At 43.1% G+C, this 72,089-nt stretch overlaps 1 protein-coding gene across 2 annotated transcripts; it reads left to right on the forward strand.

Moving 5' to 3' along the window:
* The first annotated feature begins 11,939 nt into the window (after nucleotides 1-11,939).
* Nucleotides 11,940-51,251, forward strand: EGLN3 (egl-9 family hypoxia inducible factor 3). Of its 2 annotated transcripts, none has more exons than XM_083741694.1 (5): nucleotides 11,940-12,648; nucleotides 39,995-40,114; nucleotides 43,275-43,411; nucleotides 45,816-45,889; nucleotides 47,484-51,251. In XM_083741694.1, exons 1-5 carry the CDS (start codon nucleotides 12,040-12,042, stop codon nucleotides 47,519-47,521), a joined length of 978 nt encoding a protein of 325 aa, XP_083597820.1. In that variant the 5' UTR covers nucleotides 11,940-12,039; the 3' UTR covers nucleotides 47,522-51,251. The 2 variants fall into 2 exon arrangements, with proteins under 2 accessions (XP_083597820.1, XP_083597821.1); XM_083741695.1 differs by lacking the exon at nucleotides 11,940-12,648 and adding an exon at nucleotides 12,741-14,859.
* The last annotated feature ends 20,838 nt before the right edge of the window (nucleotides 51,252-72,089 follow it).

Consider the following 72,089-nt stretch of genomic DNA (forward strand, 5'->3'; position numbering starts at 1 on the left):
TGTAACATTTCGTTATATGAACACACATTTAATTCTTCTGCATCAAATTGTGTGGGATCAAGGGTGCTTAACTTTGACTGGATTATGTCTCGGAAGTTAAAATGAAATTCAGTCTAAGTCACTCCTCTGAGCAGACCTGAAATTATTATTTTCTGATGCAACCAGAAATGGACAGAAAATATGAAATACTGTAAAAGTTCAAAAGCGCTCAGAGTGTTTTTGCTTTGGTAGTTGATGGAATGGGGCATTGCTTCCATGATCAGAATGTAACCAAAAAAGGAAACGTTGGGATGAAGAAAGACTGTTCCTCTAGATCAGATTAATCACAGCCCAGCTCTCTTCCTGCCTTCTGGTGTACGCCGCACGAAAACAGGATGGCATTTTGATGGATCCAGACAATTTTGTTCTTTTGGTAACTCTTTTAAAGGGTGCAGCAGTGGGAGGTAGGGTGGAAATGTGATCAGAAATGAGGAATGCCAACAATGTTGCTCAGTACTCGGAGATTTGCTCTTGGAAAGGTTATTGCATTTCTATAGTAGTAAAAGTAGTGCGAAACTATAAATGGGAAAAGAAACTCAGTGCAAAGGACAGGAGCTTGCATGCTGAGGTGACTCCCTTAACCAGCACTCAGAACAACAACATATTAACATCTATGAATGTGCCCTGGAAAAAGAAGCAAAACATGTACATTTTCCAGAGAAGGCCTGTTGGGTCCTCTGCTAAAGGTCAGCTCAGCTCCTCTGGGAAAGAGGCAGATGCCATGTAAAAAAAGTTCATGGCACAACTGCCTTGTGAGGTAGGCCTGTTGTGCATGTAGCGTTTTCTATATAGATGTCACCATTTCACTCTTTTAAACCTCTGGATCTAGTCAGCAGAGAACCCCAAATAATTGTTAGATTAGGTAGCAGCCAATGTTCCTCTCCCATATCTTCACAGGGCAATGAGCTGCTTTATTTATTTACAGTGGTACCTCAGGTTACATACGCTTCAGGTTACACACTCCGCTAACCCAGAAATAGTGCTTCAGGTTAAGAACTTTGCTTCAGGATGAGAACAGAAATCGTGCTCCGGTGGCACAGCGGCAGCAGGAGGCCCCATTAGCTAAAGTGGTGCTTCAGGTTAAGAACAGTTTCAGGTTAAGTACGGACCTCCGGAACAAATTAAGTACTTAACCTGAGGTACCACTGTATTTGGAATTCCCCTTACACAGATAAATAGCATGAAGCCCGCAGGTTCCAGTACATGGGAAAAATGGAGTCCCTCCAGCCTGACATGGAATGCGAATCACTGTGCGTTTCTTCATACATCTTAAGAGAATGCAGTCTTCCACGAGCAATGTGGCAAGCTGCCCTCACTGCAGGCCCCTAGGGCAAATGCGTATTTGCATTCTCAGACTGTTCTGAAAGTACAATAGAAGACGCTTTGATCTTTCGTGCAAGTTAGGACAGCTGCGGAATAGATGCAAACTCCTCTCGGTTTTCCCAGTTCTCCACCTCGCATCAAGGTAACTGGGAACGGCAGAGGTGAATGTTAAAATAAACCATGCCAAACGCATTCTAGGGCAGAACCTGTAATCAAGAACGTATTGCAAGGACTATTGTTCTCAAATGTTCGCTGAGAACAAGTCAAACAGGTCAGGTTATAGTCGTCAAGAACGATCGCAGGAGAAATATGTTCCACATTTTAACGCAGGTGATTAAGGTCTGAACTTCTTGACAAATGGGAGCAGTTCAGTTTAAGGAAAGGGGAATTTTAACTAAAGCCAAACAACTTCTACATCCTGATCTGGCTACCCAGACATAAAGGCCTGGCTGAGACATACAAAACCATGGATAGGGATATGCTCTGTGTTCATGTCCTCCTTCAGTCTCCTCTCCTCATGGATGCTACTTCAGTTAGCTACTTCCTTATATGAATCAAATCGCAGTGAGCTGTTACCAAGCCCCCAATCTACCTTTCATGCTCACCTGCTAAACTAGGATTGCAAATTACTTTAGAGAGATCGAGGCCTGTTTGCTTTTTTCCAGCTTTCTAAGCTGTTGTTTGAGAAGCTGAGGAAGTATTTCAAATTAAATTAAATCAATTTTAATGAATACGCCATACCCGACAATATTTCTCCAATGAAAATAGGGACATCCTATTTAACAACAACAACAATTTTATTATTTATACCCCGCCAATCTGACTGGGTTGTCCTAGCCATTCTGGGCAGATTCCAGCATATATAAAAACATAACATAACATTAAACATTAAATAACTTCCCTATAGAGAGCTGCCTTCAGATGTCTTCTAAAGGTTGTAAAGTTATATTTCCTTGGCTGGGGGGTCACATAACTCTACACTCTCCAATATTTCTCTGATGAAAATCGGGAGGTTCTACCATACCCTCCAACATTTATTCAATTAAAATAGGGACGTCTTAAGGAAAAATGGGACATTCCAGGATCAAATCAGAAACTGGGACAGCTTCTGTAAATCTAGGACTGTCCCTGGAAAATAGGGAGACTTGGAGGGCCTGATACTTTAAAAAATGTAAAGTCCATCTAATTTAGACTAAGTCTTGTGACATATTCACCCGCTTCTGAGCACTGAAAAGTTCCAAGTGCATCATTACAGAACTTTGTTTCCTTTCAGATGAGGAAGCACTGAAGATGTGGGGTGACTGTAATATTTATTTGCAAATACATAAGCAGAGCATATGCAGAAAAATATTCTCCTGTGAGCAAACAGCATAGTCATTAATCCTGCAGCACGCTTTCAAAGGGAGCAGCTGCATCCCCCCAGTGAGAAAGGCACTCCTCAAGTGCTTCAGCTCCAGGAAAGCCACAGCTTTAAATTTCTAATGGAAAACTATTCTTCACACATGCACAGACACACACACAGGAAAGGTACGCACTTCCCCAATGTGCTTAGATGCCTGCTTAAGGAATTATGTGATCATATTTGGAGCAGAAGTTGCCTTTTGGAGCATCAGCTGCAAACCTGACCAGCACATTGGTTTCTCTAACTTTATTTATGAATATTTATGAATTTATTACATTTATTTATGAAGAAATGTAAAAGCATGGGGCAGGGGGCTCACTTATTAGATCGCTCCATTGTGAGAGTTGTCCATTTATTCCTAACTCCTGCTTCCTGCCCTTTAACAAGTTATTGATCCATAGGAGGACCTATAATCTTATCCCGTGATTGCTGCGTTTACTCCGGAGCCTTTTTGAGGGACTTTGTTGAGGAAGCTTTCTTCATTTTTTAGAAGACAGAGTATAAAGAAATAGAAACTGGTCCTTATTGTAACTTGTCAACAAGAAGTTATCAAGGTCAAGTTTTGTCTCTTGATAACTTGCATACTGTAAAACTGCAGCTATGAACTGCACATTTTAAAAATTATTTGAGCTAAATTAGTTGTCATTTGAATCAGGCTTATTTCTAACTCAGTAATATCCCAAGGGAGGCCCCTCTCTTGGTCCTGCCACCTTCCCTGGCACACTTGGTGAGGACACAATAAAGGGTCTTCTCAGTGGCTGCTCCCTGACTCTGAAATTCCCTCCCTAGAGAAGCTCAACTGACTCCCTCCTTGTTGTCCTTCCGCCAACAGGTGAAGCCTTTCTTGTTCCAACAGGCTTTTGAGAACTGACTGCTTTTAATTAAAGGGCTGGTGACATGCTGTTTTTATTGTAATTATTTGTATTTTTAAAAACAAGTTTTATATATGTATACAGTTTTAATTCTATCAGTGTTTAATTGTTTTTTAATGATTGCTTTTTCTATTATTATTTTTTATTAAATCTGTAAGCTGCCTTGGCTCCTGCCAGGAGAAAAGGTGAAGTATAAATAAATACAGTGGTATCTTGGTTTATGAACTTAATCCGTTCCGGAAGCCCGTTCTTAAACCAAAACCGTTCTTAAACTGAGGCGCGCTTTTCCCACCTCGTGAGGACTCCCACTGCCGGGTGCCTTCCACCGTTCGGATTCCGTTCTTAGACCGAGGTAAAGTTCTCAAACCAAGACACTATTTCCTGTTTTGCGAAGTTTGTAAACCAATTTTTTCTTAAACCGAGGTACCACTGTATATAATAATTCTAACATCACTAAGGGATCAATCCTATGCACAAGAAGTTAGCATAAAGCAAGATGGTGTAAATTAAGCCTGAAGAAAGTAATACCAGATTCAAACCCCATTTAGCATCAGACCTGCCGCTGCTCTGCCTGAGCCTGACAGAGGAAAAACAAACATTTAAAACAGTATTTTATGCTAGGTTGCCTGGCCCCCCTCTGTGGCCATGCCTCCCTTGGCCCCAGAATGTGCCTTTTGGGGGATTTACACCAGCATTGGCTCAGCCAGCTAAGCTGGTATGAGCAAGTTATGCTGGTGTGTCTTTGGCTGAGTTGGGGACTTAACGCTGGCTGAGCTGGAGATCTCTTGCATCCTAAGCTGCTCATTTTAGCGAATCTTGCCATAGGATTGCCACCTAAATAAAAGATAATGATATCAAATCTACTGTATATTTTGGTAAGTTGTTTGCTCATTTGGGGTTTATTGTAGCTAAATTTTGCATGATGTTTCTCAAGATCAAGTTGCAGGTTTTCAGCTATGTTTGAATACAACTGGACACCATTTTGAATCAAGAAGACAGACGGATCCTTTCAAAACGGTCCTGATCTCAACCAAATTTTGCATGATAGTTCTTGAGATCAAAGAGTGGGTTTTCATCTTAAGTGTAGATACAGCCAGATGCCAATATGAATCAATAATATTTGAACTTTTCAAAACTGCACTTTTTAAATTATTTTTTAGAATTCCCAAGCAATGTTGGGTATGAGGCTGCTAGTATTATAAAATATCCCTTTATAAAAAAAGAAAATTAAGTTAGTGCTTACTTGAATAAAGGCATAATCAAGTAAATTAGCATAAACTTTCATTTTCCTATAATATGTTTCCTCTTGATATTACTGCTAATTACTTAATGCCATTGTTCTAGAACCTACCACCCCTTCAAAGGCTCATTTTCAAACTTCTCCATTGATCCTAAAGTTGTCCCAATTCTTCGTCTGTAGAAGATTCCACTTCCAAGTTTCCTTTATGTTCTTGAAGAATGCAATAAAGAAAGAATTTCAACACTTACCAAAAAATCATGTTGACGGTGACAAATTAAATAAGGAATTAAGTATGTATGGTAATTTCAATAATCCACATTACTAGGAGTGGATTTTTCTGTTGGAACTGCTTTTGAGAGTGGCTCACATAAACCATAGAATTTATTTGAGAGAAGCCAGATTGTGAGTAGCATTGATGGGTGTGCGTGTATATAGAGAAATAGATATTTGCAGATATTGCAGCCTACATGCTGAAAGGTGACATCATTTGGAAAGTCAGCAGCCTGTGAACCAAGTCAGAGACTCTTATGCTGTTTCCAAACTGTTTAAACATTAGGATAAGAACTTTGAGGTTTCTTGCTTTGTGAAAGTGTAATATTTGCCCAGCATGAGTTGAAAGCTGTCTAAGCATGATAGCTACCATGAGTGCTTGCTGCTAACTTTTTACTTATGGTAATTTCCTAATAACCAATTGATTTCTGTTGCTAATGTGGCAATTTGTTAAAGCTCTCAAGACAAGAAAAGATTAAAAGAAGAGGAGTGAGCCCATGTGGCTATCCGAAGATCACATTTATGAACAGTGGGGTGGCCAGCAGAAGAATTTTCTGAAGTGCAGAAATGATGCCTCGCTTTCAAGCCAAGGATTGTGGACATGCCACAGAGTACTAACAACTGTCTGAGGGCATCAGGGCTTTTCATTAAGCAGAATTGATGCAGCTTAATTTTTAAACCAGCACTTCTGTCATTCATGCACAGTGAGCTCCATTTACACCGTACAAGATTATTAAGGGCAGCTACTCATACTTAGCATCCATAAATTGGCATCCATTTTCAACACACGATTAAAACAAACAAACAACTAATGGCCTGATGCTAAGAAGAGTTGTCTGAGGCCTGGTCTACACACACCAGAATGAGGTGATTGCACGCTGTGGTGCTAGAAGGGACTGCTTCCCTCACTGAGGGTGAGTGGGGAGAGGGTGAGGAGAGGAAATCACAGTTTTAATGTTTTCCTGTGTAAAAACTCCATGCAAGTAAAATAAATCCCTAGCAAATAAAAAATTAGTAGGCAAAGGACCAGAATAGAGGCAAGTAGATAAATAGGTACTGCTCTAGCGGGAAGGTAAATGGCGTTTCCGTGCGCTGCTCTGGTTCACTAGAAGCAGTTTAGTCATGCTGGCCACATGACCCGGAAACTGTCTGCGGACAAACGCCGGCCTATAGAGTGAGATGAGCGCACAACCTCAGAGTCGTCCGCGACTGGACCTAACGGCCAGGGGTCCCTTTACCTTTACCTATATAGTTGTCTATTTGTATAGAAGATGCATTCATTTATTAACATTAGGGGCATTCAAAAGCGGTATTCCTGCATTGCAATATGATGTGGTATAGTCCTTTCCAGTGCTATTTTTTGACAAAGGACGTGCTGGAACTCACCCTGAACGCCTCCCTTGTTCTCTTATAATGGCAATGGCGCCCATCTGAGAGGTGTCAGAACTGAGTTCCGGCAAGTTCTGGTTGAAGAAAAGCCCTAGTCCTTTCTATCTTGTCAGCATTCTACCTCTACCACTTTCATTTGCTGCCTGAAGCAGTGGCTCCGAGATTGTCAGTGAGGCAATTGAGGAATTTGTTGGACCCACATTCTTGGCAGAGTTTGAGTTCCAATAGATATCAAATCCCCACTCAGCCATTATGCTCACTGGCTGATCTTGGGCTAGTCAATATCTTATCCTACTTCACAGGGCAGTTGTTGAGATAAAATAGGGTGGGGAAGAACTACATAGACCAGTCTGAACTTATTGAAAGAATGACATGTAATAAGTAAGTAAGCCATCGCTTTCCCCAGTGCCTCTTCAGCCCACCCACAGGCTGTTTATACTACCAGGCTCTTACAAAAGGCAGGAACATAATCCACCCAACCACTGTGATAGTGTTGTGATAACAACCCATATCAGTTTCACTCTGCGGTTTTAGAGGATCTGCAACCAGCCAAAAAGAAAAGAAGAAACTCCTGTTGCCATAATGACCTCTTTCCTTTCAGTTCAGACTCCATTCTCTAAAGGGTTGAAGAAACCACAGTACTTCTTTCTTTCTTTTAGTATACTGAAGGAAGTATTTATGACACAACCTTTTTTCTTTTTTTTTTTCTTTTCAGAACTCTGTGTGTGCAGAGGAGCACGTATTTGGGTGGCTGCACTGTGTCTTTAATTACTGTGATTAGACATGGTAACAGATCAATTGTGCATGCTGTGATTACGAGGCCAAACAGATCTCAACGTGCACAGAACCACTACGGAATGAAAAAGAGTGTGGCCCTAAAGCAAGTCACTAGGATGCAATATAAAAAGTAGAGCAAAGTCATAGCATTACTTTGACACTGAGTGCTGAAACACACAGTTATCAATCCAGCAGCTCACCCTCTCCTTCCCAAACTTTCTTTCTGGACTTTAGTAAGCTACATATTCTCCTTTACTTGCTTGCTTGCCCTTGTCTACCCCTGGTTCTCATAAGGAGATCATAGACGGAAGGACCTCTGAAGTCATGTAGCCTAGTTCATTGCAGGGTTGCATGATGAAGGCCTCTGTGCAGGCAGGCAGGCCAAACCAGACTCTTCTTACTAGTCTGTTATTTTGTGGGTAACACACCTGCATTATTACAGCCTGACCCATGTTTTCCAAATTAACAGAGTTGCTCATTATGCTGGGAGATCGGTGATTGATTGCCTGGCCTTTTCCTGACCTTTCCCAACAAACAAGCACACTCCGGACCAGACACAACATGCCATCACTAAGTAGGGCAATGCCTCTCGCTTAGGAGGCGGATCAGATCTGCCAACAAATCTCAGTAGGGACTCAGTTGGAAGTGTGGGGAGCATTTTCATCAGTAACCCACCCAAACCATGAGTGCAATGGCTAAAGGGCATGGATGGAGCAGGCTGGTGGCCTGGTGAGAGGCTCCCTAGAGGGCACAGTGAATTCAAGGAGGGGTGGCAAACTGTTGTGGGCATGTACTGTATGCTCTTTATCTCCAGCTCCAAAAGAAGCTCCTCTCAGAAGTTATCACGGCTGAGGGGGTGCTGCTGGTGCTGGTAATCTGATCAAGGGAGTGGCAGGGATGTCTGCTGATCAGACGCTATCACTTGTCCTTTACAAGCGTTTTTTTTGCAGGAAGGGCGCTTGCACAAGACTGAGGGGGATGTCATTTGTGTGGAATCAGCAGCAGCCTCCCCGTAGCAGGCATTCTGAGGGCAAAGGCAGAGAGATGTCCTACGTGGGGAGGAAGTGGTTTCGACACACGTTCTCTGTCCTGAAAACAAATGCCTCGGAATGTGGCGAGCTTGTGTTGAAACCACGTCCGCCACATTTCAGAATATATGCTTGTGTCGTTCAACTGAGTGCCCTAGGAGCAGATTCAGCCATACCCAGATAGTAAAAAAAAAAAAAGTTTGAAAGGGCAGGCAGCTGTGTCCTATTTGCCAGTCTCAGTCAGGATGCAGCTTGAGCCGTCGTGTGCATGCTGCTCTTCACACTCTTGAAGCTGAAGTGCAAGCTGCTACAGGAGGCCGAGACCGTGGGGGATCTCGTTATGAGAAAGCTGGAGAATGTCCGTAATTCAAAGTAAATTAACACATGATGAAAAGTAGTCATCATTTAGGCTTGCTTTTAAGATGGGTTTGTAAAAGCACTGTTCAAAAATCAGCAGGCAATTAATATAAAACAGACGGGATGCATGAACGTGCATGCAAAGACTCAAATAGTCCTATTTAGGCTTGGGTCTTTGGAGTTAAATAGACATGCAAAGGGGGTACTAGCTTTGCCTCTCCATCACTGCCACTACTGCCCGTGGATTGGAAGGCAACAGTTTGCAGCAGAGAACCTGCAGTACTTATGTAGCTCCCCCGAATGCAATGCACAACTCTGAGTTTCCACTGGGATAACATGTTGCAGGTATGGTTCTACACTGTCAGTTCTTGGTCTCATTTTTAAGAGTTCCAAAGTTTGAAAAGGCACCTATCTTTTAACAATGATACCTCAAAATTACAACAATCTGGCTTTAGCACCTGAAGTGGTCTCCGACTCCCATCACACCATCCGTGACACTTATAAATAGAGGCTTTTATTGGTGAAATATGTATGTATCTCACAGCAGAGTGGCTGCATGGCATGCCGTATATCTATCAGTAGGATTTAGTGTTCAGTTTCTGAAACACTAGAGCACAATACGGAAGGAGGTGGGGGGTGCTGAAGAAAAGCATATTTAAAAATAAACCTAGATCTTAACACAATCAAATGTGATTTATAGCAAGTCTCTGTTTCTCTCTTTTCAAATTTAAGCACCGGCGCTGGAAGCTGTTCTTTAAGTTGCCACTATAAATCAAGGAGGACAGGCAAAACCCTTCCAAGACAAGGGAATACACTTATTGAATTTCACTTGCTCAGATTTCAAATTGACACTATTTACATACAAGACGTGATTTATTCGTTGCAGATTTCCCCCATTTAATGTGTTGTTACTTTTCAAGCCTGGAACATATCACTGTAAATAAGAGCACTTGTACACTCAGGTGTTAGGAGATAGGCCGGCTGCACGCAACACTCGGGATAACAGAGCCCTGAAATGTGAGCAGGCCATAGAAGATACAGAATGTACTTGAGAGGAGTAACAGTGTCAAAGGAAATCATCCCTCCAAATACTCAAGTCATATGAGCAAGATCATACACTAAGAACTGTGGAGAAAGCAAATTCTACTGCTGCACCACAGCGGAAACTGTGAAGTTAGAGGCAGGTCTAGGTATGCCCCGAGGCCTCCACCTTACTAAAACTAAGCAGGTCTGGGTCTGGTCATTGCCTGAATGGGGCCCACCCACCCACCTTGGAACCACATGTGTACCACCTTGTGTTTCAGGGTGGTAAAAAAGGAGGGATATAAATGTAATGAAATAAAATATATGATCCTCCAATGTTCCATGCTCTGCAGTTAACAACTACAGTGGTACCTTTGGTTACGAACTTAATTCGTTCCGGAGGTCCGTTCTTAAGCTGAAACAGTTCTTATCCTGAGGTTCTTATACTTTTGCTAATGGGGCATCTGGCGCGCGATTTCCCTTCGCCTCCTGGGGCAAAGTTTGCAACCAGAAGCAGCTACTTCCAGGTTAGCAGAGCTCGTAACCTGAAGCGTTCGTAGCCGGAAGTGTTCGTAACCAGAGGTACTACTGTACAAACGCAGGTGTGAAATTTGTTCCATACTAGCTACTAGTTTGCTCCAAAGGAAAACAGTAATATAGGCTGCTTTTTTAATTTTAAAAGGTTGGTAAAAATTGGCGAGTTCTTGGCAGTCTTTTTATTTTGTTCGTTTTGCTTTGGACTTGTACAGTGACTGGCATTCCATAGAATGGGATTAACCGCACTGTACTAGACACAGTTGAATTCAAGGCTTGTATCAGAGGCAGATTTAGGGCAGGGAGAGTGGCTCCCTGCCCCCTGCCCCGGGCTCTGAACTGAGGCGTGTGCTGCAGTGCATTGCAACTATGATGTAGTGCACGTGCAGAAAGGAAAGCACACTGAATTTTGGCCTCATACAAGGTGCTGCTGAAATTTGAAAGACCCAAGTCTGCCTGTGCTTTTATCCTAACACTATGGGGTTTGCTTGTTTATTTGTTTGCTCTTGTACTGGGAGGTGTCAGGTTTGTTTCCAGTGAAACAGAATTGCTGTCAAGAGCAATTGTTGCTGCTGGTCTAAGCTTGAAAGCATAGCAGCGAACTCCTAGGGGCTGAGGTCCCTTTGTCCTCCTCCCTCATAAAATATTGGAGGCAGCTGCTCCCTCCCCCAAGTTGATGGGCATTGCCATTCAAATGGTGTGTGTGCTGCATCTTGTGATTGATTGTGAAGAGTGGGGCTTACCTGAGCCCCCTCAATATTTATTCAATTTGGCACTCCTGCTGGAAAGCCAAGAAAAGTCCAGGAATCTAATCAGGCGTACAGCTGATGCTATAAGGAAGAGAGTGCCTGTGCCTGTGCAGAATGCAGTTCCATCTACTAGACTAGGGACACGATCAAGGTGAGCTCAGACCCTCCAAGTGTCCCTATTTTCCAGGGACAGTCCCGGATTTAAAGAAGGCGTCCTGGTTTGATCCTGGAATGCCCTGCATTTCCTTAGGACGCCCCTATTTTCACCGGGGAAATGTTGGTGGCATGTCTTAGCCTGATAACAGTCGCGCACCTTTCTTTTGAGAACCAGTGAGCCAGCCACCTATTTCCACTTCAGCAAAGTCACAGAGAAGAACCTAACAACCACCAAGCACTTCGTCCTTCGTAAGTCCTGCGTTTAAAGTGCACTTTCTGTCCTAACAAACACATGGGGAACGATTCGTTGCAGCAGCAGCGGTGACCCCATTATCTTGATTTCCAGAACGGGACAGGCCAGGACTGGAAAAGCGGAAAAAGTCAGCACCAAGCCCAGGTGAATGAATGGAGCCAGCAGAGCCGCGGCCAGCGCTTGCGAGCTTCCTTTGTGGCTCCCGCCCCTCGTTCCAAGCCGGAGAGAGGGCACGTAACAATCCCAGATCCCAGTCTCTCCCTGCACGTCCGGCACTGCCCGGGAGCTTTTTCGTGCGCTGCGTTGGATCCCGCGTGTTCCCAGCGCGTGTCCTCGAGGGACGGCTGGATGAGGCGGCGGCGGCGGCGAGAGAGAGAGAGAGAGAGGAAGCCAGGAGGGCGGGAAAGAGGGAGGCGCTGGGCGGGGGCGGAGGCGCCGCTCGCTCCCCGTGGTACGTGTGCACGCTCCCGAGCGGCATGTCCTCGCTTCTCGTATCCGGCGGCGTGTGGCGCGAGCATGGCATTTCCCGCGTGGAGCTCGGGCCCGGCCAGAAGCGGCATGCCGCCGCCGTGGTGAGGCGATGCCGCCCCGCCGGCCGGGAGCGGGACCTGGTCTTGCGCGCAAACCATGGCCTCCTCCGGCGGGGAAGCGGCCCAGCAGCAGCCCCCGGCGGCCGCCCAGCTCCGCGGAGACTCAGTAGAAAGCATGAGGAGAATTTTCATCCGCCACCCGCCCGGGAGCCGCCAGGAGGGGGGCGGAGAGGAGCAGCCTGCCGGGCCGGCCGCAGGCCCCCTCGGAGGCCTCCTGGGCCCCGCTGCGAGCCCGGCGGAGGCCCCGGGCGTCGAGGGCGCTTCGCCCTCCGCCGGCTCTCCGCCTGGCAGCAAAGCTCCTCTCCGGGAGCCCCGCAGAGATGCGCAGAGGCTAGTCTTGCGCTACGTGGTGCCTTGCATGAACGCCTATGGCTTGTGCATAGTCGACCACTTCCTGGGGCACAGGATGGCCGAGAAAATCTTCCAAGAGGTCCTGGCTTTGCACCTGAGTGACAAATTCCAGGACGGCGCCCTGGCGAGCCAGAAGGCGGGCGGCGGGCGAGCCATTCGCGGGGACAAGATTTTGTGGGTTGAGGGCAGTGAGCCGGGCTGTGAAAATATAGGCTTCCTCCTGAAAAGAATGGATAAGCTCATCATGTACGCAGATGGCAAGCTGGGGCGCTACAAAATTAGAGGAAGACACAAGGTTAGTAGTTTGCAAGCCCCGACCGAAGTTCACTCCGGGCTCCTTCGGAGTTTCTGATCTCCCTCTCTGCCATTTCATGTACTCTTCCGAGTCTTAACCACGCAATTCTTGGCCGCTCTGCTACCAGCTGCAAACTCGGGCTTGGCATTTGGTCCATCCGCTCAGATCCTAACCCTAGTTCGATCGCTTTGTGAAACAACTTTAAACCGTGTAGCGTTCACAGTCTGGCAGCCCATGTGGGATTTCCTATATTCACGAACTGGAGAGGTAGTAGCGGGTGATTGTGTATGGCGGGGGGTAACCTCACTACGCTTAAAGACACAGTTTCCTTTTCTTTTTTTTGCTTTTCCCGCCTTCATCAAAAGTTCCCTAGAGTTATTAACCAGGATTTGTGAGCTACAGTTTCAAGGAGAAGAAATTTTCTGAAACACTCGTGCGTGTATATATATATATATATATATATATCCCCGAACATCTTACTTTAACGGCTTTCTCTAAGGTTATACAGTACTGGTAATTTCTGAAACGATAGTTATCTTAGCAGGCTAGGAGAGTGGCATATTTTCCTAGCTTTTAGGAGAAGAGGAATGAGGTTTAGAATCCAGGTGGTGACAAGTCAGTGAGTGCTTTTTAAACACATCATCTGTAACGAGAGGCTTTTGAAAGCCGGGAACTGGTATTCCGCACGCATGATCTTGTTTGCAAAGCGAATTCCAGCTCTGCAATATGTTTTGTCAGCAGATGATCAGGTGTGAAAAGGGGGGAGGATGTCTTGTAGTGGGAGAGGGAGAGAAAGAAAAGAGGGAGATAAGCACTTGTAACCTCGCTCCCCATCCCTATAGCATTAAGTTGCCAAGAGAAACTCAACTGGCACTTAACGCCCTTATACCCCCCCCCCCCGTTTGTTTACATTGGCTTGTAGTATGTGACCGTAGTAGAAGTGTACATGCTGGGGGAGAATTCCTCAATGGCGGAGACCACACCCACTCCGAGTTGTAGGCGGCGCATGACGAACCATAAGCCGCGCCTCCTCCAGACACGCGGCTTTTCCTCTCCGCCCTCTCCGCCCTCTCCCTTGATTCCAGCCGTGAACCCTACGCGGGTTGGACGCTTCCGGCGAAGCCCCGCCCCGCCTCCCTCTTGATTGGCTGCCCTCACGTTCCACAGGGCTGCGGGTAGGCGCGGGGAGAGATTGTCCCCGGGACGGGGCTCCACCCACGTGGCGCTCGCCGCAGAAGTAGGAACACATTCTGCACGTAGCAGACGTATTAATCAGAGAGGGGCCATCTGCTGCCTCGGTGAAATAAATTGAAAGGAGTTTGCAGGACTCGGCACCAAAAAAAAAAAAAAAAAAAAAAAAAAAAAAATTAGGGGGAGTGATCACATCAGCAATTGCGGGGTGTTCACACACTGGTCACCCGGCCTTAAAACTGGTAGAAAAGAGCTGCTTCAGCTTTCTTTTCCAGAAACTGCCTCTCTGCCAAGGCGTTGATCCCCCCCCCCGGTATTGGGTGGAGGTCAGTCCGCGGAAGGCGTGCAGCCACCGTTCACTTCATTAGCAAGCCTTGTGTCGCCCAGGGGCTGGGAGAACCCGAGAAGGTGGCTGCTGACTGCGCTGAAGACAAAAGTACGACTTTAGCCAAACTTTTGGGCACGCCGGTTTCTCTGACTAGCCGGACACTGATTTGCTCTGCTCGCTTCTCCCAAGAGTTAGGCATCGCTGCTGGCGCGTGTGGCGGATTCAGTGTGTTAGAATCGCTGATAGAAACCAGGTCTCCTGGCGCGCGCTCCGCTGCTTGGCTTGCGGCTCTTGACTTTCTGCTACAAGGGGCGAAATCAGTCGGGTTCATTAAAATGCCACTGGGACATATCATGAGATTAGACCTAGAGAGAATTGCCTTGGACTACATAGTGCCTTGTTTGCATGACATTGGTTTTTGCTACCTGGACAATTTTTTGGGCGACTTGGTAGGAGACTGTGTCCTGGAACGTGTGAAGCAGATGCATTATAACGGGGAGCTGCAGGATGGCCAGCTAGCCGGCAAGCGCAAGGGCATCTCCAAAAGACACTTGAGGGGCGACCAGATAAAGTGGATCGCAGGCACTGAAGAGGGATGCGAGGCCATCAACTTTCTCTTGTCACTGATAGACAGACTGGTTATGTACTGTGGAAGTAGACTTGGCAAATACTATGTGAAAGAGAGGTCCAAGGTAAGAAATTCAAATGGGGGAAATTCAAATAGCTACTAACACTTCTGATGTAATGGGGACTTTTAATTTAGGAACCATTCTTGAATGTTTGGATTGTAAGGGGGTTAATATCCTTATTTGCTTTCATGCTGATTCTGGGCTTAATTTTTCCATCATAAACTGCAAAACGCAGGTAAGCTATACCTGGGATGGTTTTTATGATCCTCCACCCCAAGTTAAAATCCTTAAAAAGTTTATTGTGAATATGCTCCTTTGGAATCAACTGGATTTACTTACTGGTTTAAGAATTTTTCACTTTTTCAGTGAATGGCTATAATTCACACTGGGGCAGCCAATTTGGTTTAAGTGAGATTATAACAGTGTAACCGGCCCTCTTGTCTCCTAGATGTGGAAATGCAGGGTGTTGCATTTGTGAGGAATTTGTTTTTTAAAAAATATTACTAATAAGAATTGCAATATAGCATTGATTATACACCTGTAGAAGAGTTTCCTAGAACTACATTGGCAGTTCAAAATGATTTTGAATGGTGCCAAAAGTTTGTATAAGTCCATTGCCTAATTAGATTATCCTTGCTTTCCTGTCACTTTCCACTAAACTCCAGGTTGGGTTCTTGTGGTGGTCATATGCTGAGTGCTTGTCAGGCTCCTGAGCAGCTTAGCTTGTCTTTAGAAAGGTAATAAAGTTAATCCCTAATTTATGCACATATGTACCAGCAGAGGACACTGCACAGCTGAGTAAATAAACAAAATCCACAGCAATTAATAAATTAATTTATACTGAAAAGTGACCGAAGTGTGGGCCCATGCATAAACTCCTTTTGATTTGCATTGATCAAACTGATTGCACAGCTTCAACCTTCTGTTAGCAATCAGTTTCATACAATTTAAGCCTTTGCATGTCAGAAGTAAATCCTATTGAGCTCAGTGGAATTTCAACTTACACCCTGATTAGTGGAGTTAGGATTGCAGCTGTGGAATGCGAAACATATCTGGAAGTGACAACAAAAATCCTGATTAATGGCCATGAGAGGACGTTCTGTAACAGTAGTTAGATTGGTTTCCTTCTTCCTTAGTTTCAGACTTCATTGAAAGCACCAGATAAATTATTTCATTGCTTTTGCTTCATTCCCTACCACTCAAGAGGTAAAGAAGTAAAATAATGTCATGCAGATGTTCAGTTGAACGAAAGCAGTTTTGACAAAAGCCAGCACATTAGCTAGTTTTTGAAAAGTTATTCGGGACTTTCTTCCTCACTTCTGTGTTGCTTATTATTCCAACATCCTTCATGCTAATGAATGGATAGTTTTACAGTGGTCCCTCGCAAGATGAAAATAATTCGTTCTGCGAGTCTTTTCGTCTTGCAATGTTTTTCATCTTGCGAAGCATGGTCCGTCGCAACTGCGCCTCTTCAAGCGGCTTTAGGAAAAAAGCGAACAAACTCGCAAGACGTTTTCGTCTTGCGAAGCAAGCCCATAGGGAAATTCGTCTTGCGAAGCGACGCAAAAACCCTTTCGTCTTGCGGGTTTTTCGTTTTGCGAGGCATTCGTCTTGCGGGGCACCACTGTACCAGAACTCAACTTTAGGTAGTGACTAAGCCTACAGAAGTGTATCTGTAACTGCTATAGGTTTAATTATTTACGGTGCAATCCTATGCCTGTCAGAAGTAAGTCTCATTGATTCAAATGAGGCATACTCCCAGGTAAGTGGGTATGGGATTAAAGTCTTTGGGTTGTGTGCAACTAACTTTGAATTAGAGTAGACCCAGTGATCCATTGCTGTTAACATCAGTGGGTCTACTCTGAGTCAAAGTTGACTACAACCCCATGAATCACAAATAGGACTTGCAACAAAATATTGCAGTGTGGACTGGGTGTATTCAGAGTTCCAGACAACAATGGCCTTTTGCAAGACACTTCAATTGCCCTGGTTTTGTCTTCCCAGTCAGCCAGTGTACTATGGCTACAGAGCATGCTCAGTGAGCTGGTTGGTGGTTTCCCCTCTTCTTACTTTTTTGGGGTGATATTTTATATTTTGTGTTTCAGCAAACCTTGGGACTCTGCTGAACCTCTTATGTATTGATGCATTTTGGCTACAGTCTAATGAGTTTGCTATTAGCATATAGAATTCTTAGATTTCCTTATGTTTACCACAGAAGTAGAACTTAAACTGAGTTAAAAGTGATCAACCATCACTCTGACTGCTAGTAAGCGTAGCCACAATCTGTGTACAGTTTTAGCTATCTACATAAAGCTGTCTTAAGGTGGTGATTGTAAGCATGCTTACTAGGGAATAAATCCCGGCTGAATTAAATAGGTCTTGTAAGCAAAGATGCTTAGAACCGTGGAGCACAGGAGATGGAACATCACGGGGGAATGAATATGGAAGAGAAATCATAACACACATTGCAGCCATGGGAAGTTATATACTGTATTCATGTTAGAAGCCGATTTAAGCCTCAGTCTTGAAAATAATCTCTGGCCACAATGATTCACACACTTACCTGGAGACAAGTCCCATTGAACTCAGTTGGACCACTTCTGAGAAGATGTGCATAGGATGGCACTGTAAGTTTATTTACTTGCTTGTATTTATATTCCACCACCTTCTCCAAGGAGCTCATGTTGACACACATGGTCCAACCCCTCCTCCTCTAATCCTTGCCAGATCCATGTGAGGTGGGTTAGGCTGAGAGGCAGTGACTGGCCCAAGGTCACCCAGTGAGCTGCATGGCCAAGTGGGAATTTGAACCCTGGTCTCCCGGGTCTTAGCTTGACACTCTAACCACTATAACACACAGGCTCTCAGTTTAAGATTGTTGCTTTAGGCTGTAAGCTGATAACATACTTAGGTATAAGTCCCATTGAACTCAAATGAGGAAGGGCTATAGCTGTACCTAGGGGTTGATGAAACCCCTGCAGGGTCACAGACCCCAGTGTGTGTGTACATGTACATACAATATTCAACTGTCTGGTGTTTGAGTCCTACCACACCACCTGGAGTGGGACGCGGGTGGCACTGTGGGTTAAACCACAGAGCCTAGGACTTGCCTATCAGAAGGTTGGCGGTTCGAATCCCCACAACGGGGTGAGCTCCCGTGGCTCGGTCCCTGCTCCTGCCAACCTAGCATTTTGAAAGCACAGCGAAGTGCAAGTAGATAAATAGGTACCGCCCCAGCGGGAAGGTAAACGGTGTTTCCGTGCGCTGCTCTGGTTCGCCAGAAGTGGCTTAGTCATGCTGGCCACATGACCCGCAAGCTGTACACCGGCTCCCTTGGCCAATAAAGTGAGATGAGCGCTGCAACCCCAGAATTGTCCACGACTGGACCTAATGGTCAGGGGTCCCTTTACCTTTACACCACCTGGAGTGCCCCTCCCCAGCTCAGCACCTTCTTTTCCTGCAGAAGAAATCTGCCGGGATCTCCAGGGATCTCCAGCATAAAAAGCCGGGATCTCCAGGATCTCCAGCATAAAAAACTGCTGCTGCAGGAGGGACAGAATAATGCTAATATAGTCTTTGTTGCCTTTCCGAAGTTTTCTCACATCAACTTGGTTTATAAAGTCTGGACTGACTCTTCTTCTGTATAGGGAGCAGTGCAAGCCTAGTCGTACCTACTCTGAAGTATGTCCCACTTGGAATATAGGAAGTGGCCTTATACCTCGGCCCATCTAGCTCACTATTATTTGACTAACAACAGCTCTCAAAGATTTCAGGCAGGAGTCTCCCCCAGCACTACCTGAAGATGTAGACGTATGCATTAGTTTTCAGTAAGGTTGATGTCCCAGTTGCATTATGCGTCCGCATTTTGCATGTCACACAAAGTCTTAGTAGAAGTGAAGAGGAAATCCCAGTCTGGTTGAAGGGAAGTCCTCTTGGCTGCTTGAAATCTTGACAAATCAAAGTGAGGTGTTTATATAAAACTAGGACTAGCAACTAATCCTTATGGTAAATGTCTGCTACTCCCAAGTATTCAGGCCAAAGAAATATTTACATGCAGGCATTATTTCAGTCAGTAATTACATATGAAAGGCAGACAGCTTGAAACATTGTGCTGCTAAAAGTAAACACAACTGTAGTTCAGGGCTGCAGCTAAAATGCACAGTACCTCACAAGGTGGTAATTTCCACAAGCAGACTGTCTAAAGTAGAATTTAGCATGAGTGTGAATGTTTAATCTCCTGTTCTCACCAGTGACACAGTGGTCCTGCCTTCCAATGTGTGCTCCATGCTATCTATATCACAGTTAGGTTTTCCTTCCCACCCCCTCCCCGGCACTATCATGCAATTTGTCGTTGTTACTTTGAACTTTCAAAAACTCTGGACAGTAATCCAAACCAGGCTTGGGTACTCCTCCCTGTCTCTCCCCGTTCCTTCTCATGCTCTCATTCTCTATCTATCTATCTATCTATCTATCATCTATCTATCTAATTTCTATGCCACTCTTCATCCAGGGAACACTGGGCAGTTTACAATATTAAAAACTCAAAAATACATAACATAGTAACAAAAAACAATAACACACACACGTTTAAAGGGTCATAGATGGTTTAATGCAGGCATAGGCAAATATATTTTGGGACTACAACTCCCATCATCCCAAGCTAACAGGACCAGTTATCAGGGATGATGGGAATTGTAGTCTCAAAACATCTGGAGAGCCGAGTTTGCCTATGCCTGGTTTAATTATATGAAGAAGGGCTTCAGATGATGATTGCAGGGTCTGGGTCAGTTCATATTGGTTACTCTAACCATAGTTTGCCATGATATTCATATTGGAGAAATGATGGTTTATGTATTGTTTTATTTATCTATGACATTTAGAGTATGATCTTTGCCGAATGGCCGCAGGGTGAAAATATTTAACATCATTAAAACACAATACAACAATAAAAAATCCACAGCTACTGCAAAAGTCTTTGGTTGTCATCAGAGTGTCAATAGTATTGGTGTCGATACTAAGCACCAAACTATGATTTGAAGTCATGGTTTGAAGCAGGTTTGCAAACCATGGTTTGTCGGTTGATGCCATAGCTAAACATACTTGCCATAACTCAATGGTGGAGCACCTGCTTTGCATGCAGAAGGTCCCAGGTTGTGTCTCTGGTTAAAGGTTTTCAGGTTGCAGGGCTGGGGAAGATCCCAAAGAGCTGCTGCTAGGCAAAGTAAACAATATTGAGCTTGATGAGCCAGTGCTCTGAATCAGTACATGTCACTTTTATGTGTTATGTGTCCTTTATCCCATCATTACCATCAGTTTCCGTGGAGCTGCTTTGGAAAACTTGTTGGTTGATTCATGGTGGTTTATGTTCATTTCCACAAGTGTGTCTAAGGCTTGACCTGATAAGAAAACAATCATATTCAAGACTGTAGCTTACTCCTTATCATTGTTGAGTATTGGGAGCTTCGCTTTGGTGAGCTATATCTATGCCTTTTCTAATTCTCAAGGCTTACTAACCCATTTTACAAACCTTTCCATTGCTCTTTTGGCATATTACAGCAGGAAAAACCTCACTGCACCTGAGGTACTGCAACGGTCTTTGACACTGTACTGTGCAGCTGTTGCAGTACCCCAGCACATGTGTGTGTAGGTCCAGAGGTTGTCTCCAGTGATGTTTCTCCATTGACAGAAGGCACTTTGATCCAGCAGAGGCTTCCTTCAGCTGCAGGAGGAGGCTGGTGATTTTCTCTAATTCCCCTGCCTCTGTTCCAAAAACATGGGATGCTTCAGAACAGCATGGGAGGTGGTGCTAGGGATTGTAGGGGAGCAGGGAATTGGCAAAAGTCACCTCTTTCTCTGTTCCACAGACAGAGAAGTCTTCACTAGTGTGAGGGGCAGCATTGAATGCATACCTTGGAAATAGGCACTTAAGCACTTGTTTATTGCAAGTTTTTATGTACTGCCTTTCACTATAAACATCCAAAGCATAGGAAGTCCTAGAGCTAAATAATCAGTGCATATTTCTGTGGACATAAAGATATTTTGTTCAAAATCCGAGGTCAAAGCTTTCTCTAAATGGAAAGCACTTCCACCAAAATGAGATAACGAGGATATAAAAAGGAAGAAAGTTTCCTCCCCAGAGAATATTGAGCAGCAGTTTGTCTTCGTGCAAAAAAGCCACAGATATTTACTCAAAAACAGAGTGAGTTTGTTGGCACAGAGACAAAAAAAAGAAAAGTGTGGGGGCTGGCATGACTAAAAAGCAGGGTGTAAACTGTTGCTAAGACCATTGATTTAATCACTTTGTATGTATTGTGCGGGACGCAGGTGGCGCTGTGGGTTAAAGCCTCAGCGCTTAGGACTTGCCGATCGAAAGTTCGGCGGTTCGAATCCCTGCGGCAGGGTGCGCTCCCGCTGCTCGGTCCCAGCGCCTGCCAACCTAGCAGTTCGAAAGCACCTCCGGGTGCAAGTAGATAAATAGGGACCGCTTTCTAGCGGGAAGGTAAACGACGTTTCCGTGTGCGGCTCTGGCTCGCCAGAGCAGCGATGTCACGCTGGCCACGTGACCCGGAAGTGTCTCTGGACAGCGCTGGCCCCTGGCCTCTTAAGTGAGATGGGCGCACAACCCCAGAGTCTGTCAAGACTGGCCCGTACGGGCAGGGGTACCTTTACCTTTTTATGTATTGTGCTCATTTTTAATCTAGGTATTTTTACCTTAGGACAGAATGTGACTTTACAATTTTTGTATACATTTTTAATATGTTTATTTCTATCATTTTGTTCCCTGCTTGGGGGTTGAACTTATTCAATGAAGAGCAGGCTATGAATACTGTCCAGTAAATAAATAAAGGTGATTGTCTCAAACAAGCAATCCTTCAGTGCATATCTGATGGGGTACTGGCTGCTTCAGATGCCCTGCCGAACATATGAATGAATTCTCAAGCGACACCTGTGTTACAAAGGCCTGCTTTGTTGACAGTGCAGATGGACTTGAGGTGAGCATGATGCACACATTCTTGTTCAGATCTGTATCAGCATGTACCTGAAATGACTCTGGCATGTGAGAAACAATTAAGTCCTGAAAGATCCCATAGCCTCTTTGTGGTAGTCTACTTCTAGTACTGCTCTTAATATTGTCTTGAAATGATTCCTCTGCTATCAAGGTACAGGAAAAGTAATGAATATGCACAGGGCTGGATCTGAGAAACCTGGCTGCCTAGCATCACATGAGGAAGCAGCACAGCCTCTGCACAGCTAAGCTGGAAGATTGGAGGGGAGGCAAAACCTTGCTCCATACTATACTGCAGTAATTTTGTCTGCCTGCACTTTCAGCTGGTAGAGTAGGAAGGTCCACAGTGGAGAAGTGATGCTGGCCTCAAACCATGGAGGTGATTTAATTTAGTCAGAGGAGGATCTGCCCCATCACATTGTGGGTTTAGACTGCTGTTAGTTGCACTTGGGTCCCATTGAAATCAGTGATGCTTCACTTGCACATGACTAACTTTTCACATTTGATGGTATCTAAGTGCGACTAAAGTGCATCTAAAGCTATGGTTTTCCCAGTAGTGATGTATGGAAGTGATGTATGGAAGAGAGCTGGACCATAAAGAGGGCTGATCGCCAAAGAATTGATGCTTTTGAATTATGGTGCTGGAGGAGACTCTTGAGAGTCCCATGGATTGCAAGAAGATCAAACCTATCCATTCTGAAGGAAATCAGCCCTGAGTGCTCACTGGAAGGACAGATCGTGAAGCTGAAGCTCCAATACTTTGGCCACTTCATGAGAAGAGAAGACTCTCTGGAAAAGACCCTGATGTTGGGGAAGATTGAGGGCACAAGGATAAGGGGACGACAGAGAACGAGATAGTTGGACAGTGTTCTTGAAGCTACCAGCATGAGTTTGACCAAACTGCGGGAGGCAGTGGAAGACAGGAGTGCCTGGCGTTCTCTGGTCCATGGGGTCACGAAGAGTCGGACACGACTAAATGACTAAACAACAGCAAGTGTGACTAGCTTAGCCTGGTTCCAATACATAATGACTCTGTCTCACTGTTGCAGCTGTATTTATCTCAGTTAAGGAAGTCAGGAACTATTATTACTATACATCAAGTCACATAAAAAACATGAGTTCCAGAAGTGCAAACTTATTCCTGTTCTGGGCCTGAAGCATAAGAAGCAGCATGATTTATTACTGGGTTGTTGAAGAGCACCGCCTTTGGAACTTTAATTGTTTATTATGGGTTACAAAGGATTTTGATGATACTTGCATAGCAGCATGCTTTGCAATTAGTTTACAATGGAACGTCTGATGAAGACTGCCATCCTGGAGAAATATGCATAATTTGTCTTTCTTTTTTTCTAATGAAATGCACATGTTCTGGCATAATGGCTGGGCTCAAATCTGTCCTCCTGGCTAACTGTCAGCATGCCCAGTGTTCATCAGACTGAGTCGAGAGCCACTGGAATTGTAAATACAACAGACAAGTCATTTTATGATATCGGACAGAGGAATTCAGCTTTGGCAGAGATCCTGGAGCAGTTGCCATAGCTGTGTCTCAGAGCTGATCTTTAGATCTATGTTTATCAAGCAAGATTAGTTAGCCTGGTTGATTATATACAGGAATAGGGTTTTTGTCGTCTTCTTCTCCTTCTTCTTCTCCAAATATTTGAGGCATTAAAACTCTTGAGACTCTTAATCTCAGGGCTGTGGGTTTGAGCCCCACAGTGGGCAAAAGATTCCTGCATTGCAGGGGGTTGGGCTAGATGACCTTCATGGTCCCTTCAAATTCTACAATTCTATGATTCTAAGGGTAGCAGGAAAATATGTGCAAATCCACTTCGATGTACCCAGACTTGATTTCTGTAGGAGGCAAGGACTAAAAGGACTAAGCCACAGGTGTCACAGAAAAGACAAGTTTTGAAGAGAAAGAGTGAGGTTGATTTTATACCAGGCTTCCTCAACCTCGGCCCTCCAGATGTTTTGAGACTACAATCCCATCATCCCTGACCACTGGTCCTGCTAGCTAGGGATCATGGGAGTTGTAGGCCAAAAATATCTGGAGGGCCGAGGTTGAGGAAGCCTGTTCTATATTCATGACCTAGGAGTGAAATTTCCATCATAAGAATGAGTCTTGGACAAATGTGCTCCTCTCAGCTTGGCCTTTCTCACAGGTTATTGTGGAAGATGTATTCAATTGTAAATGTACAAGGATCTGTACATTTGCAATAGAAACGATGAATGGATATAATCCACATACGTAGTCTGTATACTAATTTTAAGGATAATTTGTTCTCTTTAAATTTTGTTCCATGGGCACAGAACTACTTGGAGGGCACACAGTGAAGTTGTTGTTGTTTATTAGTTAGTATCCAAACAATCAGATTTGGTTAATAAAGAATGCTGTTCCAGAAACATTTGTGTGAACCATGATGGTACATGAGCCTGTCACCCACTTAATGTAAATGAATAAGGGCAGAGGTGTAGAAGAATCTACATTGCCCAAATATAACCATCTAATTTCAGGGTGTGGCTTCCCAACTTGCTCCATGCCCACCAAAATGTTCCTTGAGGATAACTAAGTCACGAAGAGTTGGACACGACTAAACGTCTTGAGGATAACTAAGTCACGAAGAGTCGGACACGACTAAACAATTAAACAACAAGAAGTCACCAATTGTCTTAGCATTCTTGGTACCTACTCCCACCAAACCATGCATGGACCTTTTATTACCATTCCATCTTATTCTACTCAAAAACATATGTCCCCCCTCCACTCTGATACAGGATATGGAGCAGTTTAAACATACTCACTGCTCTTTCTTTCTGTTCCTATTGGGTCCAAGCTATAGGTTGCCTAGGTTGCTTCAGCTGAAGCATGAAGTCACTGGACTATTTCTATCTGCTTCACTGCTTTGTTTTAAAATCAGGTTGTTAATCAGGTCCCCTAATCGGTCACATTGTCATTGACGTTGCCAAGTCTTCTTTTCTGCTTCCTGTAAAAAGGTATTGTGTAAATTGCTTAAACTGTATGTGACCTTTTCCTGTGAGCTAAACAGAGAATATGCCTTTTGCTCTTAGTCATCATAGACTCCTGAATACTTGCAGGAACTGAATTTTCATATGTCCAGGAGAACTTCATTATGAAAATATAATGATAGTATGTTTCTAAATCCACAAGGAAATGCAAATGCAAGGGGGTAGATGTGCAGGGCAGAATTTTCAGGGTGAGTGCATCTGCATTTCTTCCTTCACTCCCTTTCGCCAAGCCATTCCCTTAGCCATGGTCTTGGTAGTCTCGTTTCTAGTTTTGGAGCTCAGCTGGTGGGGGGATAGTTCTTCCAAGATCTGTGTTTGATACACCACACAGCCCTTCCCAACAGTCATTGGCGGAAGGAGGGTGTGGACTCTCATTCACTGGAGGTTTTCAAGCAGAGGTTGGATGGCCAGTTTCCGAGTGCACAGAGTAGCACAACTTACATGTTAGTAGAATATGATTGCCATGCACTTTTAGCCTCAACTATGACATTGCTCCTATCTGTGTCACGCACTGTGTCTGTAAAGAAACCCTGATGTGTGTGAGCTGCTTCTCAGTTGAGGCTCAACACCGTTGGGGCATCTTCACAACCAGGTGCTCTGATCATGTGGAGCCCCCTACTCCTAGGGAGCTCATATTTTGGTTTTTGGTTGTTGCAGGAAGCAGGGCTGATGTCAGGGGTGTGGCTAAAATGTGGCTCTGCTCCAAGTCAACATGCCATTGAAATCCACACAAGCAATGTGTGGATAGGTCTAATATTGCTCTAGGTGGACTAGTGGACTGATTTGGTACAAGGCAACTCCCTATCCCTGTGTTCCAAAACCAGTATAATTTGCTTATGTGTTTTAATGCAATTATTTTCACCCCCAGAAATGTGTGTTTTTAAAAAAATGAATAATGCATTAAAAATGTCCCTAATGAATGGAAAGGCACGGATGTTCATTACACTGATTGATGCAGGCAAGTGCGTCTGCTGAAAGGCAAACCTGTTTGTTTGCAGAAGGAATTCCAGGTGTCTAATTGAGTTAACAATTTACTTTGGTATCTTTATTTCCTTCTAGAATCAGCTGCTTCAGTAAATGTCATTCTTCAAAAGCTTATGGGCAAGAGGGAATGAAAACGCCGGTCTTGCTAGGGGCTCCAGTTTATGCATAGATCTTCCATCTTGGGTCAGATAGAAAATTAATCGTATGTTAGCATGAAGTTAAATTAATGAATAGTTCTGCTATTATAGGTTCTGATTTTGCAGTCTGTGTTAAAAGTATGGATGCTGTTGGCAGCTTGAATGGAAAGCTGTGCCAGCCCTGCTTGCATTGCTTTGCATTGGTGTTCCTGTGCCTGTATTTTGCTTCCTAAGCTCTCTGTCCCTGATCAGCAACCCACAGCCACTTCTTGTTCTGCAGCCCCTGCAGAAAACACCCACTCCCTGTCTGAGACCCTGGAGAGCTACTGCCAGTCAGTGTCAGCAGTACAGTGGTACCTTGGTTCTCAAACTTAAACCATTCCGGAATTCCTTTGCAAAACCAAAATGTTCCAAAACCAAGGCACGCTTTCCCATAGAAAGTAATGCAAAATGGATTAATCCATTCCAGACTTTTAAAAACAACCCCTAAAACAGTAATTCAACATGAAATCTTCTATCTAACAAGACCATTGATCCATAAAATGAAAGCAATAATTAATGTACTGCAGTCACACAATAATCAATTAGTCAGGCATTGCCTGAACTGGGTTCCACACAGTCACAAAAACAAAAGAGAGACAAAAACGCAAAATAAATAGCAAAACCTGACAGACCTCATTGTAACACTCAAAACGGAAGTTTGGAACTCAAAACGGAAGTGTAGCACTCAAAATGGAGCACATTCGGCTTCTGCAAAAAGTTCACAAACTGGAGCACTTCCGGGTTCCAAGTTGTTTGAGTACCAAGGCACTTGAGAACCAAGGTACCACTGTACTGAACTAAATGGACTAATGGTCTGACTTAGCTTCCTATGACACCTTTTTTTTTTTTTTGGCAACAAAAATAATTCTTTAGTTTCGTTAATTAAAATTAGATATTATACAAACTAGTAGTGAACATGCATGCATTGTAGTTTGCATAAGTGGATGTAGGCACACCCTTAGCTCACTGACTTTGATCCAGAGAAATGCTCTATTTGGTTCCCCATTACTTTTGCCTTTGTTTTTCAAACAGTGATATCTTATGGGCGGTGCTGCTGCTGCTGTTTGGAAAACAAAATCTGCACCCCCTTCCCATTTGGGCCAACTCTTCTTCTTGCTCTCACGGACGTGCTGGAACACAGGCGTTATTTCGTAACAGGTTTCGTTGAAACTGCTGCGACTTCCTTCCATGTAAATGGGACTTAATTCCACTTAATACGTGCTGGATCAAGGTCTGGTGCAAGCACTCATTTGTAGCAACGAAAGCAATTTTTTGGCTATAAAAACCGATTACTGCCAGCTAATATTTTCATCAAAATAATCGCTTCGCTGATTGCAGTGTTTAGTTATGACTGTGTGCTTGGCGGCATTCGACTTAAGACTAGAGTCTGCTTTATTGCCTGAGATACATATAGGTAATGCTGCTAATTGTATTTGCAATAGCGCCCAGGATGTAGTATAGATGAGGGGCCGCATTGCACGAAGCACATCACAAAGAGATTGGGAGATAGATAGGCAAGCCGGCATGCTTTGTGCTCACGGTCTGATTCTGTGAGCATTTAAACAATTGTCAGACACTTAAGTATGAAGCAAGGCCTTGATGTGATAAGCTCTACCTCGCCTGGGGGGGAACTTCTGCTTGTTGAGACCTTGGCTGATAGCAGAGCTTCTTGAAAGTTCCCGTAGGCCTTCAGGGGACTCTCTTGTGAAGTGTGGGCTTACGTGGCCCATGGAAACAAAAGGTGAATGTCGTAAGTAGGAGCTTCATTCCTTCTTACCCACATAGTGTAGTCTAGTCCATTTTGAAGGTTCAGTTTGCTTGGGAGTTTGAGGCATATTAGTTCCTTTTGGTGCCATCGTGAAAACCCACCCCCAATGTACAGGCCAAGAAGCAATGGTTCAGAAGAAGCAACAGTGAGCACAGAGTGTGCTGTTCTAAAGCAGACTTAGTGCAGGCTCCAGAGTTCAGTGAGCTATAATAACTGCTGGCAGTTTCTACCGTGCTGCTTGTACCAGCACCCAACCAGCACTATTTCAGAGCAATTGGCTTCTTTAAAAAAGGATTAGACAAAAGGATAAGGCTATTAATGGCTGCTAGACACAATGTTCAGCTTCCATTGTCAGAAGCAGGATGCTTCTTCTGAATGGTAGTTCCTGGGAATCGCAAGTGCGGAGAGCACTGTTGCAGGCAGCGTTCAAAATTCACCAGGTGCCAGGCACATTTTGCACTTGGCTGCTGGCCACTTGTGACCAAGTGAAGATGCCCAGATACCAAGGATGATGGAGGTGCGTGCCTGGGGATCCTTGGATCTTGACTGTTTTCACACACTAGCAACACCTCCTGTATAATTATATCTGCACAATCAGAATGAATTTCAGGAGCCCCAAAGTCTTATTGAAGAATACATACAACTTTCAAGCCATCAGGCTCAAAAATGGCAACTAGGCATTCCGTTTTGGCAATTGTAACTCTGGTTGGCTGTTGCGAGAACAGGATACTGGAGTTAATGGGCCGTTGGCCCAATTCAGCAGGCTCTTATGGTGTTTCTTCAGACTTATCCCCCTTTGCATCCCATATCACGGGTCAGTCAAGCTGGCCTTGGGCACTCATTTGAATTGCCACAGTTCCATTTTCTTCCGAACTCAAAGGGGAGAATGGGAGCCTTTTCCACTGGACTCACCTTCTAATATTAGGAATGTGTGGGAGAGATGTTCTCTCCACCCAAAAGAAGAGCTGCTGGATCGGGCCACTGGTCCCTCTGGCCTAGCATCCTGTGGGAAGTCTTGTGGATGCTTTGCTTGACTGCTGCTTGTTCTAATGCGATATCTCTCTTTTTAACCTGAGGTATGGCCTGTTCTCAAGTGCACATGTAGCGTGAGCACATAAAACATAGTCGTCTTTGCTGTCAGATGGTGGCAGCATCTCTCCAGGGTCACTGTCCAAAGGACAAAATACGTGTGTGTGTGTGTGTGTGTGTGTGTGTGTGTGTGTGTGTCCATTGGCAGGGGGAAACTATGTTCCTTCTTGGGTTGAGAGATTAATCCTCTTGCTTTCTCCGTGTAGCAGTTTCCAGCATGATCGATGAACTAGGAAATAATCAGGATTCCTCCATGGTAGGTTATACATCTTAAGACATTTATTTCCCATTGATTACACAGGTAACACCAATGTGCCATTGATATAAATCTCATTGCATTAGCAACAGACTTGACCCCCTATCTAGTCTAGAGCTGGATTTTATAGCATGGCTTGAACACCATCACTTTTCAAGTGAGGTAGGAGAGGTTTATTATTAACAACAAGCAATATGCCCGTCATTATGACGTGTAAAAAGGTCTTGTTTAGTTCACAGAGGTGACTTTCACCCATTTGCATTGTTTTCCCCCTTTATAGGGGAGAAAGTAAAGGGGTGCCCTTGAGAATGATCCCAAGGCTGCTTCTAACGGCACAGCCACAAACATACCTTTATCCTAGGTTCTGTTTTGTGGTCACACTAGACTCTATAATAAGCCTCATTATAGAGACCAGTATCACACTCCAGAGACTAGACAGTAATGCTTGGACTCTTGATAGTCCTTTGTTAACCTAACCTACCTCACAGGGTTGATGTAAGATAAAATGGATTGGGGGGAGAACCATGTATTCCTTCTTAAGTTCCTTGAAGGTGGGATATAAATGTAATTGATGATGATGGTGATAGGTGGCTTGTATATCATTTTTGTTCTTTCTAACATTCATGGAGCTGCAGAAATGTGCAGTGTGTGTCATACAGAGATCAGATGTTATTTGGGTCCTTCCCATGTAAAGATATAACTGGTAAAGTAAATCCCATTGAAATCAGTATGACGTATTTTCAAAAGAGGCTTATGGTTGGACCTTAAGAACATGGATGGAAAAAAGGCAAATAACGATGTCGGGGCTGGAATAAATGAGGGCTGTGGAAACCTGTGGTCTTTCAGGTAATTTTAGACTCCCCAACTGTCATCAGCTCCAGCAAGGGATGGTGGGAGGCAGTCCAACAATGCCTGGAAGGCTGCAGGTTCCCTATTTTTGACTGTTTGGAAGACTAGCAAGAATGAGAACGCGGTGGCAGAAAGTACTAGATGGACCAATATACGACTCTCAAAAACCAGATGGGTTTTTGTGGAAGAAACTGAATTTTAAGGAAAGAAACTTTTGAGGAAAGTGAGTTAGAGTTGATTAATGCTTGTGTATGTAAACTCATGTACTTTTCGTACCTAAGCTTAGAAAGAAGCACACATCACCTCAATTGTGCCCATTGCCTGTACAATGAAACAGTCCAATTTCTTTACTTTATATAGAGAAGGGAGGCCCAGTCCTTTCCCAGCAACTTCTTCTGTGGTTAATTATGAGTGTGGCCATTCTCAATTGCACAGGTACATACATTTTGCCATTTAAAGCTCAGGAACTTGGATCCACCTTTAAAAATAAAATACAAATTAACTGTTAGCCAAGTGCATCATGCAATTGTTGGATGGAGCATTTTCCTAGAATAATTGTGAAGGCTGTGGAAATATGAACTTCTGTGGTTTCTTGTGTGCACTTTACTGTGTGCAGAATTTGGTGTCGGATTTTGGTATGTTCAGTAATCTTGGCCTGTGGCTAAAGTACTGTTTCAGGCATCATCCAATCTTGATTTGCTTTTGAACTCTTGCCACTAGCTTGTTGAAAAATCGCTTACTTTCCCTGGGTTTTCACCTCTGAAGTGATTAATGATAACCAATCACAAGAAGCCCTTGGGAATTACTTTGTACTTATATTGCTTCCTGAATCTGAATATTTCAAAGTCGAGCAATTGGATTGTCATTTTGTTCTTGCGGGTTTGTTTTTTCCCCTTTGCATTTTTGTATTTTTTCCCTCTGAGTTTCTGCTTTGCTGAATTAAGACTCTGTGCATGTTCCATGATCCTACACATCTGGAGAGTGATTGGCATGGGGTCAACAGAGACCTCCTTTTCTCTCTCTCTTCTTCACCTGGCTGTTAACTGTGTGCTCTGAGCCTTCTAGTGATTCACTTCCATGGCATCCACAGGTGAATCAGGCATGACTTCATTTCTTAAAACAAAACATAAGAAATCTTTGATAATTTGTATTAACTGGGGAATATTCAGTAACAAAAAATTGCCATCATTTAGGCACTTTCAGACCAATTGTTTCCACCCACCCCATAAATTAATCTGTACTGTTACCTGCGAGCATCTGTCCCATATGGAGAACCACCTGGTGGAGTTCTCCTATGGAAAATGACCTAATGGAAGATACTCTAGTGATGTTTCAATGACATCAGAACATGGGGCCCCTTCCAGGCCTGCAGTTCTACTCAGAAACAGATTGAAGCATGGAAATCTGCTAGCAATGGCTATCCCTTTCCTCCTAAGTAGAAATGCTGCCAGGGAATGGACCAGACATCACAAAGCATCTTCTTCCTCCTCCTCCTGGGTGCACCTGCTGGTGGGAATGGACCCAGCTACAGTCTGCCAGTGGAGCTATACCTCTGACCTACCAGCAGATCAACTTGCAAGGAAGCACTGTTGCTATAGTATCCCCAGGTAGGGCTGGGAGACAGTCCTGTCTGGCTATAGCAACAGCTCTCCAGGATTCCAGCACAGGCTACACTGACGAGCTATTGATCTGACACAGTATAAGGCAGATTCTTAGGTTCCTGTGACTGGAGCTGCAAATGAAATAATTGGCTGGGACCCTCCTCAGGGTAGCACTTAAATGCAAACAATTCCTGTGCTGGTTTTTGTTGTTGTTGTTTTGTTTTGTTTTGTTTTTTGGTGTGGGTTTTTTTGTTTTGTTTTTTTTTGTTTGTTTTTTTTTTTGCATTTGTGGATTGCATAGATTCAAAGAGGTGCAGGAAAGCTTATAGGATCAAAGGGACAGTGCATACTTACCCTTTTTAAAACCAGACTGAAAATCTCTGATGCTTTAGTTTCAGTTTAGTGATATTGCTGATAAAACACACTTTTCCTACTTCTTACGGATGTATAGCACCATCTTCTATGTGCCTTACACTTTACAAAAAACAGGCAGGACAGGTCCTTGTCAAGTGGCACTTTTATCAATTAATTACTGTATTAATGTTACTAGAACCAGATCAGGTCCAGTGGTTTTTAAACATAGAACCTCACGTTGCCATCTCTAGATATGCATATTTACTTCAAATGGCGCTCCAGAAGGCATTAATTAATTGATACATCAGCTGTGCCAGTATTCTGTTGGGTGATAAATAAAACAGAATTATAAAGTTCTAAATGCTTGCAGGAACTGCTGAAAAATTCAGCAACCACACATTTCCCTGCTGCTGTATAGATATAACTTACACATATATAGATATACTTAAAATAACCTGAAGCAGATTCCTTTTAAGGTTATGACTCTATTCCGTGTTGAAACAGGGAGAAGATCACATATCTTTAAAGCTTTCTTATACCACCTTAACAGCCATGGCTTCCCTCAGAGAATTCTGGGCAACATACATTTTTAAGGGTGTTGAGAGTTGTTAAGAGATGCCCTCACAGAGCTACGGTTCCCAGCACCCTTAAACTACAGCTCCCAGGATTCTTTGAGGGAAGCCATGACTGTGGGTGATATAGATGTTTGGTGAGGATATGACTCTTGGAAGTGAGGAACTGGCAAACAGTCCTTAAAGAAACACCAACCCCCACTTAAATAGACTGCTTCCTGGTACAGTGGTACCACAGGTTACAGACGGTTCAGGTTACAGTCTCTGCTAACCCAGAAATAGTACCTTGGATTAAGAACTTTGCTTCAGGATGAGAACAGAAATTGTGCTTCAGTGGCGTGGCGGGAGAAGGAGGCCCCATTAGCTAAAGTGGTACCTCAGGTTAAGAACAGTTTCAGGTTAAGAACGGACCTCCGGAACGAATTAAGTTCTTAACCCGAGGTACCACTGTATTAGGGAAGGCCCGTCACAAGTTTTCCTTACACAGTGAATATTCTTTCCAAACCCACAAAGCACTGCAAACAAGGCGTAATGCACTATGGTGTCTTCAGAGCAGATGACTCAAGCAAGTGAATGTGTTGCAACTCAGAAGGCCATTATTCTGGGGTCCCTAGTTGATCTTGTTGGCTCAGGGGCAGGATAGAAGCACTATTCATACAAGACACCATTCTCTCAACCTCAACGAGCCACCTGTGCCGTTAGGAAAAAGACACTGGTCAACACCACAAGGTTGTTGTAAGCACTGCTGAGGTTAAGGTGTTCCACAGAGGATGCTCTGAGGGCAGTCCAAATGCCGTTGCTGGATTTATCTTTTAAACCAGGACTGAGGAAACTGTGGCATTTCAGCTCTTACTGGACTCTCATCCACCCCAGTTAACATGGCCACTGGTCAGAATTCTGCCCACTCTCTGGGCCACCCTTCCATGTGCTGTTCATGATGTAGAATGAATGGAAAGCTTTAAACACCTCCAGAAGACCAATCCATCTCTTTATGCAGGTGTTTTCTGGCTCATAAGATTCTTCACACTATTCTGTTTTAGTATTTATTGACATTGAACTGAATGTTTTCTTGATGGCTTTTCTGGATTCATTGATTGGTTGAATTTATATACCGCCTTATACCTGGGAGTCTTAGGGCTGTTCACAGAATAAAAGCAAGATATAAAACCACAAAATACATAATAAAAATAAAAATAACAACCCAATAGCCCCCCCCCCTACAAAAACACATTTTAAAAGGGCATAGGATGTTTTTACCCATGCATTTCTTTGTATTTTGAGTTTTAAGTGTTGTGTATCAATTTTTCTTTTATGTTTAATTGTCTTACTTTGTTGTATGTTAACCCCTCTGGGATTTTGCATATTAAGTAGTATATAAATTAATAATAATAAAAAACTATATCAACTCACTGTATGTATCCCCTTGCATTCAGCTCCGGAAGAATGCGAGAGGCAAGGGAATGAAAGGGTTTTTTGTGTGTACGTTCTTGTCTGGGGATAGTAGGGTGGGGAGGGGGGAGCTTTCAGCAAGAATCAGAACTGAGAAGCGCTGTATGTTTTCTATGTGCTTTCCCTTCCCTCGACCGCTTCTCTGTGAAGTGTACTCTAGAGTGAAGTTTGTGTTTGATTGCTGATAGCCTCACGCTCTGCACGTAGCACTGTCATTAAGCCATCATCTAGCTGGCAAGGAGCCAGATCACACACACAGCAGTTTGAGGAAGTCTCCCTGAACCAAAAGAGCTTCCACTGAAACATGTGTGTGTGTATAGACATACATATATATTATATATCTGTATACATTGATGCACCCGGAGTGTTTGCTCTTGCTAATTGGAGGCTGGCTCCTGACTCCCCTCACCCCCCCCCCCCGTGCAGGAAAATAATTAGTTTTCAACAGCCTCTTGCATTGTCAGCTTGTGATGGCATGGCTGCTTTCTGTGTCCAGTTGATCAGTTCTTAAATTATGGGCACTTCAGGGGGGGCAGAAAATGGGAACATCTGCTGCATGCGATTTAAAAAGGGAAAGCAAGAAGTTTAAATGTTCAGGAACCCAGGAAGGAGCCTAATGAGAGGACAGGAGGAGTTAGGAGGCTTGCAGATAAATATCCATCACAATATAAGTTGAAGGGTGGAGGGGCAGGAAGGGGCTAAAGAGTAAGACAACACCCTTCTCACAAAAGAAAGATTAATTGTTTTGATAATTAGAGCAGACTGTGAGCAAAAATCACAATTCTGTGGCCTGAGCGTTTCTCTCAGCCTTTATCTCCCCCCCCCCAAAAAAAAGCCTTCAGACTTTTGCTCTGTGATGAAAATGCAAAGTGAGAATACACAGCCAGTTTGAGGGGGCAAACTTTTAATTTTTTTATCTATTTTATTCATTTCTAACCCCTGAAATTACATCCCACCCACTCCCAAGCTCGGGACAGGATCCTGCCACCAAGATAAGAGATGGAAAAGATCTCTGCCCCCTACCCCACCCCTGCCCTTAAATTCACCTGGAAGTGAGCCAACTTTTCTCAAGAAAGCCAGTGAGAAAACAGGTCATTTCTCCAGTCAATCCTGGGGCCTAAAAAATGGGGGGGCATTCTTTCAGTTTAAACAAAAGCAACAGGGGAACGTGGAGAAAGTGCTTTGGGTTGTTTTTGGGCAGGACGGGGTCTTTCTCAGACACAGATGAGCTTACATTGTTCCAGTAACTTTTGTGGTGTTCCATCAGCCTCATGATGCATCTTCTGAGGAACGGACGCCCTAGGAAAGTGGTGGACTCTCCTTCATTGGAGGTTTTATAACACAGGTTGGATGGCCCTTTTGTCATGGATACATGAGATTCCTGCATTGCAGGGGGTTGGACTAGATGACCGTCTGGGTTCCTTCCAACTATACAATTCTATGATTGTTTAAGCCTTCATCTAGGTGTTGGTGGAAAGTATATAATGTTTCAGCCCTTCTTCACTCACATTATACTGCCTGAGCTGTCACTTTTTAACATAAGGATTTTTGGGGGTGCGTTATTCTAATCATTTATTCATATACATTTATATATTTAAATATATAGCCTACCTCTTGGTTTTGGATCAGAAAATAGTTATAATTTCCCATTAAAGTCCCATTGCAAATTCAACAGGAAGTTGTTGTTTTTTAAACTCAGTGTAATAGGTGCAAAACCCTACCCCTTAATGACATAAATCCAAAGCCATTTGGAATAGTGTCCTGCAACATTTTTCTAGTTGTGCTGATACAGTTGATTGATAACTCCTAGTAAAAACAGGAAATGTGTGCTTCCCTCTTAAAAATCTCGGGGTAGGATGCATGCCTCCTCCAATTTTATTCCTGCAACAACCCTGTGAGGTAAATTAAGCTGAAGAGATAGTGATTGGACCAAAGTTACCCACTGAGCTTCATAAACTTCACAAATATATTTATGGCATAAGCTTTTGAATGCTAGAGTTTGTGTCTATGGCTTAGTAGGGTTTTGAACCTGTGTCTCTCAAGTTCCTAGTCTGGCACTCTAACCACTACACCACCTTGACCCTGTGAGGTTTCCAGCTGCTCATCATTAGCTGGACTGCATGCATTATTATTATTATTATTAAAAAGAACCTGATCTCTTGAGAGCAAACAACATGCAAACCATGTTCCAGTAAGGCTAATCCATGCCTCTCAACAGACTCTCACGCATGTATTGCCTTCCTGATTGGCTCCTACACAGGGTTAAAAATGGTTCACACACTTTATGATGATCCTTGCAGATTTGGATCTCAGTGTGCAATCGCCACACCAGCTGGTTCACTTTGAATGCACCTGTCATCTGTTCGGGGGAACTGAACTTGAGGCCCTCCTCCAATGCGTAATCAGCACAGCCAAGGTTTAGAGTGCCAAACATCTGTTCAGCTAGCAACCTATGCAGAAACATGTGAACTGGATTTATTATAAACCTATAATTGCTGGTGATTTTATCTTGCTTTTGATTAAAAGCAACATACTGTCTGTTCCATGTTGCAAAACGTCCAGTGTTTCTGTTTTTATGTATATGTGTCTAGAACAAATAAAGCAAGGCATCCGCTACCAATTAATTGCCAATATCTTTTTTATCATAATTTTGCTTTGCTCTCTGTACTGCAAGCATTCTTCAATGAATTTCAACCAGAATTGGAGAGAGAGAGGCTTGTGTAACTAAACCACCAATTGAGTTTTTATGTGGTGGTGGGGATGAAAGGAAGGGTGGAAGAGATGTTTTGCCTGCTGTTTCCTTTCTTGTGTTCTAAATCCGAGGGTTTAGAATATGAATCCAATAATATCTCTCTGGGCAGGACTGTATGAAGTATCGTTGAATGGACATGGCACTATGCCAAGACCGTTTCCTTTGTATAGCCGGTGAGCTGTATGCTGCCCTATATTGGCCCAAGATATCCAATGGTACATATATTAATTTATTCATATTTTCACCAATCAGTACAAGTAGATGAAAACCATGTTTGATGCACTACTGTATTTTAATATTTTGTTGGAAGCCACCCAGAGTGGCTGGAGAAACCCCGCCAGATGGGCGGGGTATTAATAATAATAATAATAATAATAATAATAATACTTTTTTAACCTGTTACCAAACTACTGGCAATCAAATCCTCCTCTCTATAAATTATATTATCTAGTGAGAGAACATTTGTGGTAATGGAAATATTCTGTGTTTGAAGAAGATAGAGAATACATATCAAGTTGCCTTACCCCAGGTCAGGTTAATTGCATACTAGCTCAGGTGGAGGTCTTTCACATCACCTGCCACCTCAGTCTTTTAACTGCAGATGCAAGGCATATCATAGAGCTGGAAGGTGTCCCAAGGGTCATTTAGCCCAACCACCTGCAATGCAGGAATCTCAACTAAAGCATCCATGACAGATGGCCATCCAACCTCTGCTTAAAAACCTCCAAGAAGGAGAGTCCACCACCTTCAACTGTTCCTCATATGACTAGGTTTCCAGACCCTTGATCATCTTGGTTGCCTTCCTCTGCACACATTCCAGCTAGTCAATATCCTTCTTAAATGGCGGCACCCTAAACTGGACATGGTATTCCAGGTGTGGTCTGACTGAGGCAGAATAGAGCAGAACTATAGAACCTGGGAGCATCTTCATGCAGTGCATGCACTCTTCCACTGATCTATGGTTACTCCCATTGCATCTTACTTCAAAGCTTCCTCACCAGGTTGTGGCACCACCTGCCTCCGACCCAGGGGCTTCCAGGTGAGCAGCGGTGCCCATTCCTCCACAGAGAGTGAGGTGAGAATTTCCCCTTGTAACTATGGACACCTGCCTCTCCAGATTAGGAGACACTTGGCCTCCAGCAAGTGGTGGTAATTAAGATAATCAGGAACGACAGCCTCCGGCCTCCAATATTGTTCCAGTTGTAAAAGCAGACTGAATGAGTACGTGCCGTGAAGAACCTCCTTTTCCTGCCCACCTGGAATGCAACATGCATTCTCCCTTGTTGTCTTCACTTGCGCTTTATGGTGGGTGTTTCAAATTTGTTGGTGTGGTAAACTAAACAAAATGAGGACTAACGGTCTATTGAAAATATTCAGAACAAGATGTGTAATACAGTATGTTTTGGCCAGTTCTGTAGCTCAGCCTCAGACAGCAGACACATAGACCATGTCAGCGCAGTCTGATAGATTTGGAAAGCTCAGCAAAAGAGCCAAGAGCGACCTCAGGCTGTAGAGTTTTGTTCCCTTCAAGGCATTTAAATATAAAGCATCCTGAAAGAAGGAAACTGTATCACTTGAACACTTTAAAAGAAAATGAGAGTATATGAGAGAACAGTATGTGATTAAGGTACCTGAAATAAGTGGCTATGGGAAAGCATTTAGAAACGCTCCTTTGAATAAGGGACATATGGCAAACTCAGGGGCAGATAATGAAAATGGAGATAATCTTTAGAGCATCACCATTACAGCCTATTTCCCCACAAGAAAACATGGCCTGTTGTTATCCAGGCCTGGCCAACTCTCAGTCCTGTACTCTGAAACCACACCCTGAAAGTTCTCAACTGGAAAGTTCTCCTTGGAAAGTCCCTGTAAAATGAAAGGGAGCTATTCAAGAGCTTCTGCACACCTGCCATTCATTTCAATGGGATTTGCTCAGGAGAACTTCCTAGTGGATTGTGTCGTTTGAAAATCACTTGAATAACTTAGGGCTGAGAACTAGACATTACACAGAAATATATATACCAAACCCTCTAGTTCCTGTTATCACCGGTAAAAGAAGCTTGGAGTAATTTTTGGAGGATAGAGCTATTGAGAGTTATTAGCCTTGAGGGTTGCATTCTGTCTCCACTGTGGAGGCAGCCTGCCTCTAAATTGCTGGGAATCTCAAGTGGGGAGAGTACTGTTGGACCTGAGTCCTGCTTTTGGGCTTCCCATAGGCATCTAGTTCGCCACTGTGAGAACAGGAAGCTAGACCAGATTGGTCCTTGGCCTTGTCCAGCAGGACTCTTTATTATATTCTAATGTGAGTAAGAAAAACTGTGTGCATGATATGTTTCTGCTTCACATTGCCCCTTCATGCCACTTCCCTCCTCTTGGTCTGCTTCAAATGCATCACGATTTTGGCAGTGATGGAAAGGTAGTTGCCGCTGTCAGTACAAGCATTTTCACGGAATGTCTAGTTTGACCCCTTGAACCCTAGCACTGTAGCACCAGAATGGACTAGAAAGTGACCATACACCAACAACCTGTGCTTACATGGTGCTTGCTCGAATTTTGGGTGGGGTGGGTGTGCATGTGCAGACAGGACAACTTCAGGCAGGATTGGGCCAACCATTCCTACACTAATACTGCAGAATTTTTAAAATGTCTTTTTAAGTTCTCTGCCGGCATTTGATTGACTATTCCTCAATTTCACCTGCTTCTAATCTCCAGCTTAAAATTATTTACGAATCAGTTGAAATGAGAATGAGTTTCACATTCTTCATCCAGGAGCGTTGCTTCTTAAGAGCATTGATTTTACAGGAGAATGGGGTGTGTGTGAATAATCTTGTTAGCACCTACAGAAATCAGTCTGTGATCAGTGGGTGAAAAGCTCGGCATTGTTTGGGTCATGGCAAAAAAGAGTAAATAGAAAGTTTAAGAAAAAAGTGGAAACATTATTGGGGGGTTTGTTTATTCATTTTTTAATTAAAAAAATATTCACTTAATTCTATTGGTATCTGCAAATATTTTATCCATTTCTCTTCTACATTATCCCCTTATTGCCATTTTATCTCGTTCATACTGGTTTTCTCATCTCAGTTTGGTATCCTCTTGATTTCAGTTTGTGTTATGCACTTTGCTTGCTTCTGTGTCAATTATCATTGATTCCCAGGGTGGGGTATATGTTTCTCTCAACAGTTTTACTGTGAGCGTTCCATTGATGTTTGCTGTTTATGCATTTTAAGTATTTTCTTCAAAAAACAACAATAATAAAACATCCATGAAGAAAAATCTAACTAGTGTTCATTCTCTTTGCATTTCATCGCTTAGGCAATGGTAGCCTGCTACCCTGGAAATGGAACTGGCTATGTGCGTCATGTAGACAATCCCAATGGCGATGGGCGCTGTATCACCTGTATTTACTACCTGAACAAGAACTGGGATTCGAAGGTAGGAAGACGGTGATATTTTGAGATGCACTCAAAGCTTGCCTTCTGCATTGTACTGCTTTTTTACACTTTGATACTGTATTGAACTGTGTCTTCGGCCAGGAGTAGCAGGTGAGACGCACAGTGCTGTGGACAGCATTTTTGTTGCCAGGTGGATTCTGTTGTGCAACTTAAGTGCTCTGACTTCGCTGATGCACTGCTCCACCCCACCCCAGAATGTGGCAGTGCTACCATTGCCATGAGGTGATGCCAGCTGTGATGCTTCCCCTGGCCATCCGCTCCTGGCCTAAGCCAGACTTCCCCAATCTAGCACATCCAGATGTTTCAGACGACAACTTCTCTCAGCCTCGTCTGGCACACCTAATGGGAGTTGTAGTCAAAAACACCAGGAGGGCACTAGGTTGGAAAGCAACTGAACCATAACACCATTGTGTTACTGGATACATAACCACTGTTTACAGTGAGCACAGGGAAAACGTGAAGCTAAAATTCATTTCCTTGTTGCATTATTTTTATTTCCATTTGACACACAATTTTTGGAAGGCAATTAGTTATTTGGAGGTTCTGGGCCTGAGGGTTTATAGAGATGGATAATGAAGGTTTTAGGCTGATGAAAACAAAACAACACCGCAAAGAAACAAATGTGCTTTTGGCAGCTGAAGCAGATTACATAAAGAATCACAGGATAGTTTGTAGTCCTCTCATCCTTTGAACTATCCCTCCCTCCCATGAAACAGCCTTTAAAGAATGCTAAAGGAACAATTGTGCTTATGAGGGATTTTTTTTTGGTCTTGCGTTATGCAGAAGGAGGTTGTGCAAACTTTGTATTTTTTCATTATCTGGTAAGCCTCACCCTCCCATGCCTTAGCCTAAACCTCATAAATAGCAGTGTATTTGCTAACATACCTGTTCAGGGCTTGGAAGCAGTTTGCCATGATGTACCTGAAGAGAAATGAGTTGGCATTGTGCCCTTAAAAGGTAAAGGTAAAGGTACCCCTGCCCGTACAGGACAGTCTTGACAGACTCTGGGGTTGTGCGCCCATCTCACTTAAGAGGCCAGGGGCCAGCGCTGTCCGGAGACACTTCCGGGTCACGTGGCCAGCGTGACATCGCTGCTCTGGCGAGCCAGAGCCGCACACGGAAACGCCGTTTACCTTCCCGCTGGGAAGCGGTCCCTATTTATCTACTTGCACCCGGAGATGCTTTCGAACTGCTAGATGGGCAGGCGCTGGGACCGAGCAGCGGGAGCGCACCTCGCTGCGGGGATTCGAACCGCCGACCTTTCGATCGGCAAATCCTAGGTGCTGAGGCTTTTACCCACAGCGCCACCTGCGTCCCATATTGTGCCCTTAGGATCTGTCAAAAACCTCAATTTTCAAAGCCCTGAGTGGGGGGGGGGAATCTTCTACAGTCAATAGCAGTGCCCAGCCCTCGTGACTGACAAGAAAATATTGACAGAATGGCCCAGCTTGCACATCGTGGTAAAACATTGCTCACTTCTATTCTCTTGTCCTGGGAAGAAGCAAAGCACAATCCCTGGCTTAGCTTTGCAGCTGAACTGGGGATTGTGATTTGTTTGCTGCAAAACTCCAACTCAGTAATCCAAGAACAAACTCAGCTACTGATTGTGGTTTCTTGGGAACAAAACAAGCCATGATCCCTGATTCGGACATAACACAAAGCCAAGCATTCGTGGCTTCAAGGAGCGAAATAGACCATAAAGGTGTGATCGTGGTAAACCGTTGATGTGCAAACCAAGTCAGTAAGATCCCAAACCCTCTGAGTAGGGAATAGAAGAACCCGGACTACATTTTCTTAGAACTCTTTTCTGCTTAGAGTTTTGTTTAAATATAAGTAGTATATAAATTGCCCGAGCGAATGAAATGAGTTGCTGCCTCCTGGGGGACTCATTATAACTTGCAAGCTGCCATATTATTAGGACCAATTCCCTAAAATTTTTTTTTAAGTATACACAAAAGTGTCTACAAGTGGCAAACACAAGTATCGTATATGTAGCTTATCTGGAGCTATAATTGGCTGCAATCCCCTATTGAAATGTGTCAACCTGGACTTATTCTGGGAGCTCAGAGGCGACTGGAAAATGCTTCCAAACTCCACCATGGTTTTAAAAGGCCTTAAGGCAGCACAGGTTGGCTGGCAGATTGTGGAACCAGAGACGGCTTTGATGTCTGCGTGGTTAGACTCTTCATCCAAGTGTTGGCATTTCCCAGGAAGAAAATGTACCTGCCGTTTCCATTGATGCTTCCCACACTCCTTGTGAAATAAAACTCTCAACCAAAGTGACAGTCCTGTGGGTGTGCCCCATGGCTTACAGTTGGGCTGCTGTGTAAGTGCCAGTAACAAGCCTGAGAGCAATAAATAAACAGAGGGGAGTGGGGTAAATAAAGTCCCCAGGTTTGGCGTATCAGAAACAAAACAGTGACGAAACTCTTGCCCCATCTGTGCTATGCATTTAAAGCCATGTCACATCACTTCAAACAGCCATGGCTCCCCCTGGAGAAACCTGGGAACTCTACTTTGTTAAGGGTGCTGAGAGTTGTTAGGAGATGTTGCTTCGCCTCAGAGAGCTACAGTTATCAGAGTGGTTTTGCAACCAATCTCTCTTCTCAGGGAACTCTGTGAATTGTTGCTCTGTGAGGGTCATAGGAGCCTCCTTGGGACTTTTAACAAACTAGATTTTACTTTTACAACAGTGTCCCACGCGGAAGTTTATGGGGACGGGCGGGATCCGAAGAGAAACAACCGTATATGCAAGTGTACACTTTGAAATATTCTCAAGAATCACACCTCGCTTGCAAGATACAACAAATCCGCCAGGAAGCAGCAACCTTTTTTAAGAAAAGAAAAGAAAACCAAACACCACCACAAATGATAAGACAAGCATTCTATAAAAAGAAAGAATAAATAAAGCTGTTTCTTTTCTGTCATGTGCCTAAACAGAGGTATACTTCTGTATTTATCCTGTTGACAGTCAGTCATCATTCCTAAGCCCATTAACGGTGCTTCTCCCAGTAATATTTTTCCTTTTACTTTGCATTGAATCTCCCCCTCTGTTTCTCAAACACTTATGATTCACAACCATACCTTAAATTTTCTTAAGTTTAAAAATGAATCCTCTTCCTTTCTCTCTCTCTCTCAAGCTACATGGTGGAATTCTACGAATATTCCCGGAGGGCAAGTCCTACGTAGCAGACGTTGAACCCCTGTTCGACAGATTACTTTTTTTCTGGTCAGATCGAAGGAACCCACATGAAGTGCAACCCTCCTATGCAACAAGGTAAAGAAGATGTGAGTTAAAAAACAAAAACAAAACCATTGGATGATACCCAGTTGTGGCATCTGTGAGTGGAATGGACTTTAATTCTGGCACTCAGGCTACCCCTGCCTCTCCCTGTTTCATGTGTGCTCCCCAAATCTGCCCTGGAGGATTGAGGACCCTCCAGAGCAGATTTGGACACAACGTGGAAGAGGAGGAATAGGAAGAGAACATTTGCTCACGTGACAGTGGATTTCATCCATGGATATTTTGCATTTTTATGTCCTTGCTCCCAAGATAGACAGCAGTTGATTGGTTTTAGTTGTTGGGTGGGTGCTCTGTTGATGGTGAATTAGTTACCCCACTGCGTTGATTTTATGAATTGTGGTTCAGTGGGCTTTATTGGTTTTGTTTATTTTGAATATTGTTTTAATTGTGTATTCTTTTGCACATCACCTAGAGAAACATTGTTATTCAAGTAATAAATAGTAAATGGGTTCATCTGAGTCATTAGAGGAAGCCCTGATAAGGACTTCCTCTTGCACAACAGGGCTTCCCCCCTTCTCCCCCCCCCCCCCACCTGCAGATGGGCTCAGGCCAGGAGGAGAAGAGGAATCATTCCATCTGCCAAGCCAAAATGTTTGCCCTAACACAACAATGCCTTAGTGCGACACTGAGATGTTAGAAGACATCTGAGGGCAGCCCTGTTTAGGGAAGCTTTTAATGTTTAATAGACTATTGTATTTTAATATTCTGTTGAAAGTTGCCCAGACTTAGCTATTAAAGCTGAATTTTGCTGAAGAAATTAGCAAGGACAAAAATCTGTATTGTTTGTTTGCTTGTTTATTACTAAGAGCATTTGTATGTCACTCTACAATCCCAATTCTCTGGGTGGCATACAGTAAATAAGTGTATAAACAACTTAAATACAACATAAAACATAAGACCATCAAATCAAAAGCAACATAAATTTTAAAAAAGAACAAAATTCACCAGAATCCCAAAATCAAAATAGATTAAAATGGGATTATATTATGAGTTATTTAAAAACCATCAAGAAACTGCCTATGAACCATCATAAACACAGTTTTGATTCATTATCTTTATTTTTCACCATAGCTTCTTCTAATGCCATATTTTATGATTGTGAGGAAATGACTTAATGATTTTTCACATTTAGAATAAATAAAAGCCCTGAATGACGGTGATTTGCATATGCATGGTTTTGTTTAAAGCACTATGCAAATTAATGTTGACCTCTTGGCTCAACATATGATTCCTATTGTGCTTCTGGATGCTGAACATGTTGTCCAACCCTGTTCAAAAAAGAACCTCCAGCTGGCAGATTTTTCTAACCCACCTAGGTCTGGTGCATGTAAGCAAGCACTTCTTTCAAAACAGCCCCATAAAGGTTGAGGTATATAGCAAATGCTTTGTTGACAGTGGCTTTCCATGTAAATCCTGGCTTGGAGGATTGAGACCTAAGTTTAATGTGGCAAAATAAGCACAAACTTCAGGCACCTGCATACATCTGTTTTGCTCCCCACTTTGTGCAAGCAAGCAAGCAAGCAAACCAACCAACCAAGAGCCACAATTTGCTGTAGCTTCTGGTTCTGCCCAAATCAGGAAACTCTGTTTAATAGTTTTCATACAAGCCAGGATCTGGAAGCCAACTTTAGACCATATGACTTCATATTCTAGCTTGTTTGGAAGCTATCAACCATAGTTTCCTGATTCCGATGTAAAAGGAAACTATGGCTAGCTGTGGTCCCTGGCTCATTTCATCACTTGTGCAAAAGGAGGGGTGAAGTGGCTGCAGTTAGTTGTCTGAAGCTCCTGTTGACTTGAACCTTTGCCTGCCACCATTATTTCCCACATCCCTTTGCCACTGTTTATGCTGCTGCTGCCATGATTGCTCTCACTGATCTGGGCATGTGTAAAATATTTTTGCTCATGTGGTTCTTTCTGATGGCATTTTTACATTAGTGACACCTGATGATCTTTGCTTTAGACAGTGTACTAGGTAGCTATAGTCCATTATTTTCATATTTCATAATATTGCCATAAAGAACTTCGAGACAACTTAGGTTACCTGTTGTATGCTGTGTTACTCTCTAGATGTGTCTATAACCGGATGGAGATGAATGCATAAAAAACAGCTGTATTTGTCTGCCTATTTATATCTGTGTGCCTTGCATGCAAATGAACAGAGTTGTGATGTGCATGCCTAGACTGTCACCTACTGACCAATTTGGCTGCTTATTAATATATTTCTAACATTGAAGTGAATCACTGTTTCTGTATTATTATTATTATTATTATTATTATTATTATTATTATTATTATTTATATGAGAGAAAAGTGTAGTTTTCTCTTCTCTCAGGGTAGCATTTAGAGACTTAAATCAATTTCCTCTCCTTTACAGGTATGCCATGACTGTGTGGTATTTTGATGCTGAAGAAAGAGCAGAAGCCAAAAAGAAATTCAGGAATTTAGTTGGTATGTTCATTTATTTATGACATCATCAAATCTGCCACCCATCATATTGTGATATTAGAATTAATTACATGAAACTCACCTTAGGCCTGATCCAGGAATTCAATTCATATGTGAAAATAGGTTTCTGCCAGAAGATGTACTGTATAGTATGCAGCAGCCTGTCTGCATTCCACAATTTGGGCAATGCAGTCAGAGTATTTATCCCCCATGCAGAAGCGTCTCTGAAACTGTTGCATCTTCAGAATGAGCAGTTTGCTCACAATCTTCGACCGTGCCTGCCTTTCCCTTGATTGGCCACTGGACTTTAAATCAGATAATATAAGTTGTTTATAAGTGAGCTTCAAAATATGTAATGGCCCAGTTCACACGTCACACCAGTCCATAGTTTAGAACAAACTATGGTTTAGTGTGAGCAAGCAGCATCTGGCTCATGCCTTATTCCTGCTGCCACAGCTAGACCACACAGAGTTTGGCTTCTCATGTTGCCTGAACTGGGGGTTGTTGGTTTATTTCCTCCAAACCACGAGTGGAAAGCCAAGAAACCTTGGTTACCACTTGTGGTTTGTTTGGATGAAACAACCCACGAGTCAAGTTCAGATGACACCAACCAAACTCTGGTTTGTTTCTTCTCTAGCAAGGCAGAAGCAGGAGTATGGGAAGGAATGACTCTGGTATGTTTGAGCAAGGTGCACCAGGATGCCACTCCTTCACTTTAAACCATTGGTAGGCAAACTAAGGCCCAGGGGCCGGATCTGGCCCAATTGCCTTCTAAATCTGATCCACGGACAGTCCAGGAATCAGCATGTTTTTACATGAGTAGAATGTACCCTTTTATTTTAAATGCATCTCTGGGTTATTTGTGGGGCTGCCTGGTGTTTTTACATGAGTAGAAGGTGTGCTTTTATTTTAAATGCATCTCTGGGTTATTTGTGGGGCATAGGAATTCGTTCATCCCCCCTCCAAAGAAATATAGTCCAGCCCCCCACAAGATCTGAGGGACAGTGGACTGGCCCCCTGCTGAAAAAGTTTGCTGACCCCTGCTATAAACCATAGTTTGTTTTAAAATACGGCTTGATATGATGCCAGACCAAGATAAGGGAAGTGTAGCTGCTGCTGCTGCTGCTGTTCTGGATGATGTGATCTCATTGTGCCAATGATGTGGAGGGTGGGTGGGAAAATTTGAACCGCAATCACAAATCATCTTAGAATTAAACATTTGCTTTGAAGGTAGGAAAGAGAAGCAGAGAGGTGGCAACTATACATTCCCCAAAACATTTAGTTTCAGCCTACTCAGATTTCTCTAGTTCTCATTGCAGATTTAGCATTTGAGAGATCCTTTTAAAAAACTAAAATAAAAAATAGTACAGTTTTGATAAGCAGCAAGACCAGGGTTTGGTTTTCAAGCATGTGGTGGTGTAGTTAAGACCACAAAATTCTGGGTTCAGATTCCTGCTACTACAAACCCGAACAGTAAGAATGTTGCCATTTTCTCTAGGAAGGATATATAAACTCAGATATTCAGTATGAGTACTGTGTTGGCCTGCCTGCAACATGTATTCTGGCATTTAATCATATATTTGGTCTTTCATTGTAGATGCAGGGAAGACAGAAGCAGTTCTCAACGAAGACTGAACAGAGGGATACCCAACGTAATTCCTTTTAATGATGATTACGGGACTGTTTTGCAAGCAATAAGATCCAAAGATGTGGTCTGTTTCCGGTGATTACTGGACTCTCTTCTTGCAGAAATGCACTAATTTTTTGGGCACTGTCTAGCATTTGCATATTACAGTGATGGTACTCCTGGCAGCTTCCTACCACATCCATTTGGCATAAAGCACCCCTCTTTTCTACCTGCCTTTTAAGTGAAGAACGCCACCAGGTGTTGTTTTTTAGAAAGTGAAGAATATCACCAAGCCTGGTGCTAATGACAAGACCGAGTTGGCAGTACTCGTAATAAAGATCCTAAGCATTCGAAACTGTTGGGGAAACCTGAGTCTTGATTTGCACTTTATGTACGTTTTTCTAGTTCAATGGGAAGGATCCCTCTCTGGCAGACTGCAGATGGGCAGCAACAGAAGCAATCAGGGATGCAAAACGGAACTACAGTACACGTCTGTCAGGAGCCAACTTCATTATGTTCAACGTGGGGCCTTTGATGGGCCGCCTTGTCACTTTGCTGCACAGGCTATTGGCTTCACCAGCCTATATTGTTAATCCCCCCCTAAAAGGATAAGCCTCCCATTTCCCATAAAATTGCCTGGATTTTATTCATGTTGCTAAAGCCAAGCAGCAGCAGCAGCAGCGTTCCATTGCTCTGCCTTTTAGAGCCCCAGGACAGAGGTGGAAGCAGTTGAGCAGCTGTCCACTGTTTCCTTTTCCCCCCTCTTCTTTTTCTGAAGTATGAATGATCTGTCTATACACATTTTACGAAGCAGCCACCTCCTACCCAAATTTGTAAACCTTTTTTAAATAAAAAAAAAAGTTGATGATAAACTGAATACATATATGCCAAGAATTCACCTAGTCAAGCTTTATTTTTATTCTTTTAAAACTGATCTTCCAACTGCCACAATTTGAATGATGGAAATGTAACTCTGTCTGTTTTTTTTTTTTTTTTTTTTTTTTTTTTTGACCTGGCAATTGCATGGCAGGATAGCTGTGGTCAGATACAGAATGCATTCCTGAGTCACTTTACATCTCTGATTTAATTTCTCCTCTGACATTAATGGAGCTCGGATTGTACAATTGAATCTCAGACCTAATCTCTGTTGTTTGTGAGTCTATGAGGAAATGTGTTAAATACTTCAACCTTTACAGCTCAATCCTAAAATTTGTTGTGCCAGCAAAAAGTGTCAGATGGGACGTACGATACTGTCTGTACCTACGCAATATCATAGCAGATTACCTTGCAGGCAGACATGCTATAGAAACATTTTGGACTAAGGTTCATAGTCTCTGTGGTGCCAAGTCATATCCCCACTGCAGGTCAGATGTTTGTGTATTTTTATTTCAGGGTATGTTGTGATTTGTGTGGGGAGAAATTACTTGGTCCCAGGTTTTACATTACTGCAGGAAAATATTTCCTTCCTGCATTTGAGCCATGAATTGTGCTGAGACAGGATTAGTAATTACCAAGCACAAGTTTTCTTACCCTAGTTTCACTTTTTTAAAGGAGAGAGAAAAGAAAACTTTTTTATTCTCAGTAGCAGAAACCTAGACATTCAGCACTTACCATAGATCATGCGTAGAATGGGAGCAATACAATGGTTACTTCCCTCAAAATCGTATTATTTTCACCAAAGTATGTAACACAAACAACACAGGAGTATAAATTCACTCATTTCATTGATACCTATAGCAATGATGTGAACCTTGCTTTGTTCTTCCATATGTATATATTTTCTTCCATGTTCCATATATTTCCACAAACTTAATTGACACAGGCAGTTTGCTTTTTTCTTGTTCATACAAACCAACATTTTCTTCAGTGGTTTCATTTTGTGCTATTACTCTTTATACATTTAAATAAGGAATGACCATTATCATATTCCCAGACAAGCACAGTGCTCTCCCAGAACTAAAGCCCATGAACAAGACTAATATTTAAGCATTGCTTAGTCTTAGCACATACCTGTGTGTGTGTGATAAATATTAAGCCACTTAACAACATAGCATGTAAAGGCAATATGTTTTGTAGCAAATTAACAGTTGTTTCTTTAAGGGAAAAAATGACTTTCTTGCTGCCATATGTGAAGTCTAATTTTGAAATGCTTCTGAACGATTCCATGTCCTCGGGTTCCTGTGTGATCAAGATGGTTTTAGGCATCTTGGTGGGATTGCTGTGTGACTTCAACACAAAGAGCCTGCTTAATTTCTGAAAGAATTGATCAGCTCAATTTAGACTTCAATAGATAAACATAGAAGCTGATTCATCCCATCTGTGCTAGTGAGTGATAAAACCTCCCCCCTCACAGATAACATAAATAGCTCACATCAGTTGAAAAAGAACTATATTACCACACACTTTTATAAAGCTACTGTCAGTTTCGTTGTTCTGTATGGGACAATGACTAAAGATTATCGTATTGTCCTCACCACTCATAGATAAGTAACAGCCTGCGTGCTCATCTTTCTTAACTCCTAAGCATCTAAAAACTTGAAAATGCAGGAATACTCAGAACTATGGTTGTAAGCGTGGTAAAGTATTTGAATGTTTTAGTGATGTTATATTTATGCAAAATTTTGGATACTGTTCAGATTATTACAAAAAATGGGTGAACTGTTTTGAATGGTTCTGAATTCTGTTTCAGCAAACAGTCTAAGTGGTCTATTAAGAAATGGTGGCAGCAGATCAATGAAATAATTGGATCAAGCTAAAAAGTATTGATGGTTGAGTTTTATATGAGTGAAATATTCACTGTTGGTATCTCAACCAAACGGCGCCAACTGGACATGGGAACTGGAAGGGGTGTGAAATAATTCCAGTGCCTTTAGTAATAATGAAGTATGATTACTAGACATTTGAGTTTCACCTCAGATGCTCTTACCTGAGGTCAAATACTGCAATTCAGCATTGTGTGTGGAGTGACAGCATAATACTCCCTATATGAATACATGGTGTGTGCACCATTAAGAGCACAGGATTGCAGCCTTCATTGATTAGTCTAATGGTTGACTCAATTAAAAGCATGCAGCCCAATAATTACCTTTCCAAATCTGTTTCCTTTGCACATCAAACACACGAGGCAAAGTTGCTGTTCAAAGCAATTGCGTTTGCTGTGGAATAAACATTGGGCAAAAATGCCAGCTTTCTTAAAAAAACAAAAGAACTATTCCTATGAGTAGGCTATTTGTATTTTAAACCTGGATGCCCATTTGTAGGCTTCCTGTGCCAAAAGACTTGTGGTAATCTCATATTCCTCCAGTGTTTCCTTTGCTCCTATGAGGTATCAACTTCAGGGGAGTCAGGTGGAGAGTCCAGAAATTGTAGTCTTTAATTTGCATCTCATACAAATGTTTTGTTCCATACCCACTGATTAGGTAATTTTTGGTATTTTCATAATAATTGATTTCTAATTTTGCTTGCATGAAAATTGTATCCATTTGCTGGCAAATCTCTCTCTCTCTGGTTTTCGCTTTTTACACCTGTGACTCACTCCCCAACAATCTCTGGGAGTGCATTTTGGACATACCTTTTGCCAGGCTACATGCTGGTCATCGTTGCTGGCAGGTGGGCCGATTACTGAAACATTCTGTGGTATTTTGCTGTTCTCCCCACATTTTGTGTTCATGTTAATTTAAAAAGAAAAATGTGGAAAAAAGTGTTTCAGGAGTCAATAAACACTGGGTCATACCATCATACTCTGTACTGACTCAATAATTCATTTCCATATATTCCTATTTTCTACCGAAAAGCTGGGAGCAAACCTTGGTTTATAATGCTGCAGATTTTATCAGCGTGTGAAGTCTATCGTGAATCGTTGTGGCTGGACTTGGGCGCTGAGTCAATAGGGGGCTGCAACAGCGATGTAGAATGGGAGGCGAGAGGCGCACCAGTTTTTAATGTTGCACATGGTGCCGCTGGAATTTGAGATCCCAAGGTCTGCCGCTGGTTCCATCTTGCCATTATTAATTCTTTCCAATACATTATCAGGCTCTGGCTCCTTCCATTCTGCAATTCAACTACACATCTCCTCCGTTCAAAAATAAAAATACAAACTCCACAGAATCACAGACTTGTAGGATTGGAGGGAACTATGAGGATCATTCTAGTCCAGGCTTCCTCAACCTCTGCCCTCCAGATGTTTTTAGCCTACAACTCCCATAATCCCTAGCTAGTATGACCAGTGGTCAGGGATGATGGGAATTGTAGTCTCAAAATATCTGGGGGGGGGGGGCAAGGTTGAGGAAGCCTGCTCTAGTCCAACCACCCACAATGCAGGAATCTGTCACCCAACATGAGGCTCAAACCCATGACCCTTGGATTAAGAGTCTCATGCTCTACTAACTGAGCTATCCCTTGAACCATTGATTTATGGGCAGTACAATCCAAAAGGGTAGATGAGGCAGTGGAACTACTGAATCCAAGGTCTTGCCTCACTCACCCCAGTAGAGAAGAAGATGGGGAAAAGGTTTTCCTTCCAAATGGTCTGTTGGAAAAGTAAATATGCATGTCATCAATAAGGCCAGCAAATTCCTCCCCGCCTTCTGGTTTCATTTTGGAGGCATAGCAGGGCTTTGGAGCTAGCAGATTCAAAGCCTTTTGCAATTTGCCCACAGAATGCCACCTTTTTGCAATACACTGTCAAAGCACTGAGGGTAGAGACACAGCGCAATGAGGAAATCTCCACAGACGGATCTGCTCTGCCCACAAAGAGGGAGATCTACAATAGGCTTGCACCCTCACAACAACAACAAATCTCCTTGGATGCACTCCTGCTGTTGCTGCAATTTCTGTAATCACCGTGTGCAAACCGGGGGTGTGCCTACACTTTTCTGTGCATCTGTGCATCTCCTGTATTTAGCAATGATTGCAAGAGATCGACTGGAGACTGTTCTGAAGCAAAACACTCCCCACTGTAAATATTTGCACTTCCTCAGTATTAAGTGTCGGATTAAAAAGTTCTGAATATGCTCAGGGAAGAAGTCCTCTGTGCTTTTCAATATTGATTACCATTTCCCATCCACTCAAGTTTTAAACCAGGTTGGGCATTTTCTATGTAAGCATCTAAGCTTTGGGGCAGCTCCACACCTTAAATTGCTTTTAGGTTGTCTTGTCTTGCCTGTTTGTATGACAAACATCACAGTAGTAAACTGTGGCTTCATACCTCTTTTCTGGTGCTTCCCCCTAAAGGCTGCAGAGAAGACAACAGAACTGGCCTCCAATGAGTGGCAGCAGCAGTAGGCAATGTTTCTTGGAGGCCAGATCTGCTGCCCCTGCGGATCCTGCTGCCCAAGGCAGTCACCTCACATTGCCTCATGGGCTGGCCGGCCCTGTGTATAGAGGAACATAGTACTCTGCCTCATACTGCTTCAGCTGATTGGCCCATCAAGTTCAGTGTTGGCTATGGCAGGCAATAGCAGCTCTCCAGGTTTTAGATGGAGCACTTTAGATAGCTAAAAAAAAGAGAGGTTGCATTCATGCCATACATTTAAAGCACTATGATACTACTTAAAATAGCCACACCTTCCCCCAAATAATCCTGGGAGTCATAGTTTGTTAAGGATACTGAACGTTGTTGGGAGACCCCTATTCCCCTCACAGAGCAATGCTGTCCAGACTGGTTTAACAGGGAGCTCTGGAAACTGACTATTTAAAGCTGTATCATAGCGCGGTGAAAGAGAGGCTACTCCCTGGTGCAGGGAAAGAAAGAGAAATTGGAACTGGAGAGAAAGAACGGTCTGTGCTGTGGGGTTCAGAGAGAGGAGACAGTGTAATGGAGTGCAGATGGAAAATTAGAAGGATTTGGGGGGGGTTGGGCGGAAGGGAGGTGTCAGATGGCAGCCTGTGGTGCTGCATTGTGAAGGAAGGTATATTCTGCCCCTGGATCACAAAGAGGGAAAAAGGTCAACAAAGAATACACTGAAAAGAGCACACTGAGTGACAGAAAAGCTCTTCTGTGGTTGATCTAGAATTATGGTCTTGCTGAGTTAGTTTAAAATATATATAAAAGTGGTCATCTGGCGGACTTGAGTTGTACACTCCTGTAGGAAAGAATGCCTTTCACTGCTCTCTTGTAGAAACACTCTGTGAAAAGACCGAACATGACTTCTTTTAAAAGGTAGGCGCTATATATAAAAAAAATACTATAGGAGCCGAACTAAGGATCTCAGCGCAGCAGTTCTCTCATGCTGACAACCCTGGTTAATGGCAACATCTTATTCAATTCCTCTGCTGGACTCCCACAGCGGTAAATCCTCCCACTACAGCTAAAAGATAAGAGAGTTTGGTCCTTGATCTCAGCCAAGGGGCCTTTACACAGTGGAATCTGATTTCTCTGGAGGGGAATGAGAAATGAGAGAGCGAATGGTTTGTCTCAGAGCTGCTGTGGTGGCAAGAAGTTGCATCTGGAACGATCGACGTGCAGCTCACGATTAAGGATGGAGATCTTCAGCCTGTGGAGAGGATTAGCCCAGGCTGAAGCAGCATTTCAACAACCACTGAAATATTGCTCTTGTGGTCTGCTGCTAGGCCACAGACACACCACCCACTGTTATACCACTTTAGCAGTCATGGCTTCCCCTGAATAATTATGGGAACTATTCTTTGTTAAGGGTGCTGAGACCTCTATTCCCCTTGCAGAGATACAATTCCCAGAGTTCCCTCGGAAAAGGTTTTATCAGCAAACCACTCTATTCTTGAGATCTTCGGCTCTGAAAATTCCTGGGGGATGTTAGGGCTGGCCCTCCAGCTATAACGCCACACCCACATGAAATGGGACCCTGCACACGTACCAATTCAAGGGGGGGTCTCGATAAGACCAGAAATTCCCCTCAAATGAAGGAGGTCTGTACACCTACATTGGTAGGCCCATGGAACCCCTTGTGATGCATGTTAAGTGCAGGAGAGCTAGCCTGTGCGATCTCAGGAGTGAGTGAGCTGTCTTTTTGTTCTCTGCCCAATGCACCCAATGTAGCAATTGTCAAATTTGGGGCATGGTGAGGGGAAGGGGGATTTAAAAGGCTGCCTACCCTCTAGCTTAGGATAGCCACATGGCTGAGAAACAAACCCAACTAACAGCAGAAGTCCCATCTTTTTATGACCCCGCAGTGCCCCTGATGTATCATTGCTATGTTGGGAACAAGTGCTGCGTTAACAAATAGCTTGCTCACTATAGCCACCTCTGAGCTCTCTCTTGCCGCCGCTTGTTACACCCTGTTGCCAAGTAAGTTGAGCAAGACCTACACATATGGGGATGGGGCACTGAGCCCAGAGTCCCCTCTGACCTGGAACTGGCCCAATAGTTCTGTGGGAAATGGGTTTCACCTGTTAAGTTGAGCAAGAAACTCCACTGCCTCTGTTTAAGAATTTCTGCCAGGCAGTACTGAGATAAAAGGTTCCAAGGATGTGACAGCATCAGAAGGTTCTCTCCCCTCCCCCGACGTTTGTGTGGGAGTTTCACAGTGTAGCAAGAGAGAAGAATCCTCTCCTGTGGGAATTCATTTCAGAAAGATGAACTTCCCTTCCTCTGTTTTCGGAGAGGAATGCTAATGGTAAAAAACGCTGCCACCACAAAAGCTGTTTTCTTTCACAACAACCACGTTTTCTAGGCAGGGCTGAGATGGCTACAATAGTACGGAACATAAAGGCTTTCTCTAGGCATGGTCTTTTTGCAGGCTGAATATTCAGTGCTAAAAATAAATCCTGCGCTGATCTTCCAATTACATTCATTCATTCATTCATTCATTCATTCATTCATTGCGTTTATATCCCACCTTTTGCCAATGGAGCTCAAGACCGCAATTCCCAGGTTATCTTCCATTCAGACACTAACCAGACCTAGAACTAAGCAAGGTTGCTGCATCCTATGCCATCAGACCATGAGAAACCCCCACCCAACCTGAACTTTTTGCCCTCCACCACCTTGTCCACATTAAGGTAGGGTGATTTGTTGCATTTACAGTGGTGCCCCGCAAGATGAATGCCTCGCAAAATGAAAAACACGCAAGACAAAAGGGTTTTTCGGTTTTTTGCGTCGCTTCGCTAGACGAATTTCCCTATGGGCTTGCTTTGCAAGACGAAATGTCTTGCGAGTTCTTGCGAGTTTTTTTCCTTTTTCTTAAAGCTGCTAAGCCGTTAATAGCCGCTAAACCGCTAAGCCGCTAATAGCCGTGCTTCGCAAGACGAAAAAACCGCAAGACGAAGAGACTCGCGGAACGGATTAATTTCGTCTTGCGAGGCATCACTGTATATCCCAACTTTCCCCCCAAGGAGCTCAAGCTGGTGTGCACAGTTGTGCTGTTCCTCATTTAATCCCTTTTGAGGTAGGTTAGTCTGAGAGGAAGTAACCAGCGCCAATGAGCTTCATGGCCAAAGGGGGACTTCAACCCTGGTCTCCCAGCTCCTAGTCCAACCACTAACTCCATACCGGAAAAATTAGTTTTGAACACTCGTCTCTGGACTGACCCTGAGCATTAATTATCACTGAACAATCATCCTGATTTGCTTGCACAAAGCTGATGCTGAGATTAGGTTATGCCATCTTTATTGAGCATTTGCTCTGATTTCTTTGCAGGGAGCTGATACACCAATGAGCATCCATCCTGATCTGCATGTGCCATGTTTACAACTCTTACCTTTAATCATTTTGTTATTCCCACACTTTTCAGTGCATTTTCCCATCGCTTTCCTAACTGCAAAAAGTCCAGGTGTGGTTTTTTTTAATGAATTCGTGGGGCCAAGGCTTTAATCTGCTTTAATTGCACAAACGTAAAGAGGTGGTATGCAACTGGATCCCTCCAGCAAGATATTGACAGACAAGCCACCTCTGATTTGTTTCATCATCATCATCATCATCATTATTGTTCTTTTGCCACGTCCTTCCCTGCCTTTCAAGTTTACAAGGAACAGTGAAATCCTGCGCAGGTTGCTTCTGGGGAGCATTGACATGCGTGCATAGCACAGCAAAGGAAGAAGGCAGAAAATAATGCATGCAAGGCATAAACAAATACTTCCTTATGTAATCAGCCTTGAAACGTGATATGTACAGACTTGCCCATTCCACCTGATGCCGTTTTTCCATGGCAATAGCATTATGTTATAGTGTGTCACTGGACAGAAATTAAGAAGTAAATTGCTCACATTTCAGAGGCACCAGCAGCTTCTATCATAATTTTTTAAAAGACAGTTCAAAAGCTGTCTAATTGGCAAAGGGAAAGGCTTAACTGACTTAAGCTCCTCAGTCTTTAGAGAGTTTTCCAAAGCTCACTGCAAACACTTCTGCTTCAAAGCTTATGCTGCTTTATCTATGAGAAGCTAAACATTGGATAATTCTTTAATTAGTTCCCAACAAGATGCTTTCTCTGCAGCACAGGCTTGCAACAGGGTAATTATGTCCTTAGTTTTAAAACAAGTGTCAATACAAATGGTTTTCTGGCTTTCTTGTCTCTCCTCGCCTACTTCCCGCCCAACATCTTATTTCTACCGTTTGATTTAACTATTGCACTGCCAGCCAGGAAACTGCAGCGGCGCCTTAGGCCTTGATACACCTTATGGGTGAGTGAGTGTGCAAAGGAAACAAGCACAACATGGCTCCTTCCTGGAAAGCATTGGTGTGTGCACTGGGAAACCTGCAGGCAGCAAGGTGAATATCAGAGGGGAAATTGCAGGGGTGGAGAGAGTGCCACTTCTTCATGGCAAAGTGCCACATCCCAATGTGCTGAGAAGTTTTCATTATGCACATCAGCACAACACATGTGGCTAGATGCTTAGGCTCAGTTCCTATATAATGGGAAAACATTGTTTTCCACTACAAGAACGGGTTACAAGCGAGCCTCAGATCCACATACACTCCCTCCCCTCCTCCTTTGTGCTTGTGAGGTGGAAATTTAAAGCTTATCTTTTTGCTTTAAAACTAACAGTAGTTGTCTGTGATGTCAGAACCTGGGAAACTGTGGTTTGTTTAATCCAGGGATGAAGCATTAGATCTGGCTGGAGGATGGTTTGTTTAAACCATAGGTGGGGAATTAGATGCTCCCCACACACCTGTGGGCCAAATCTGACAAGAGGGCAGGTCTGCCCACCTGTCATCCTCCTGACTATCAATCAATAAAAGTTTATTGTTCTAGCCGAGTACCATGACAAACCTGCACCAACAGTACCAGTAAAACAACACAGATCATTCATCCGTAATATGAGCCAACATTCATGGTGTAAGGGAAAGGTTATCAGAGACAACAGCAAGCTCAAAACTAGCTTGATTTCAAATTAAACCTTTGAATCAACACAACAATTTATAGTGATTTTATCTAACTCCTTTTTACTGATTTATTTATTATTTTAAGCCAGTGCATAGAGGGCCACTCTGGGTGTTACAAAGCTATTATTGTCACTCAAAAGAAACCGGACCATTTCTGCTGGAGTGTACCTGCTTGCTTGCATGAACAAAGGTTTTGGAAAACAATCTTATATAAAGGGGCAGGATAACATATTAAGAGTGATGTCTTCCACCTCAAGTTGATCACAAATACAAAGTGTGTCTATTGCAGCAGCCATTCAATGGGCATCACTTGGAAATGCAGCTCAATTAAGGCATTTCTTAAGGAAGTTGGTGAGAGTTTGGTCAGATAACTAGCTATAAGATGTTCTGTTCTCAAGAGTGGATTCCAAGGGGAAAATTTGGTGTTTCTGATTAGTTGCAGGTCCCTTCTGGATTTCATCCAGAAGAGCCATTCCCTTAGTTGACACCTACTCAAGGTCAGAGCAGAGCTCAGTTCTAGAAAATAATATTGTAATAGTCTAAAACATATTGACAAACTACTTTCCAGAGTTGGTTATCATTCAGTTCCATATAGCACAGAGCAGGGAAACACTCAATCTTTCCTCTCAGAAGTCCACCCATTGGCATTTCTAAGTCGTGTACAGAACAACAAACCATGCAGAAAATGAAATGCTAAAACAAAAAAGTATCTAGCATGAAACACCACCATAAAATCTCTGCCAAAAGAGGGCAGTCTTAGTCACTGTGGTTCAGCAAGGAAGGTGCTTATCTAATCTTAATTGGGAGGGAGTTCCACAGACTTAGGCCCACTACACCATATGCATGGCATCTACTATGTAATTTGCCGCAGTGTTTCACAAATGAAGCCATCAGCAATGCTAAAGCACGACCTAAATTAGGAGCACAAGTTATGCTGCTGTTGATGGCAAAGAGAATAGAGATCAATATTAGCTTAGGAGGAGATACACAGAGGAGCAAAGCTGCTTTAGAGAAATGCTCCTGCTCAAACTTGTGACTGAATATGTAGGAAATACAACTAAAGGTGTTGTACAGCAGTTCTTCCAACACATTGCTTTGTGAACAATTCCATGCAAAGTTTGCAGCGTTTGAAAATCTAGATCATGTATTAAGTTATTCAGCAGTTTTACTTTGTTGCAGTGTGTGTCCTGAGAAAGAAATTAAATTCACTGAAAATATTTCCGGGATCCTATTTATGATGAGATGACAGCGTAACAAGCCTTTTAATGATGCTTCTGTGGCATGTAAAAATTCTTATTAAAATACTCCAGGCAGCATAGCATTATAACACATTATTTATTGCTCTTGGTGAATGGGGGGTGGGTAAGCCTTATGGTTCAAGGTGGGGGGGGATACTGGTAGTGGTGATGGGATTGATATCTGCTATAATTAGTTGTACAGTATTCTGGTCTAGGGACCACACTTATTTTTTCAATTATCAGAACAGCAGCAATACTGACAAGATTCAATAAATCAAATATGGAAGTGTTGCCACCAAGTGGTGCAAGATGGGTTAGTCGCTTTTAATTTAGTGATTAAAAACATCTTTGGGGAGGAAAAAAACAACCCCTCACAATTCCTTTAGTTGCTAGACAGACATTTCTTTGTACATCTTGCTTTATGCTGGTACCAGTGCCAGCATCTACATATTCAAACGCTGCCAATTTTAAAGTGCTCTTTCAGCTGCAAAGAAAGGCAGAAATAGTGCATTCCACCCCCGAAATGTCTATGGCAGCCCCCAAATGGGTGTGTAGGAGGGAAGAAATTGTTTTCTGTTAATGTTATATGGATGGTGGGGAGAAAGGGAGAAGCTATCCCTTCCCTGCGTTCTGCAGCCACTGATGAGGAGGATGAAGCTGTTGAGTTAGTCATACCATTCTGCTTGGTCTATGATATGTCAACACTGGTTCTGTGTCAATTGTGTGCATGACTAAGATAAAGACCACCTCCTATGGTCTATGTGTGAATTTAAAAAAATGAAACCCACAAAATCCGGTTGTTTTTCTTAAATTTACTTAAATTTTACTATACAATTGTATAGTATTTTTGGCAGAAGGTAACTGAAACCATCAAAAGAACTGTACGGAACAACCTTACATTTACAGAGCAAAATATCTTCTTGAATTATATACCCAGCACATGGAACCTTACAAAAGGACAATATGAGTCGACTCTCCGTGCCCTTACTGCAGCAAAAAGACTGATACTGATGAATGGGAAAAATAAAAATGCGGCTCCCTTCTATGATTGGATTGAAGACTTATACAAACTCACAACATATTAACAACTTGCACATAAACACAGACTTGCCATGGACAAATTCAACGATATTTGGAATCCATTCTTTCAAATACTGTAATAGGTTAAGATCTGGTGAAGTACAATAGCAATCTTGTAAAATATACCGTTTGGGGGTATTTCTCTCTCCTCGCCTTTGTTTTCCCTTCTGCACTTTTTTCTTTTTCTTTTTCTCTTTTTTGTTTGCGTCTCACCATGTCTGGTGCACATATAAGTATGTACTTATACATAAGTATGAACTTTTAATAAATATGTGTTTTTTAAAAAAAAATTACTTAATTTTTACAAGGTAGTTTTGAGGGGGTGACTTTGAACCTTAACCCCCCCCCCAACTCTAGTCACTTGGAAAATGACACAACTGTCACGCACTTTGCAAATCAGTCTACAAAAGCGCTGGATGGAATGGGATGACATTCCGTTCCTCCCTCAAACTTTGTACAGAAAAAAAATTGTTGCACCTTGTACCCATTTGAGACAGCCGTCTTTTTCACCATACAGTAGATGCCTGCATTTTTAAAACTCTCTTTGGAGGTGTGACTAGGGACTTGGCCGTGTGTGACTGAGGTATCTCCTTTGAGGGGTGACCTCCTGCACCTCAACAAGTTCCACTGGCTTGGAGAGGCTTCACACACAGGCCTGTCTGGGACTGTGAGAGCCTAATTAGGCACAACCTGTGCACAGGTAAGTGGGGAGGTGGCAAAAGGCAGCCTTCAAGTCATTTTGCTGTTCCTTCTTCTTCCTCACCATGCCTCCCCCTGCCCCACCATTTTTGCAATGGTTTCCCTTTAAATTCCTCAGGTGGTTCAGTCACAGAACCACCTCCGTATCCAGTTAATAGGTGTGCTGGTAGCTCTCTGGAATGGGCATATATTCAATTTAATGTGACTGGGGAGTATGTCACAGTTGCAATATTTTTGTGCACATGCTGTTCTTAAACTAAGAAAATGCCAAAGGGAAGTTTATACTTAAATTTTTACCGCACATCTGGTCCAGAAAGTTAAAATGATTTGGGGGGGGGGGATATTGGTTGCTAATTTAGCAAAGTCTTAAACTTCAGATAATCAAGCAAAACAGTTCATTTACTCTTAACCCTCAATTTGAAAATAGATTAAAGGATTATGAAACAAATATCATGATTAAAATTACATGGAATAAACGTAAGTATAAATACTTGCTGCACCTCTCTTTGTGCACCTGGAATGAGCCCTTCTCATCTTAAGCACTCATCATTCACGCCTTTGGACTCTCATGTCAAAACTAGTACGCCACATATCACAAAGGTTGATGACCATTTGAAAGCTGCAGAATTCAACCACCTGCCTCCTTACAGAGCAGGAGCTCACTCATTACACCAGATGCCCAATCTGCCAGGTCACAGTTGACTCCTAGCATTCAAACCCTAACTAATTACACTTCCAAAAGCCTCATACTGCTCCCAAATTTGCTTGTCTATAATTATATCATAACATCATTCCATTTAAATTGTGTTTTTGGGGCAGTGAGAGGTGAGCATGTCACTTACTTTGAAAGACGATGCAGCAATGCAGAGGAAATGGGTTGGGACCTAAGAGATTTGGACACAGAACAGACCCTCCCCGTTGTGTGCAATGTTGCCAAACAGCTCGTCAGAGTGTGTAAATGAGAACCTGAAGTAGATTGCTGCTTCTCTCTTTCCCTGGCCAGGAGATGGAAGGAGCAATGAATGAAAAGGTGGAGAAAGATCTGAGGTGTTTTTTGTTTGTTTTGTTTTGTTTTTTTGGAAGAGGGAATCTGGGACTCTGCAGGATATAGTAAGAAGCCATGATGGCTTAAGGTTTTTCCTGGCATTTTGTGGGCAGTTGGAGACTATGGAGTACAACAGTATATGGTTCCCTGACCCTTCTTTATGGAGTATTGGGCCTCTATTCCTGACATAGCATAACTTATGTGTTCCTGATATAGAAGATTTGCCTGGTAAAACTTCTTGCCATAGATTGCAATTGCTGAATTTGGATGTGCTTATCCTGGACACAGACGTATATTGTATTGCTCCTTATACTGTATAAAAGTTTGCTGCAGTGCATGGAAACATGCACGAACTATTCCACTGGGTGAAACATTCTGATATCCTGACTAATTTTTAATCAAAGAACATGGAATGTCACTGAGTATTCCAGAAATTCTTTGTAAGGTGCTCCATGAGATAACACACTGCAGCTTTTGCCCCCGAGAGATGACTCCCATATTGACAAGTATAAAATTATGTGATTCCTGCTTTTCATTTGCACTAATCAATTTCCTTGTTCTCTCTTTGCCCAAGAATTTTCTCTTTGGGTGGAGGGGCAGGAAGACACGTACATCATTAGCTGAGATGTTTAAAGTCTTACTACCAGAGATTCTATTTTTCCTTTCCTCCAGTAATGTAGCAGTATATCTGAAATGTCTTCAGGGTTTAGTACTAATCAGCTTTGCAGATGATCTGGCTAACTGCATCACAAGACTGCTTCTTGTAAGACGAATCGCTATGAGCACTAACTGACCTTGGCTGCAAGTCTTTCAGAGGCAGCATCCCCCTAATGTTATACAAGGAGGCGGAGGGAATGATGAACAAATCTAACCACAAATTCAATGACCTCTCAATTCAGATTAAAGTGGAGAGACAAGCCTCAAGACACTTACACGATCTTCAAAAAATATGTAATACTTCCTCACCATTTGCAAGTCACATAATCCATCCCTGGGGACAAAAGCGGGCATCTAGTTTCTTAGCTAATGCCGTACCAGGATGGCTAGGGGGTATTCCCAATTAAATTTCTCCTTGATACTTTGAAGCATTTTCCATAATATGTATAAAGTTGGAATACTGTGAAACAACGCAAAAGAGTCCCCCCAAAATGTATCCTCCTCTCTCTATTAAATCTATAAAATAAAAGGTGAGTAATGCCTCCCAAGTAAAACTGTTAACATTTCTAGGTGTGCCCTTATGCCGAGTTTGTCCATCGGTCCATATAGCTCAGTATTATCTGCACATTTTGTATGCAGGGATTGAATTCTGCATGCAAGGCAAATGCTCTACCGCCAAGCTATGGATTTTACCACTCCTAAACTCTTCCAGCCTACTTCCTGCCACTGTCCAACCCCATCAGTGCAGGCTGCTTTCAACCCCTTCATATTCTACAGTTCCAACTACCATTCTCTTTGAAACAAGACTACTTCCTGAACTCCTTGAGGCATATAGGAGGGGCTAGCAAACTCATTGTTATAAGGCCGATTGCTGCAAAGGAGCCTGGAGTTCTGACAGGAGAGAGTTAATGGGCCCAGAATGACTGGAAGTGTTCCTTATTGGTCAGCAGGCCAAGCTGCCAGGTGCAACTGCAGTTTATGTAATTGTAGGTCAGTAGCCTACAAGGAATGGTAAACAGCTGGAGTCACCTCTTGAAGGTAAGAGACATTTTGGCAAAAGGCATAGATTTCTCTCTCACCAGCTCACCAAGGGTCATGTAAGCCAAGATCTCTAGTCGTTTCCGAGGGAATGGGAAACAGACTGAGATAGCTTTGAGCTCTGGAAAAGGCCTTTTAGTGAGCTACCTTTCTCTGAAGATCTGAGGTGGGGCAAATCTATTTCTCAGCCTGGAAAAACTGTGGTGTGGTGACAAATCCCATGCACATAAATAGTGAGAGTTGTGTGTGCTGGTGGTCTACATCAGTATATGAACTGATGAGGAAGACCAACACTTGAGAGAAGTTTTTATTCCACAGAAAGAAAGACACAGGTGAAGGACATGATTTTTCCACTAGGTGGCTGAAGCAGAGGGTCACATGACTCCATCTCAAGACAAGACTCCTCTCAACTTTGCTGAGGGGTTCATCTGCCATTCTTATTGTCAGCTACCATGGGGAGACACAAGAGGGGAAAGAGGGAGCCCCCAGAGGTGAGGATAGGATGAAGTCACTTAGTACATAACTAAGTTGAGGGAGTTGGGTATGTTTTGCTGTAAATAGAGAGGCCCTCTTGCGTGGCGCTCTAGCACTGCCACCCTCTATGATATCTTATTTCTCTCCTCCTGCCTTAGCTCTGCAGTGACTTTGACACCAGCAGGCAGGGGCACTTGGCGCTGCACAGCTGCCTCCTTCTCCTCAGAGGTTTTGTGAGAAGAGGAGGGTGCGAGGCCGAATGCCGCCACTGCAGAGCTAAGGCTGTCTCACGGGCCTCTGTTGCTTCAGGGAAATGGGGGTGGGGTCACAGCCACAGCCCTTGCTGGCCACCATCCATCCACCATGAGGGTGAAGCTGAGCGGCACAGCCTCTTAAAGCTGCTCTCACAAGGCTTCATTTTCCTCCTTTACCTGAGGTCATGGAGCGGCTGGACCGGAGGCCATGGAGGTCCCCCTTACACTCCTCTTTCTCCTCTACAGGTGGCCAGTCTGGCTGCCTGCCTTCCTCTTCCTGGTGGGTGAGGGAACAGAGAAGTGACCCCTGAGGAGGGGGGAGGGAGGAGTTTGTCACCAAAAGATGCACGAGTCAGCCAGCTCATGTGGCACCATTGCAACCACTGGCTCATCCCCCAAGCTTGGTGGCAGCATTGAAGGAGGAAAATGGGAATCCTGGGATCAAATCAGAAACTGGGATGGCTTCTGCGATTCTGGGATGTCCTGCAAAATGGGGACAGTTAGAAGGTATGCAACAGCCCAGCAGAGGGTGAGCTACATGCCGCACATCTGCTGCCTGATGTGGCTGCCTCACTCTGCCTAACGACAGGACCTTCCCCATGATGCACCGAGAACACAGCCAAGGGCTGCTGCCAAATCATTGTCACCCACTTTTTCTCTAGGAAAAACAACAACTTTCTCCTTCAACCCCCTCACACCCCATGCGTTCCACAAAGTTAAGAGCCAGAAAAGGAAAGAATGTGTGTTTGTGTGCGTACAGGGGGCAGGGGAGCAATGAAAAGTAACACAGAGGACTCAAGTCATTTGTACATTCAAATTTGAAGATGACTTAGATTTCAAGATACCGTCTGTCGCAAGGATTATGCTGCTAATCATCTAAATTTGACTCCCCTTTCCCCCTCCCTCCCTCTCAGACACTACCTGCAAAGCCTCTCTCAAAATTATCTGGTAAGCCCTTCTCATGAAAGGCTTTCCTGCGAGGTTTCTTTTGGAAGGCTCCGGAAAAGGTAAATAAAAACGAATTAATACAGCATTTCCCTTTTGTAGGGAAAATATGCAAATAGCGGCTTGACAGAGCTTTAGCAGCATTAAAGGCTTTCCTGTGGTATCCTCAGAGGCTTTGCTCCCAGAATCAGAAGCCTTTAGGCAACCTTTAGCTTCATTTATGTGTAATACACCCTCTCTGGCTAATGTCCTTCTGGCCCAATTCCCCACAGCACTGTTTCCTCTCTCTCTTTTGGCTTCACACTTCATGAATTTTATTTGCAATCAATAAATAAGCCCATTAACATCAAGGTTTTGTATTTTTATCATATATCATAATTTCTCATAAACGGTTTCACTGTACAGGTCAGGTTCACTGAGCATGGCCCACTCATCTTTATTTCTTGGCAGATAACGCAGAAACACACAGGAAATATGCACAGGAGAAATTATGCACAAGAGATGAAAGTCCTTATTACACAACACAATTCCTCACCTTAATATTTTTTTTCCTTTGAAAATGATGCCCAACACTGCATTTGGTTTACACAAGCTCTTTGCAATTTCCCAAACCAGATTGGGAAAAATCCTTTTGATACCCAAAGGGTGTGTGTGGGGGGTGCTATTCTGAAAAAGAAAAGTGAGGGGATACTAAGAAGTATCCTCCATAAAATTAATGGTCTTATAGGAAAATGGAACTTTTAGTCAAGAAATTAGGAGGTCTGCCTTTTTCCTCAACATGTTTGAGCAAGGACAAATTAGCAGTCTGTATAAAACAGTTCCTTTTTATAAAAAAATTGTGAATGGAAAGTATAATTTGTTAACAGTTGATCCTCTTTGTGCCTCTAATTAGGAAGCTGTAAGCTGATTTTCAATATGCTTGCTGAGTTTATGTGTTCACCCCAAGCTAAAGATTCTGTCTATCTCTCATCCCTTTTCTCACATTAGCTACATGGAAAAATAATACATGGCTGAGGAGGGGGTGGGGTAGGCATCTTGCTGCCCCTCCTGAGAAGCTGGTTGTAGTTATGCAGGTGTTGGGATCTTTAATAACACAGGATTCCTGAGTGCATAAAGAAGCCTCCACAAGCGTGTGTGTTTGTGCACGCGCATGCACACACACACACACACACACACACACACACAGTTGTACCTCGGTTTAAGAACAGTCCTGTTTTAAGAATTATTCAGTTTACGAACTCCGCAAAACCAAAAGTAGTGTCCCTGTTAGCGAACTTTACCTCGGTCTAAGAATGGAATCCAAATGGTAGAAGGGCACTGGCAGCAGGAGGCCTCGTTAGGGAAAGCGCACCCTGGTTTAAGAACGGTTTCTGTTTAAGAACGGACTTCCGGAATGGATTAAGTTCATAAACTGAGGTACCACTGTACCAATGGATTAAGTTCATAAACTGAGGTACCACTGTACCACTGTACAGACACACTTGTTGTTTATACATTTTCCAATAGAAATGTTGCTTGCATTTTCCAACTCATCAACAGTCTTACAATACTTCCCAACCTACCCTTCCCTGACTTCCTAGATCTTTTCTTTATTAGCTGTATCTCCGTTGTCCATCCACCCTATTTTCATCCTTGGTTTTGCTTAGCTTGTCTACTGCTGGTCATAAATTTATCAATGCTTGTAAGCTGACCTCAACACCACCTCTCTTCAAGTACTGTTCTAAAAAGGTCCCACTCACTTCTTGGGGGCTTTTTTGTCTCAATTTCTGATTTTAGCTGTCATACTTGCCAATTCTACAAATTCTATTAATTTGTGTAACCATTCTTCTTTTGTTGGAGTTGTTTTCTCTTTCCAATATTTTGCACACACAATTCTTGTAGCGGTTATTGTATACAAGAATACAGTTTGATTTTTCCTAGGTATCTCTTTTCCTATAATTGTTGATAAGAAAGCTTCTGGTTTCTTTGGAAAGTTGAGCTTAAATATTTTTTTGAGTTCATTATATACCATCTCTCCACCCCCCTTTGGTGTATTTACAGAACCACCACATATGAATTAGTGAACATTTTGTTTCTGAACACTTCCAACACAGATTAGATCATTTCTTGTACATACTAGCAATTTTACTGGGCATCAGATACCATTTGTAGATCATTTTTTTGGATAACCCAGCTCTCCCTACATGATCATCTTGGCTATGAGTTCTGGAAGACCTGCTCCTTGTCTTGCAGGCTTTTTTTCACCAGGCCTAGAAGCTTGGACTGACTCCAGCTACAAAAGCTGAGGTAGACCAGAGACCATCTTGGGTGCGAGTTCTGGGGGACCTGTACGATGCCTTGCATGGATTGGTTCCAGGGCGGTTGTCTACCAGCTCCATCTGGTGCACCAGCTGAAACCTTACCTGCTTGCACATTGTTTCACCAGAGCGGAACATGCTCTGGTTATCTCCCATTTGGACTACTGCAATGCACTCTACATGAGGCTACCTTTGAAGGTGATTCTGAAACTTAAAATTAATCCATGCTGCAGCTGCCTGACTGGTGACTGGAAACAGCCTTTGGGACCATATAACATCAGTCCTAAAAGACCTACATTGGCTCCTAGTATGTTTCCAAGCACAATTCAAAGTGTTGGTGTTGATCTTTAAGGCCCTGAATGACTTAGGCCCTGTATACCTGAAGGAGAGTCTCCACCCCCATTGTTCAGCCTGGACACTGAGGTCCAGTTCAAAAGTCCTTCTGGGGTTCCATCACTGTGAGAAGTGAAGTTACAAGGGACCAGGCAGAGGGCCTTCTTGGAAGTGGAACCCACCCTGTGGAATGCCCTCCCAACATAAAGTGAGAACCAATTATACAACCTTCCATAGAAATCTGAAGGCAACCTTGTATCGGGATGCTTTTAATGTGTGATGTTCTGTTGTTGTTGTTGTTGTATACCCTGTAGGAAACCACCCAGAGTGTGGTGTATTATTGTGTATTATTATTATTATTCCACCAGGCATGGGAGGTCCAGGCTCTGACTGGCTCCAGCTACAAAAGCTGAGACTTCTGAAGAGGTCAGAGGCCATCTGGCTGTCTCTTAGTGCAGACCAAGGTCACTGAGTCTGAGTTTCCACAGCCACCACCTACCATGAACCACCGTTGGCAGCAATGGCAACAACAATGGCAGATAAGTTCTATGCTTATGATAATATTTTATCCTCTTGCTTCTGCTATTTTAAACATGCATTTGACTTCCTTTAGTAATATTTTATTTTAAAATGGTTAAGGGAATTTTGGTTAACTTTGCTGTGCTAAATGTGCATTCTGTAGTTGACCTTTGTAATGTTTTATTTTGATATCTTTACAATAATATTTTCCTGTTAAGTACATTGCTTTGAATGTATACTTTATATTTGACTTTCTTTGGTAATGTTCAGTAATATTCTGGATGGTTTGATGTTTTAATGTGTTGCAAACTGCTTTGTGATCTTTCCCTCCTTAAAAATATAAAGCAGTATAGAAATGAAATTAATAATAACAGTAATATGTAGGCTGCCCCAGTTATTTCAATGGAAAGACCCAACCTGTCTGGACACTCCTCAGCTCCTAGAATCCATTTGTTGAAATTAGCAAGAAGGTCTGGTGGGTTGGAGAGCTCTCTGTATGTACACCAGGGACTGTGTGCCGCTAACTAATTGTGGGAGGGAATATTATGTTCAGAAACTTCATATCAAAACTGATTCAAGCCATGTGGCAGCTCCACCAGTGGGCATCCCTATAGATTAAATAACTGGATGAAGTACATGAACTGGATCTGCCCATGTTCTTGGTTATACATGATTGCTGTGTTTCTATTTCCTCCAAAATGTTTTGCTGCAGTTGTGTGCTACTGGGTACAGAGACACTTCTCGGCTTCATGTTCAACTTCTTTTCTTAGCCAGATGTCAGACATCACAAAATTGACAACCACATTCTAAGTGGACGTGAAACCATTTGATTCTTACTAAATGGGAATTGTCATCTTGCTGAGTACGGAGCAGAACTCCTGTTGTGGTTTCTCAAGGAACGTTTTTAAAATCACAGATTTAGTCCAACTAGGAGAGCCCATAATTTTCCTTAGGACTGTTCACAGAAAGGGATATATGTTCTTGACAATGGTGTTGAAGGCAACAGTGTAAGAAGTTTCATATCAATATATGTTACATATTCCTTTAATGGTCTCTCTCAGTGGGTCTGTGCTTTTTTTCTGATTCATTGGTTTTCTTTGTGTAATTGATTAATGCATTCATGTTAGGCTAACCAAACCTCCACATCTCCATCTCATTATTTAAAAAAGATACTGAGATCAATACACAATAAGGCAGGCTTATGGGTTTTTGTATCCTTATTCAACTTAAATTATGCATTTCTAGACTCATCTATTGTTTTTCATTTTATTTTCTGGGCACATAATTGCTGCTCGTCAAAAGGTTCAGATCCTTGCATTCAGGTCAAACTGATTTGGGACCTCTTTAAATTGTTCCAGTGGGTCATTTCCTGTTTTCCAGTGGCTGTGATGGAAAGACTCATTAAAACGGCCAGCTCGTCTCATTTCGTTATCTTTCAAAGCAACATATGTCAGGAATACATTCACTTCTTTATTTCTGAATACAAAACAGAAGGGAAATTTAAACTTTGATTCTTGCAGTAAGCCACAACAGCTTGGCCATTAGTAAGCTCCCAGTGTGCATTGAGAGCGTACCGTGAACTGTGAGGTCAAAGGCTGTTATTGCCCAAAGAATTCTTGAACTACTCTGTGTCTCAGATAACTCAATTTATATGTCACAGAAGAAGGTGAAGATAGCATATTTTGGATAAATTATATTCCACTTGCACTTAGAGAGTTCTTGACGATGCTTAAAAGAGAAAAGGGTTACACCCCAATCACAAATGTCAAGAAGCTAGCTAGCAGAGTACTACAACCGACTGCAGAAAGAAACCATTATTGCAAGAGAGAAAGCTTCCAGACAGAACTTCTGCAATGCTGCTTTCTCTCCTGGGAACTGGGCTAAATTTTCAGGCAAGAATACAGGGTAACTTGGCCACAACAATGCAAGCCCATCCACATCTATTTCATTTGTGGTTCTCTTAGCCGGGCCGGGTTTGCCCATGAAACTAAATTGTTCAAAGTCATTAAAACAAAAAAGAGGTGAAGAGTTTCAAAAGGACCTCTCCAAACTGAGTGAATGGGTGGTGAAATGGCAGATGCAATTCAATGTAAGCAAGTGTGAAGTGATGCACGTTGGGGCAAAAAAGAAGTTAATTTCACGTATACGTTCATAGGGTCTGAACTGGAGGTGGCTAACGGGGAATGAGTCCTAGTAGATAGCTTAGTGAAGATATTGACCATTCCATGCTAGGGATCATTGGGAAAGGAATTGAAAATAAAACTGCCCGTATCATAATGCTGTTATACAAATGTGTGGTTGCAACCACATTTGGAATACTGTGTACAGTTCTGGCTGCCTCACCTCAGAATGGATATTATAGATTTGGAAAAGGTTCAGAAAAGGGCAACCAAAAAAATGATCATGGGGATGGAGTGATTCCCCTGTGAAGAATGGTTGCAGCATTTGGAGCTTAGAGAAAGAGCAAGGAAGAGGTGGCATTACATGGAGAAAGTGGAGAGGAAAGTTTCTTTCTCTCTCATAACACTAGAACTCATGGACGCCCAATGAAGCCAAGTGCTGGAAGATTCAGGACGGAGAAAAGAAAATACAGATAGTTAACCTATGGATCTCGCTCCGACAGGACGCAATGTTAGCCACCAACCTAGTAAAGGTAAAGGGACCCCTGACCATTGGGTCCAGTCATGGCCGACTCTGGGGTTGCGGCGCTCATCTCGCTTTATTGGCCCGAGGGAGCTGGCGTACAGCTTCCAGGTCATTTTGGCCAGCATGACTAAGCCGCTTCTGGCGAACCAGAGCAGCATACGGAAACGCCGTTTACCTTCCCGCCGGAGTGGTACCTATTTATCTACTTGCACTTTGATGTGCTTTCGAACTGCTAAGTTGGCAGGAGCAGGGACCGAGCAATGGGAGCTCACCCCGTCGCGGGGATTCAAACCGCCGACCTTCTGATCGGCAAGTCCTAGGCTCTGTGCTTTAACCCACAGCGCCACCCGCGTCCCTTAGCTACCAACCTACATGGCTTTAAAAGGGGATTAGACAAATTCACCACAATGTAAGGAAATGAAAGTCTCAAATGTTATCAATCGCTCTTATAGATGAGAAAGTTTCACATTTAATGTTTTTTTTCATCCCCCAACACAGCGACACACCACCAACAGAACAGCATTTTAAAAATGCAATGCACCCTTAACTTTGTGCCCCACTGATGGAAATTGGCCCCATAAGCTATGGTTGATTAATCTACCAATCAAACTGATTGAAGCTTACAACCTAGATAATATAAAAGGTTACCGAGAGCCAAACTCGGATGGTTTTGGCTGTGTTTCACATGTTCCAGCTGCTTGTGAAGCATCCTCAGGACACATTTATGTAGCAAGTCCCCTCTGAGCCTAGACTTAATACCAATCTAATATAGATTGGTTAGAGGTAGTCAGCATGGATTTACCAAAGAGATGTCATGCTTAACAAACTTGATTCACTTCTTTGAGGAAGTAGCAATGAGAGTGGACAAGAGTGAAGAACTAGACATAATTCACTTGGACTTGAAAGGGCTTTCAATATGGTACCATATAACAGATTCATTTATAAGGTTAGCAGGTAGAGCATTGATGGTGAAATAGTCAATTGGATATCAAATTGACTCAGTAGCAAGCATTGGAGATCGTGGTAATGGTGACAGATCACACTGGAGTGTGTA

Source organism: Podarcis gaigeae (assembly GCF_964106915.1).
Source record: "Podarcis gaigeae genome assembly, chromosome: 1".
Classification (NCBI taxonomy): domain Eukaryota; kingdom Metazoa; phylum Chordata; class Lepidosauria; order Squamata; family Lacertidae; genus Podarcis; species Podarcis gaigeae.

Bases quoted from the DNA above. Each gene is read 5' to 3' on its own strand.
- EGLN3 (XM_083741694.1), top strand. From the start codon at position 12,040: ATGGCCTCCTCCGGCGGGGAAGCGGCCCAGCAGCAGCCCCCGGCGGCC. The intron at 40,115-43,274 runs GTAGGAAGACGG...CTCTCTCTCAAG, and splicing joins ACAAGAACTGGGATTCGAAG to CTACATGGTGGAATTCTACG. The intron at 45,890-47,483 runs GTATGTTCATTT...CTTTCATTGTAG, and splicing joins GAAATTCAGGAATTTAGTTG to ATGCAGGGAAGACAGAAGCA.